General features: G+C 38.2%; 1 protein-coding gene across 1 annotated transcript; it reads right to left on the reverse strand.

Moving 5' to 3' along the window:
• Positions 1-2881: 2881 nt before the first annotated feature.
• LOC117231668 (neuroendocrine convertase 1-like) lies at positions 2882-32470 on the reverse strand. Its single transcript, XM_033490318.1, has 15 exons — positions 32328-32470; positions 32075-32240; positions 15874-15978; positions 15414-15647; positions 15061-15207; positions 14333-14399; positions 13434-13705; positions 12587-12799; positions 11815-11915; positions 10778-10843; positions 7945-8097; positions 6011-6180; positions 3490-3623; positions 3189-3320; positions 2882-3077 (listed from the first exon to the last, which is right to left on the reverse strand). The coding sequence occupies exons 1-15, from the start codon at positions 32333-32335 to the stop codon at positions 2982-2984; spliced, it is 2064 nt and encodes a 687-aa protein (XP_033346209.1). The 5' UTR covers positions 32336-32470; the 3' UTR covers positions 2882-2981.
• Positions 32471-63280: the final 30810 nt, after the last annotated feature.

Consider the following 63280-nt stretch of genomic DNA (forward strand, 5'->3'; position numbering starts at 1 on the left):
GCGCGACAGTTTTGATTTATAATTCATTCGTGTGCTCTGAATACAGAAAGCTACTTTAAAGTAGTTGTTCGCTTTTGTACCATTTCTCTGATACAACTTCCACGTTGCCACCTTCACGGCCATTTAGAAAGTATAATTATTTATACATCGATCGGGAACTCTTTCTTTGGAGTTCCGGATAAACACGATAAAAACGGATTTTCTTTCGGTGAAAGCTCCTTTTAATCGAATTTATAATTCCTGGACTAATTCCACGCTCGATGTCGTTCAGTTTTTACTAAAATCACTGCCGTACATACTTTCTACATTTTTTGATATTAATTATCGGTTTATTTGTATCGTGATTTTCATTTGCATTGTAATTTTTGTTCGTCAATTATAATATCAATATACGTACGATTAATTCGCGGTAATATCGTGTCAATCGATAAAGCAAACGGCTTTTAATAACCAGAAACACGTTTTGCATAGTGGTCAGATTAATTCGTGTTTTAATTAAATTCTCCATGAAGAACTGTATTTTCCGTTGTAGATCGATTGATTCCCGGCTTTCATCCACCGATATTGTTTTCCCCTATTACAACCGTTTCTCATTGTCTCGTCCGTCAGTGGAACGCGTATTTGCTTCATAATCAAAAATAAAACACGCAAAACTGGCTCACAATGTGTGCCTTGTCGCTGCTTGCATTATTGTTATTCCACCCATCGTTCCAGCGAAAATTAAATTTCTGAACACGAGACAAACAGCTATCCGTCTTCCTGGGTTGAAATAGAAAAGTGAATTTCACAAATATCATGCGCAACCGACACATTTTTCCTTTGATCCGGAGCGTGAGTTTTCAATCAGAAACGAAGGGATGAAACGAGCTCGTTGCTCGTTTCTTCATGCTGGCGGAAAATTACAATGACACGTGCAAATTATGCCTCGTAGCTGAAAAATGCGAAACGGACGTGTTTCCTCTAACATTTCATCTGGGTTTACTCTCAAAGGATGAAATAGCTAGCGAGCCACGCTAATAGCTTCCACCATATTCCACCACAAATGTTTTCTTGGGTATGCATTACTTCAAAATATTCCTACGATTTTACATAAGTCGCATTTTTGCATTACGATATGATTTATGACCGCGAGGAATGAACTCCTGCGAAGATTGTATTTCTGACGATTACGTGTATGTGAATGTTAAAGGGTGATGAAGTATGATTTTGGATAGAATTGTCATTCGTTTTACTCGTTAATGTTAGCCACAAGTATTAGACTACTTATTTATATTATGATAAAAATTCCATTGAAAAATAATAGAATTAAATTCTTTTCTTACGTATATACATTTTTTTCAATCACTTTTTCAACCGATTTTGATATTTGTATTGCCATGTTTTTCATTATACTTATTATTCTTTGATAATTTATACACGGAGGCATTTAATATAAATGATTGACGAGTGAGACGATTGAAAGAACTTTACGAAGATTAAAAGAAATTCTTCATCGAATTTTCTGATTGTTTTATTAAAATTCTCAGAATGAATATCGCCATCTATTTAGATCAATTGTAGAGAGTGTGCTGGTATTCATGTACGTATAAAGAATTTATGTTCCTCGTAACACGGCATTTAAGCACAGCGACACTTTCGTAGAACTATCAAAGCTCGTTTAGAGAGGAACGAATTTTAAGACATTTCATTACTCGAGAGGAGAAAGAATATCCGAACTCGGTCACGTTCTATTTAAGATGTGTTCCACGATGTCTTAAATACTTTTTCCTTACTCTTCATCCAGCTGCCATGAACCAAGTAATAATATCCTTCCAAAAAGGTGCCATTGAAGAGTTAGGAATATTTCCAAACGAGTAAATCTACGTTTGACCCTTACGTAGCCAATGAAAATGTTGTGACAAGTAAATTTCAAGCTGTAATATATTTAATTTTTTCGTCAATTTTGTCTATTATCAAAAATATTCAAAGAGTGAGAATTTGGAACATTTTGTAATATTTTCATTCCAGACAGGAAAATTGTTAGAAGGAAAAAAGAAACGTAAGAATATAAAAATATGGAAATCCTTACACAAATATAAAATACGGGAATGGAGAAACATAGAAGTGCAAAAAATAAAAGAACTTGCTAAAAGAAATATAAAAATACTGCCCACTTTTTAAATTAAACAGAAGCTTTCAGTAATTTCTTGGATTATAACCGTGAGTTATTTCAGTAAATCTTAAATGTTTGACATACTACTGAGAAATCCTGCTGGGACTTGAAGACGATGAAGGTTTTCAGGAGGATTGTGAATGTTAATTCATCGTAAAGTACAGAGTCCCCTGACGCTAAAGTCGCCTTCTAGAATTTCGCGACTGCAGGATATAGTTGGAAGTCACCACAAAGACGTTAGGTACAGTGGATGTATGGAATAAGGAAAACTGGCACACTAAAATTCTCCGTATGTCATAACAGCGAGACATTTGCACAGAAAATGGAATTTGAGTGTACTACTCGTCGACAATAAAGAGCTTTGTGCTTGCTAAAAATTAATTAAATTAAATTATTAATTAAGTTAATGCGACTTCTTCTAATCTATTTTCCTTTGAAAAGGGAAATAGTAGATCCGTTTGAGCCAAGTTGCTAGAAAATGTAGCCTCTTTTACAATTCTGTTTGTATCGTAATCATCTGTTAATTGCTTTTGTGTTATCAATTATTTTCGTTCAGTGATACGAGAGGTCGATTTTAATATAATAAAATAATATAAAGGTATGAGAATAGAGGAATAAGATAATATGAAGATAATGTAAAAATAATAGATTAAGCCAATATAAAAGATGTAGATAATATGGAAACGAAATTGAACGAATTGAGATTCGAAAGATTCTTAGTTATGTACATATATCGATTTTTATTATTTTTATTATTTTTATTCAAACGGATATTGTATTTTCGTTGGCGCACAATACAGGGCAATTTAATTCGTCGGAGAATTTATATTCACAAAAACTCCAACCATTCTTTTTCATAGATATCGTTTGTCTCTTGCATGAGTAATCCCAGCTTCTTTTTGAACGTAGATGATTGATCCTCGTTCTGTGACAAATGTACACGTAAATTTTTTATGTAAAATGTAAAAAATATTAGGCAGGAGCACACAGCACGTTTACAATTCATTGAAAGACCGATAAATTCTATAATACTTACTATGTTTTGCATTCGATTGTAGTCCTGGTTATAAATTCGTGGCCCATTTTTTCGGTATTCTGGCATTTTTCTGGTCCCATGTAAAACCAGCGTAAACGTTTCTATCGTGCCGTTATTCTCTTTTGGTCCGATCTGTTGAGATGCGAATACATATATACATATATACAGTACATATATACAGGTTCCACTCAATTGAAAATCCCATTCGTTGTTACTCAATGGGGAAGAAATTGTAACTTTGTCAGGTTAATAGGAAATGTTCTCTTTTCTCTTTTTTCTTTTTTTTTTTATGATGATTTACCTCGTCGAGAATGTCTAGAAACCAGCTGCCACGTGGGTCCTCACCCCATGACGCCACAGACATAAATTTCCACTTCTCGAAACCCGCAGTTGAATCGTCCAATTTTCTTGGCTTTAGTATCTGTACCCGTGTCCCTTGAGACCATGCGAAAAGAATTAATTTCATTAGATTGTATGACAAGTTTATTCCACTCTTGGCATTACATTTTGTGTGACATTATAGAAGCGTTACGTATATTGGTCGTAACGGACAAATTCACGATAAATAAACAACTATTATCGAAAAATATCGATTACCTAGAAGCGATGCAAATCAGTTGCGTAAATTGAAATGCAGAGAAAAATAATAATTACAAATGTTATTCTTTGTGAGCTTTTATATCATGGTATGTGCGATTATTTAACTTGTTAATCGCGGGGTATCTTTTCGAAAGTCCTTTATGGAGTACGTAGTTAAAATCAAGCGATGACGAGGATCGCACGTCGAACGCAGAGCATATGCTGCTGTTATAAATTTTCCGGAAAATGTAAAACAAAACGAGGAGGCGTTTCATCTTTATTCGATAAAAAAATTAATAATTCATCAGCACGATTCAGTTCTGCTACGGTGGAATCATTTGCTATATCTCGTTTTTACGTTATATTACCTGTGCTCATACTAGTAATGTTCTTTCCAAAACGCATAAGGTGTTAGAAACTTGATTACTTGATAAATAGAAATTTATTTTATACACAACGCACGTGTTACACTCGTATCGTAACTTGTGAAATAAACTCTTTATTCACCGTTTCGAATATACCAATTTCACTCGGTTTCTCGCGTGTTCAACTTATGTATATTTGACTTGCTAAGCGGTGCGGTTATACTACAGAAGATAAAAATTATTAATGACGAATCGATATCGAATAGCTTGATCTTATTCAACTAGTCTTCTATGATCGGCAGTTTAAATATTACATCTGGAAATAAATCAAACATTAAAGATACGAGCATGATAATAGAAACTCAGGCAGTCAGCAGCTATTTTGATTTTTTCAACAACAAATTCATAGAACATTTTATCTTATAAAGAAGTTTCACAATTTTTCAATTAGAATATATTTCGAATGATAGAGGTGCATTCCTATTCTGAATCGTTTCAACAATCTGATATAAATGTATATGTATAGATGACAAAAATTTATTTTTTATTATTTATTATTTATTTGTTATTTTATAAACATTTTATATGATATATACACAAGAAACATATAATTTTTTCTTATGAAAATTCCGGCTTTAATTATTTAGAACTGATAGAAAGAGATATCATGAAAGTGCTTGCTAAGTGCAAAAGAATAATGCATCTCTCACAATACTCGCCTGCACGTAGAACCTTTGAAAGTTCAAGGGTCGAAAAGGTTGAAAGTAGAAGATTTTTCGCTAAATTTCTCTTTAGAAAGTAAAAGGTTGTACCACGACCATAAATCTACACTCCTGACTGTTCCTCCGGTTGGAAACGGTAGTTCACGACACGAAATCGATCTCGAGATGCGACGTGTACCTCGATTGCAAGTGTGTACACTGTAAAAATCTTATTTTTCGCGAATCTTCGCGAGCATTTTTCTCTCGTCATACGCCGCAAACGCCGTAAAAGCTGTGTTACGCGGCGATAAATACGCAACAGACCGAAACAGACATTTCAATCTACATTCAAACGCATCTTTCCAGTGCATACGAGAGTTTTACGCGTCACTTCATCCTTAAAGCCTTTGAACAGAAACCTCGGGTCAGCGCGGATGCATTATTGAAAATCGTCGAGGCATTGTATCAATAAAGGGCCTTTTTATAGTTACATTATCGTGTATAAGTATTGGCACACTTCTAAATTATTGTAATTGTACGTTGTAAGTATTTGTACAGTTATCAGAGAATATTTGTATGTATTGTACCGTACTGTCCTACACGAAATATTTTGAAATTTCGTTAGCACTGTAACGAGATACGACTGTCATAATTATACTGGTAAAATTTGAAACCAATTCTTGCTTGATGGTATCAATTTCAATTAAAGTTGCGGAAGATAATACATTTACCATAGGAACATGTACATATACATTGCGCGCTGTATAAAATCAAGCAGATGAAATTAAATATTTCATCGTTAGTTAATATTCGACGAAGAGTAGGAAAATTATTGTTTATGATTAAAAAATAATATTACGATGTTATTGGAAACGAAATGTTCACTGTCTATGTTGATGCTTAAAGATTAAGCAGAGTATTTCGTTCCAGCTATGGGAACAGGGAAACGTTTGACAATGGGAAAATATTCCTCGACTATAATTTTGAAAATACTGTAACAAGAATAATATTCACAATCTATTCGAATTGTACTAGATATTCATATGCCTCTATCTCTATACATTCGAAGCGATTATTTTCTTGGATAAATTTTTTTTATCTCCTACTGTCGAGTGTTTCATAGCATATACACAAATATCAGAGACGAGTTAAGTTGACACAAATGAAAAGTGCATACCTGAGGGCGCAGTCAGATACATCTGAAGTGCACCACGAAGACTGTACTCGAGGGTGACCTCGATTTCCACGTGTTCCAAAAACGTAATCTCGTTTCCTTCCGATCGACACTCGTTCTCCGTCTCGAATCGTAACCGCCTGGTATTTCCATAAGCCAACTCCTTGTCGATTCTAAGCCAAACGGAATATTTTCTTATATGTGTGAGAGTAAATTGTGGGTTGCTTCCGGATACATCCGTGTCTTGTCAATAGAACATGTTGAAGCTTCCTGGAATATCGATTGTCAAGACCGAAGCACGTTCTATCTCGATAGTCATAAGACTTTAAACGTCATTTGATAATTACATGAGATATTAATTAAATGTACAGTTCTACATATCGCAGAACGAGAAAATTATGGAAATTCCAGTGGAACTCTTTCTGAAAGTAAATAAAGAGCAATGAATATGTCAGTCTGGATTATTAAGAGCGTTTCGAGAGTCGATTACGTTTTAAATTTCATTTGATAATTATTGTAAAAATAGAGTCAAATATGAGATAGTTAAATAATAATCGTAAATATTTGAGAATAAGAGAATTTTTTATATTGATATTCCAGCGGAATTTTGCAAAGGAAGTGCAATGGTTTGAAAACGTTAATCGCTTCGACGAGCTATCGGAATATTCTAATTTTCATTTGATAATTAAGTTACAATGTTGTTGAAACAACAGCCACAAATATTTTAGGATAAGAAAGTTGTTGACGTTGAAATTTCAGTAGAATACTTTTTTAGAAGAAATGTGACACGAAAATGTTAGATTGGAAATTTGCAAAAAATGTTGACTGCACTCTGTAGTGTGTCGGACCATGTTTAGTTGAAAGGAGGAGACGGGGCTACTTCTTATCTGAAGAAACAGTAAACTGACGGGTGAGGAATGTACGAGAAGTCCTCGAGACGTTCCACTTTTTCGACTATGCTTCCCTTACGGTGCAGCAACGAATGAGTGAAGAGCACTTTCTCGTATGTTGAATTTAACGACGTAAAAAGTCACCGGGCTTTGCTGCGCTTTTTAAAGGACCAAGGACACAACCTGAGTATCAGCTCAAGCTCTGATTCCATGGAACTGCTTGCGACGTAATTCGTGTCTCTGTTTTCTACCTGAGAGAAGTACACGTCCTGCATTCCCCGAGGAAACAAGCATCTTTTAATATTCTTCAACTGGATAAAATGATAAAAGTATAACTTCCTTTCATGAAACCGAGGACGACGAGTAACTCGTTCCTGTTCTTTGACACAACAATTTTCTTATTTATGAATCTCTCTAGAATTAATTTTAATTAGATTTAAAGTTTCGTCGGGATTAAATCGAGAACTAAATTTTTGTGTTCGTTAACTTCTAAATCTATGATTAATATATCACCGGATTAACTAACTAAAGGGCATCGATTAGTAATGGAAGAGTGATTAAATTTTCATGAATTTAGTCGAAGTCGAGATGTAATGCATGTAAAAGTTGGCGCAATAGTGGGTGGAAATACCAGGTTCGCAAGCTGGGAAGCTTGTTTTAGTATTCAAGGTTCACGATGTTCAAAACAGCGTACAGAATTACGTTTTAACCGTGGTAATCTAAATGGACCCTGTGTGCTACGTTCTACGTACGCTTGCGTAGTATTTGCATGTAGCCCGTTCAGCTACAACGGAACACGTACACATTATCGATTAACGAACACGTAGATATCTGTGTCACATTCTGTAAATTTGACTAATTTGTAACCGTAATTTTACGCAGACACATTTTAATACGAGATATGGTTTAATATATGTTTGAATTCGTGCTAATTTCCTTTCGAATATGAAGAAAATGTTGAATCGCCGAAATACTCCTATATGATAAATACAATTACTTTGTAAGCGATGAAAGTTAAGAACGAAATTTTCTCGTAATTCTACTTACGCTTTAGCGAATTCCACTTTACAGATGGTTTTGTCCGGTACAGTAGTCCAGTTGTAACTGGCCGAGACTAATGCGTGCGCGTTCATAAGTCCAAATCCGAAACGTGAGTTGAACCAAAGTCCAGCAGAGTTTCTGAACCAGCCTGGATTCTCCCTGAAAGTTGATGCAATTAATGGGTCTGCCAGCGCGAAAGAAAGAACGGCCAACGTAAAATGATACGGTTTCCGACGTAGGTTGGTGTAATCCCTTTTTACACGCGGCAAAGAACCTCCATTTTGCTAGGGAAACACTCGCCGGTAATTCTATTTCCTTTTCTTCCTTTCAAAAATCCAATATTCGTTTCTAAATTGCTTCCGGAATTTTGGTGTTTTTACATTAAAATTTTCTGAGGATTATTTTACGGACGGAAATATACTTAATTCGCAAAAGCGTTCAAGATATCCATAGTAGATTCCAAGTTCTATCCATAGTAAATCATAATATTCAGAGATAGATAAAAGTCTTAACCATGTCTATAAAAATTTGATTTTTTATAAAATGCATGCAATGATCGATAATCTATGACTTTAACAAACATCGATTTAGCCGACAAACGATTTTATTTAAGCAACATCGATACAGAATAAGGCATTGTTGGTCGCATTTCGCTGAGAGCCCGATACAATCGCGCAATCAGGTCACTGAATTCGACGTATCGCACCAGCTCTTTGAACGACGTGAATGAAGTTCTTGACATGAAATTCTCGACATGAAGAACATTCTTAATAAATCCAAACCTACGTGTATATTTTTTTGGCATCATTTTAGTCCTCTATTTATTTTTTCGTGTCAAAATAATGTGTCTATCTCGTTTATCGTTGAGCGGGATAAAATCAGAATAAAATCACAGTTATTATTATGAACTAATTTATTATATAGCTCATTATGTATAAAAAGGAAAGCTCGAATGGTGCAAGCACATCTTGACCCTGACTGTTGATCAGGTGCGCGTTACAGCACAGAAGCCGTGGCATTTGTCTTTAGTGAAGAAAGAAACGATCTCTGTTTCCTGTTCGTTTCACTGCAATTATCGTTTCTCGTTGAAACAGCACGACCTACATTTCCTCCCCGTCGCGGAACGAATAAGAATGACACAATGCTTCAATCCACCGACGGTTCGCGGTGCCCAAGGAGAAAAACGAGATCGACTTGGGCTTCATATATCGCGACAAAGTTTTTTTCATAACCTGGGAAATTCGGCGAGATATTTTCCCCGAATAATCCAACCATGATACATCCAGATAGCGACACCGCGATCTGCTTGAAATTGGATAAGCATTTCGATGGATATAAATGTAGTGCTGTTAATTAAAATGGATCACAATTATCGTTAAACGGTGTTCCGATAAAATTCGCGAACTGGAGCTAGGACTGGCGTTCTAGTGGTTTTAATTCTCTGACAGTATGGCAAACTAGCTATTTGTGAATACTGATTCAAGCTGATTTTGTAATCCAAGCTTTTATGTATCGTTACACTTGAAGTCTGCATAATAATATATCTGTTTAAAAGAGGACACTCGTGAAAAAATGGTATCATACAGATTAACTTTACACCGTATCAAAAACTGAAAGGGGAAAGCATATCAAAATAACATAAAGATAAAAATGTAAACGCGCGTCGTAAACAGCGTTTTATATGAATAATTTCAATAATATTTTCAAGCAATTATATCAAATATTTTGAAAAAAATGTTCAAGTATGTATTACATCGAAATCGTGTTTCAAAGACACAGAATAGAACATAGAATATGATAATTTCTTATTGGATGTGTTCATGTTTTTTATACCGGGTTCGAGAATTTTATGACACCATTTATGTACACTGCATGCTCGTCACTTTGATTTACGATATCCCAAAAATGATGAATTTAACATACTTCATAAGTAGAAAAAAGTATATCTTTTACAGTGATGTTTCAAATCGATAGCTTGACCATTTCGAAAATATAAAACATCAAACTTAGAATGAAAACGTAAAGGGTCATGAATGGCATGCCCAAATAACGTTGACCTACATTTTCTCCCGGAAATATGTACGACGTAAGTAGTATTAACGAAAAACCGCATTAGCGCCTGTCACTGACCAGAGCACGTGGCGCGCCAGTGGGATAGGTCATGGCGATGGTGCGAGTGAGAACTACGGGCGTGTGACAAGGACAGCGATAGCGTTGCATTAAAAATTACGTTTCTCTTCAACCGATGGTATCTCGAATACAGAAAGTGATATCGACATGAATAAGAAAAGGAATCAAAGAGAAAGGTTCCTAGTTTCTAAGAATATCGATTAGATTATTCAGATATGGGTCGTTTCTGAACAATGGAAATTTAAGGTTTTGGAAATTTTGATATGTCGGATTGGAATATAAATTCGTTCCGTTTCTATCTCTGCAAACGGAGAAGACGAGGCAAGTGAAGAGCACAGGGAAAAGTATGATAAGTACGTTTTTGTTAATTTTTTTTTTTACTTTAATGTCACTGCATGACTAAAAAGGATATATTTTGATATGAAATGGCTAAAAGTGAAAAGAACCAGATCCAGCCAGAGATACGGTCATTAAGTTAACTCGTATTTTTATATCATCACTATTTTAATGTTTCTTACTAGGTTAGTATTAATGCAAGCTACATTTTTAAATTATAAAAAGGAAATATATGTTTAGACTCAAAATCAAATAAAATCGCAATTTTGGTGATATGGAATTAACTGATTACGTATCCGATTTTAAAATTGTTTGTCTCTAAAGAATACATGTTACAAATACATGTTACAATTTAATATAATATTAAACATACCTGAGTGGATTATATTCTGACGTCCAAACGATGAGATGCTGCACGTCCCTCCAGGTTAAATCTTTGCTTCAAGGACAATACATGAATTATTCTGATGGTTGCAACTATGTTTCGAAGAAGTACTTATAGCGTGTGAATGATGGAATATTTCGTAATCTGATTCGAACAAGTTAGATAGGTCCAAGACAAGAAAATAGCCCAAAGTGTTTTTCTGAACTGCTTAAAACAACCCTTGGGAAACGTTGATGCCGGCAAGTTTCGTAGTTTCATAGACGAAACGAACACGTGGTTTGTTTGAAATTTTCTTGACGGTCGAGATAACGATAAGTTTTTAATCGAGTCCCGTATTATGTTAATTTCGCATGGATGGATTTATGCTACGAGCGTTTCCTCGTCGGAGCCACAGATTTCCGGTAACAACGTTTTCATAAATGAAAAAGAGATTAGGGGAATCTGTGGTGAATAAATATCGAATACGGAAAGGAACTTTTCTTTCCTCCTGCCTTTCGTTTTAACTTTGCTGATAGCGTATTATGTATTTCACATATATATTAATTAAATGTAGATATATAGAAGAGAGGCATAAGAAAGGAAAGGAAATTGGCAAAAGAATAAAAGAAGGAAAGGAAATAAATAAAATAGCAAAAAGAGAGGAATAAAGGAAGAAACGAGAGAAGGAAATGAAAAAATGAACGCAACGAAGGAAATATTTAGTCTGCTGATTCTAAGGTTCAAGCAGAAATGACCAATATCTGCTTGATATAAATCTGCTACACTCTACCTCTCCATGCTGTGACGGAATTTTTAGTAACGCGACCTCCTTGGTGCTAATACATGTTCTACTTCGTACAAATATTCAATTCTGCAGACCCATTTAAGGATTGTGGTCGAAGTTACTTGAATCTTAACGAGATTCAACCATAGTCGCGCTAATGCATTTAACGATTTTTCCTGCAAATGCGATGGCCCCAACCCGCCTCTAAATAGAACAGATATTTCAGTGGGTCCGAGAAAAAAGGAAACTAACGAGCTCGTACTTCACTTGTAAAGCTAAGGCCAGGATTCCTGCAGCTAATGGAGCGGACGCGGAAGTGCCAGTATGACCCGTGGTGCAGGTGTTTCTTAAGTCTGTTGTCGCCTGAAAGCATAAAAAGACAGTTCGTTAAATTATTCCATTAGCTGCAGGGAATGGCCCCAGTAGTATTTTCATTCATTCTAACATAATCCAAAATTTCAAACGATTCAATTTCGAACATTTCAAAGCCAAAAAGGACGTCTAAAATCTTTAAATTATAAAGATCTTGTTTTATCGAGTTTGTTGAGTTTATGAATGGTTAACACACAGAAACCACTCAAGACGCATCTTACGAGGTTTTCACGATCAATATTTTCCGAATTGTAGGTGCTCAAAGAAGAACGAATTCAATTTTTAGAGGTTTAGAAATTAATTAATTACCATTTTTAAAATAATTTTATTATTCATTTATCGATTTTCCTTTTCGATCCTTTCTCTGGTTCCCAAAGCGAAAATGACACTATCGTATTTATATTTATTAACACTATTATTCATCATTTGTCTACTTATAATCATATCATATTATCTTTGGAATTAACTGTATCATCTTCTTGCGATCAATGATTTTATAGAAGTAAGTCATTTCTTTCTTGAGAATTGAACGTCAATTGTGTATTTGTATAATGAAATTAAGCAGTTGATAGAAAGTGAAGTTGATCAGTTGCCTCATATAGATTTTCAAGTTATCAAGTTTCAATTGTGATAGAAAATGAGAGAGGGACAATATCGCTTACTATCATTTGATCGTGATAAGCGCCACTGCTATACGTGGTGGCCAACGTTGCGGGACAGCTTTCACCGTACCATGGAAATCTTCCAGTTTGACTAGCAGATCCCACAGCGATGGTATAAATGCTTCCTACGTATCCGTCACATCCGCAGTCGTCCGATCTCAAGCCCCCATTCCCGGAAGCCCACACGTAAATGCTACCTCTGCCGCCTCTGCCCTGAAGAATCGTGTCAAATCAATAACTTTAAGAAGCCGCGTACTACATGCGTTATTATCTTTATCCAGCTTGAAAACGATATTTTTACGCGAATCAGATAAAATGACGTTATCACGAGGAATCGTTTGATAAATATCCAGCCACGACATAAATATGCATCGAGGCCTATGCTTCTCGACCTTTCGCACGATCTATTCTACATGAATATTTAATTGTTCACTAGCACGCCGTGTATTTTCTACCTGCTTCGTGACACCCATTTATGGCGTATCTCGTATATTCTCATATAGAATTAATTAGAATTGCAGGAAACTTTTTAGTCCGGATGAAAAAGCAAGATTTTTATGATGATGAATTTTCATTGTTTCCACCAGTTTGCCAGGTGACGAAGAAAATATTCTTCCTGGTGGGCGTGTTATAATGACGACGTTAATACAACTTTCTCGTTTCAAGGTAATTAACGTTCCAAGTAATTAGAAACTCTTGATCTATGCCGAGAGTGACACAAAGCGTCTCGAGCTCTCGTTGCTGTTCGCTAACTCGACTCATCCGTCTATGATTAAACGAAAACGTTCAGTTTCAAAGAGTTAAGTTTCGATTCGCTTTATCCCTCTCCTCCTTTCCCTATACTCGCCATAGCGATACCACGTTCGAGAGCTTCGCTGGCCAGTCTGCCAGGAGCTTCTAGACTTTTCCCATCGTCGGCTGGGCCCCACGAGGCCGTGTAAATGTCCACCAGTTCCGGTTTGTATCCTAGCGCTTCTCCCTCAACGCGATCGTTTACCAAACCATCGAGCAACTTGATGCCGCCGATTGAAGCCTCGAAAGCGATGCCCACGCCGCATTTTCGATTGTTAGCTTCCATTGCTATTTCCCCTGCGCATCTCGTTCCATGACCGTTCACCCCTGAGGACGCGTTGAATAATTGTTACGCGCGAAAAAGTAATGTTCGATGGAATTACGCGCGAGAAGAAAAATTCTTATAGGAAACGTGATTTGTGCTGATTAGACGGATGTTTCTTTGAATTTCTAGTCTTTCTGTCTTCTCTAGGCCATTCTTCATTAAATCGTATTTTTTGATCGTTATAATTTTACTAAGTTTCTATGCTTTGTTTCTATGATAAACGAGATCTTAGAGTATTAAGTCGTTTTTGTTTGATAAAACGGGGGCAAGGTTAAAGTATGAAAATTGGAGGATTACTGCAGAGATATTATGTTCCTGGTAAATCTTGATAAACCTTCTTGGCGATGCAAATCTTGTGATATGACGTATAAAGTTACGGCATTCAGTCCGGTATAAACTTTGCTGATCGCGTAAATTTTACGATATGATATATAAAGTCACGTATTTAGTTTTTATAATAAATGGTTAGAAGAATGTGAGCTTAACCAAAAGCTATAATTTCGTTTCTACCTTTTGTATTTATCGTGATAGGATTGTAATACTACTTCAGGATAATCTGTATAATATATATTCACTGAAAACGTATATCGGAGTTAAGCGTATAAGCGATTTAATCTGATAATTCATACCTGATAATTCGTATCGTGGCAAAGGATCATCGTCAGCTTCGTTTACATCGTAACTAATATCAGGATCCTAGATCAGCAAATTCATAAAATTAACTAGTAAACCACTACATAATGATCTTGGTAGATGAAAGAGCAAAAATAGAAATCTTGTAACGCTGGAAGGTTATCCTGGATTAAATTTCACCTCGAGCGAAGTTCTTCTTAACATTATCGTTTTACATTAAATTTTCTATTTTTCATCTAACACTGGATGATAATAATTCAATTTCACTTTTTTATTTAATTTCATTTGTTAGACATTATTGATTTCTAAAATAAAAAAAGACTCTCTCTCTTTCTCTTTCTCCTTCTCTCTCTCTCTCTCTCTCTCTCGGATGAAATTTCAATCACGATGGAATTAACACGATTTCTTTTGACGGTAGCTTTTAAGAGTTAAAAAATTCAGGATTAAAAAAGAATTAAAAAAAAGGGTTAAAAATTTCAAATCAAAGGATGCAATTTTAAAAGTCCACTCTCGGTCGCCTATGAACTAGAAAATGTAACTAATATCAGAATTCTAGCATTAACTCAATAAATTGATTATAAGATTAATTGAAAAGCTAAAAATCGTTGATAGAAGTAGAAAAATAGAAAATATCCAAAAAATTACAGGGTGCAATTTTAAATGGTCCCTCTCGTCATCTATGAGCTAAAAAGAGTAGCTCGAAGCAAAGTTTCTCGTTACTCACGTAGTTATTTCGCAAATCGTCGTGGGTATATTCCAACCCATCGTCCAAAACTGCGATTCTCACGCCTCGACCAGTTACCCCCAGTCGATAGAGGGACAGTACGTTCAAATCCAGCTTAGGGAGAGCATTGTTCGATCTCGTGTCTTGCTGCAACAGTTGATAAGGAAGCCTTGTCTTATCGTCAGATAGCAAAGTCATCCACTAAATGTTTTACCAACAATCCCTTTTTATTGATTTCACTTATTATTGATTTCTTCCTACGTGTTTCTTCCTTTCTTTTTTTAATTATTTTTCTTACGTTTTCAACCAATTTTTACGCAATTTTTAAGGATATTTTGAATGAGTTTAATTACCAGGTACCACTCTTGATCCCAAAGTTCGTCATTGAACATCAGTCTAGAGTCTTGAGGATTTTCCTGCCAAAATTCTTGCCAATCCTTATCGTCCTCCTTGATGCTATTCAAATGATACTGATCTATCTCCAGTCTCTTCTCCCTTATCAGTGGTTTCTCCGAGTCGAAGCTAGATAATGGCACGTAACCGCGCTTGTGTCGCTCGATCGTTTTCTGCTGATCTGCCCAAATGATCTTCAAAATTGAAAAATCGTATTGGTAGAACCTAATATCGTAGTTTAAAAAGAATTTAACTCTGGAACTATCACTAGGATTAAAGCTTGTATCAAAACGATCGAAATAAAGCGTGAAAAGATATATAAATGGCTAAAAAGTATAATATAACGCAAGTAGAAAATCATGTTTTATCCATATGTCTTATTAAAAAAATCAATCAAATTCTAAAAAATCTATCCATTACCTTGCTGCTTGAATTTAGTGGTTTTGTTAACCAAACTCCACCCCTTTTCTTCTGACCACCATTGCCGTCTTTGAGCCATATGTACGTATCCTCGAAGCCCAAGACCTGAACGAAGAACCTCGTATGGAAAGATCGGAAAGATTGCAATTTCGACAGAAAAATTTAAATTAACGTGACGCCGGGCATGGTAGTGGCTTCATAAAAATTTAAATTAACGCGATGGTGACGTGCAGTGCTGCGTATTGCTTTCATCTACCAATAGTTCTTTTATTTCGATTTTTTATGTTCCCAATTCGATAATCGTGTAACACGACTCTGTACCACATTGCGGCAGCATTTTTCGAGCCAAAAATTTAATAAAATAGCTGAAACGAGATCGCGTTTAAATTTTCGAAACGACCACAAAAATGAAACTCACAAATTTTTACAAATTCACAGAAAAATAGCTGTAGTCTGAATACTCTAAATTTTTCTACGAAGATCACAGGGGGAAATATGATGAGCGTAATTTTGTAGATTTTCTGATTCTCGTGTTATTTAATCACTACAGTGCGAAAATAACATTTAGCACAAAACGGGGCCTGAAAACTGTTACAATTTCTATGTATACATATAGCTCTACACATATACGTATAAATATATGTTCAAGCATCCGAAGAATATAAGTGTGTACATATATATACCACAATCTTTTATGCCCGTGGGGAAGAGATGTCCCCATCTGCGCAGACATCCGATGTCCCTAACTGAGAGTGTGAAAAATATGTATCTGGTTTATTTATTTCAACGCTTTGTTAGAAATAAATCATATTCACAAATTTTTCCCCATTGTCTATAATAATTTTGTCAAAAATATGCACATACACAGTGTGATCTGCAGCTGTAGTAATCAGTGATATCAATTAGGGAAAAGTCGATACAGGAATCGATTCTAGAACCGTTTCGAAAGCGATATAGAATCGGAAGAGCAACGTTTACAGGACCAATATGGAAACTGAAATAGGAACCATAATCGAAATGGATAATAGTTGGAAATTTCAGTTTTTCGTGACAGTTATTAAAGATAAAAAGGTTCTTCGTAACTGTTTTAATGAGAATCTTTATATAACATTTTCTCAACTGTTTCAAGTGTCCCTTCTACTAAAAAGTTTTGTCAATACGTAATTGATTGGTAAGATATTGGATTTTAAAATTACTTGCATGTAAAAAAACTAGACACGCGACTTGTCATACTTTTCTGCGTTGTCTTCGCACGAATGACTGTACGTAAACTGGACTATCTAGAACGAGCCGCCGGTCGCTACCCTTCTGACTGAGCACGCAGGGTGCTCGAGCGGCGAGGGTGCGCCGCGACGTCGCAACGATTCAGCCCTTCGAACGATCGAATGGGACGCTTCGAATAGGATAGCATGAACAGAAGGTTGGTGTCATCTTAACTTCAACAAGAGATAGATAGACAGATAGAGTGGAACGGATGAAAGGGCTTTCAGGGAGCGTCGAACGTCTAAAATGGGATATAACGTTATTATTATCCAAGTGTTACGTGTTGGTGGTATTTTTGCATGGTATCTCTGGTATTTGATGTCGCTTCTTCCTCATATGAAAAGGGAAAGACCCGGCCAAAAACTCGATATTTCCATAACGAGCGATGTCTGTTTTTTATTTTCGATCAACCTCCTGATAGTTGGATTTTCCTACTGGCTGCTCCTGATAGTTTATCGATCCACGGGCTCCCCTGATTGATGATTGTAGTGGTAACTGCGTGTGCTGGCGCAATAGGGCGCGACGCATGGACATACGTGCACGGTGTGACGAGGAGCTGCAGGTGCAAAGTGGTTTATGACTTATGGCCGCAGAAAGAAAATGAATTGAAAAATTGACTGGAAATATTGAATGGACTTTCTTGGCTCGCAATTCCTATTTGACGCGTTAGTCGATCAATGATTCTGGCTGATCGATGAGTTCGTAAGGATTGAATATATGTTATTGTGCAGAAATATTTGTAGTCAATTTGTAGGAACGATGAACGAATTTGATTAATGTTTACGAGTTAATGATGGTTTAATGATTTATTCAAACAATATTATATTGTATTATTTGTGGTGTACACAACATACATTTACTCTTTAAACATCACCGCTTGTATTGGCATAGATAATCCTTTCATCAATTTGGAGAATCTTTCTTAATATGCCTCATAATTCAGAAATTAAAGAATCCGAAAATGAAAAATTTGTTGTGCAACGAAATAATTGTGTAAAGTTTAACATTTAAAGGTAGTGGTTGTATTGTTTCAAAAATTAATTTAATCGGGTCATGATATTATACGATAATTATGAAGAAGAAAATCATTGTGGTTTAATTTATCTAAAAAGTTGCGCAATTAAAATACATCGTGTCAAGGATAATCAACTGCCGGTATATTTCTACACGGTCACATACGTAAACCGAAGTATAAAATATAATTGAACCGAATATCGTATGTTTTTTTCATGCAAATACCAAAGTATTGGCGCATCGCCAAACAACATGTCCATATTGTGAACGTTACGAATATGTCAATTACAAATATTACAGCAGTTCATGGATTACGAACGTTGCATAAATCGAGCGTATCTGCGCAAGCAGATGTGTATCTCCTCTCTTTGCCGATGTAACGTCATATCTCGTTACATCGCGCTAGATCATTTCCATATTTGCATCGTTTCAATGGACGTCACGATTAAAAACCTCGTCCGTCACCGGCAGCAGCGAAAAAGCATAGGAAAATGAACTGTCAGTAGTCGAAATATTTCTCCGCATTATCAAATAGCTGTATATTTTCGTGGAATCAAAAATCACACGATTTGAAACGTGAAAAAAAGAAAAAGAAAAATGACACACAGCGAGTCATTGCCCTGCCATCTCATCGTACATATCATTCGTAGTTTTTCATCGGTAATGATACTCGGTTAATTAATGGTCAAAGATATTTGTTCATACTTTATAGAACGTTCACAACACTAAGCTGTGGATAACATGACCAATTTGATAATGGAAAAAAACAACGAGCGGTTCGCGATTAGTATGTTTCGCGCGATATTACCGCGGACGTCGCGTGGTTGCGCGATACCCTCAAAAGTGACCCCAATTTTCATCGAATAACGTCGACAGGGAAAACAAAGGCCGGAAAAATCCACCAAGCCTGTTATGAAACAATAATCCCGCATTTGGCTTTGCTTGGCCCATGGAGAAAATATACCTATAATCCAGTATCCATTATATTTGAAATGTATTCAGCCAGAGGGAATGAATCCGACCGGTCGTTGCCATCGAACCAAACGATAAACGGCTGAATATCCTCGACGACGAACGCGCTTGTTTTTTTGTATTTTTCTTTTTATTCGCCTCTCTCTCTCTTTCTCTCTCTTTCCCTCCCTCTTTCTCTGTGTCTGTCTCTATCTGTTTTATTTTTATTGTTTTTTTTTCGTATTTTTGGGGGGCTGGTGGAAGGAGAGAACAATTCAGTTTGGACGCGAGGATAAAAACGGTCGTACGTGCGAACGATCGCACGTGATGGCGTAAGCAGCTACCGATTTTTATACCACTGGCCCCGGTACATCGATGTTATCACGATTTCCGGCGCCAGTAGGAAGTCGAAGCGCGGCAATTTACATCCACGACACCTCCGTGTCCCGCAAATAATTTCGCCACGGCATTTCAGAAGATTTATGGAGCCGATTTTCGGTCATTCGACGTCCCCGTTCGCTTCAAGTCGCCACGTATCATGGAATTCTCGTTTCCGACTAGATGTTTTATCCCATTGGCTTTATCTTCAACCTGCTGAAGAATGGACGGTGCTTCTAATCATGACTTTTCCAGGTTAATCTCCGATTCTTTCCTCTTTGCGATGCTCTATTCAGCCTGCGTTTGGAATTAGGAATGCGAAGCTGGAGCAATTCTTCATTTTTTCTTTTTTACTGTACGAAGATTAGAAGGACTCGACAAGTTAAATTTCCTATCTTTTACAGGGAATCATTTTTAAAAGTCGGTACGTTGTCGTCGATCCCATGTTACTAAAATTCTTCTTTTCTTTTCTAATTGATTTTAGAGTCAAACATATGCCTCTTCATGTGTACACAATTTTGTCTATTTTTGAAAGACTTATGTTAGACTCGCGACTCTGTTATATTAAAGTCTTTCTGCTTAGATATAGATTTATTAAAATCCCGCTGTTTAATCGTAAAGCAACATTAAAATAAGAAAATCGACAGAAACATACGTATTGTATGTTCCACCGTGTCTCATACGATATGAATTAAACCCCGAAGAATCTTTCCCCTAATTCCTCCAATTCCAAAGTCTGGATGTCCATCAAGGTCAGCTCTTGAGCAAGAGAGTAACCTTAAAATGGGGCACGTACAACACGGCTCGCTTTAAATTCCACGTGGGAACGCTTCAAACTCGAATCTGTCTGTTACGTGATAATGGTTCGATTCCCTTCGTCCCGGTGGCAATCGACGCTTGGTGCTGCCCAAAACTACCCCCGAGACGAGCTCTTCTATTCCCCTTGTGTTTGTTAGCCTGCCAGATGAAAACCAGCCACCGATTCTATCGTCCGTCTACGTGAAACGAACGAGACCTGAGAGATAGAGGACAAGAAATCAGAGTCGCTCATTACTCGGCGATCAGCGATTCCTCGTATCGATCGGTCAAATTACGCCCGGCTGTCTCCTCTCTGTGGGAAAATCCACGAGCTCCAGGCTATCCAGGTCGGTTTGTAACAGTCTTCCCGCGCAAACGACTGATACTATATGCGCCAGGAGTGAAGGTACGAGAAGAGAGGGAGACGAGGTAATAACAGGAGGAAGGGAGAGTATTTTCGCAGTCCATTTGTTTTGATCGGATTTCCAACTGTCTCTGGTAATCCCGCGGCAGTAAGCTCCCGCAGGCATCGCCACGTTTCAATGAAAACCCTAACGTTTCTGTTCTACCGTGGAACAGAAACACCTTTCGTGTAACATCCACGGGGGACGTGTAGCTCGCGCATCCCTTCGCTTGTACGGTCGTTGTTTGCGAACTGGTTTTGTTGTTACTCTTCGTTTCGAGTTGTGTTACCTTGTTCTTTCGACTAGGAGAAATTTTAGTGCGTTTAAACGGTGATAGTGATTTTTTCATGATTTGAGAACAGAATTCTTTTGAGCGTAAATTAAATAATTGACTCTTTAATTACTGTTTGTTCAGCATCTTACGTAATAGCATCACGTAATAATATGTAACATGGTAAACGTTCTTTTCGTTTGCCTCTTAATTTTCATACTACAAAGTAAAATATTCAACAGTCGTGACGAAGTCGAGGAAGTTCCTGTTAGACGGGGATTAAAACGTAATCTGGATGAATTCAAAGAGGAAATACCGTGGAAGAAAAAGTTATTTTAAATCTTATCGCGTGTGGAATATTAACTGACACAGTTCGCTTGCAATTAAAAATGTTAAAGAATGAAATACTCAGAAAGTAAATGAATTTACGTACAAATTAGTAACTGGTAAAAGAGATACGAGGTAACAACGGATTTCTGTAATATACGTAATATCCAGTACATACGACTGTCTAAACGATTCCACAGTTGAACGCGAAGTTTCTTATACCCACGAGTTGCGGAAATGCTACAAATTTCACAGATATTGCGCTCGTACCGCGCCATTTACTATCCCGGTATAATAATCGCTTGTATATCGTTCAACGTCGTAGGTGGCTCGAGCTTATAACGTTCTACCCGGTGCGTGTTTCTCGAGATTACGCTCTCTCCCTGCCACTTAAGCACGCTAAATTCAATTATATACATTGAATTCCACGATGGAAATGGTAATTTCGTGGCACGAAAGTTTGCAGATCCTCGAATGGAAACGGATGCTCACAGTGTTTACCTATCAATATGTAACTTCGTGAACATCGACCGTGATAATGACAATGCTTATGCGAGAAAACAATCTTCAAGATTGGTGTCTGCGAGCAAGCAACGCGGATGTGTATCGCGTAGATTCGTGTGTGAGCCTCGTAAAAATTCGAATCGAGGGTACGAGCATCTCGAGAATGAAGAAAGAAATAGTGGAAACTCGTTGGACTTGTGGGAACGCTGCAGACGATTTTATCTGCCTGGTTAGCTATACCGATGGCTACTGTGCGAACAGTTGCGAAAATGAATTTTTGTACGTATAGCATAGAAATTGTTAAACATAACATTTATTAAAATCGATCCGATTGTTGGAAGAAACATTTCTTAATACGATTAAAAATGAGGAAGACAATTCGGTTCCAACTGAAACGCTATGTAATATGAATTCTTCTATCCTGGAATATAACCGGATTTAAAGGCAAAGTATATTTCGTTCGATCCTTGTTTTTCGTTCTTCGTAATTGTTGAAACGAAAGAAAAGTTTGCCGGTGTACTTTCTGGATTGAAAAAGTTTATTCTCTGATGAAACTAGGTTAAAATTAGAATTGAAAAAGTTGTCGATTTAGGTGAGATCATGGTGTCTCACCATGGATCGTCCATTTGTACCAGGGAGCGCGTCCAGGGGCCCATATAATGCGTGGGAAATTGAATTAGCAAAGGCAATCTTCGAAACTACGCTACGTCAAACCCGGCTACGTCAAAATCAAAGTTTTAATTGAAATCAACGCCGTAACCAGCGTCACGTGAATTTGGTCAAAGAGGGTCCGGACTAGTTTCATATACTCGATCTCACTTAACTCTTGAACCTATTAGTGCCGTATCGATTATGTTATGTATCGGAATTATGTGGCTGACACGCTGTGCTACCCATAAGTGTGCACGTAAACTAATACGTAATTTCGCAGCAATATAGGCGTGGGAAATACCTGTCTGCCACACGAGTCGATCATAACGTTGTCACGCATCGATCTTTTCCAAAGCTTTCGGTTCCCCAGACATGCTGACAATTACACGTGAAAAGTTAGAACATCAATTTCCTGCAGAGCACTGTAAACGTAAAATTAATTAAACTGTGTAGTTGTACAAAAATCGTGAGCACGTCTTTTTATGCGAACAAAACGCATTTATTAACAACGTAATATTATTTTCCTTTTTGGACAACGTTGATGGTGTCCAAGTGAAAATTTTGAAAATCCTGAAAAGTGAAATTAGCTTGTGCATTTAAAAAGAACTCCAAATATTTAAGATGATAAAATCAAACGTGTTATATATCAATGAAATAAATATCGTAAACTGGCCTAAAAAATGCTTGCCCGTGTTGCAAATACGTAAAAATATACCGTAGAACGGCGCCCTTCTTGCTACATATTCCTTAATGTATATTTGCAAACTGAACTTTTGCGTACATTACGATTTTGTATGGCTTCTGCTGTTTATTATTTACTACTTTTACTATTTGTATTGCTCCGTTATGGTAATTTACTACAACATGGCAAACAGTGCTTGAGAAATGAATAAATACCAATGCCATATAATATTTGTCATCGAATCCATTGAACGGTGCACGATCGAGTCGATGATAAGAAATATCGAGAGCGAAGTTTCCCGGAAATCAGAGATCAAATATCAGAATCTACTTGAACCGAGATTAAACCTTTTCGAAGGTAGGAAGCTAACGAAGGCGAGCACCGAGCGGCAGGTCGCTATGACATCTGTCAACCCCCGTAACGTGGAAGTTCATTATGGCGTTCAGCAGAGGATGCCATATCATTTATTTCAATTACTGCCAAAAGCTGAAGCTGAATCGGCAAAACCTCCGCATGCGCTTCGATCATTTATGAACGTACCGTCATTAATGCCTCTACCACGAGAAGAGGTCGTTAAAACTGTCATAGTCACGCTACTCGTCCTTGAAACATTTTTGTTTCGGCCCTAGAACACTCGTGTTACGTCTCATCGTAGTTGATCGTTTTCGTATTTTAATCAAAGACTAATTCGTTCCTTTGTAACTCTCTTTGTCAAGAACGAGTTTACACCGTATCATTGGTGTTCAAAATTGAATGTCGCAGCAATAAAGAGGCATTTGCAATATTCGAATTGTATTTATTGGAAGAGAAAGAGAGGCACGATAAGACGCTTTGAATTTGTAGGAAAAACGTGATTTGATTTCGATTGATTTTGATAGTTTACGTAAATTACTGGAAAGTGACGCTATCTCTTTATTGTAACAGTTTATTGTAACAGAGCTTACGGTACACATATCGCGCTTCATAGCAGTTTGTCTCTTATTTTAACCAATGATTAATTCGTTTCTTTGTAATTCTAGTTTCTGTCAGGAACAAGTTTACATTGCCCCATTGGTGAATAAACATGAGAATTCTTAGCAGCTTATGAGTATGAATATGCTGAAATTTGATGAACGTTTCATTTTACAAACATTCGGTTTTACAAAGACTAATTGTCATTTCACAGGGTGGTTAATTACTTTCCAAAATTTCCACATTTAACGATACACGTGTTAACGATATGGAGTAATTACGCGTATTATATGTTCCATGAAGTTATTGTCGTTGATAATTCCGAAACTGTGACGTTCAACGTATTCTATTAAAATTCGAACGTTTAATAAATTTTGTCGACGATTTAGTTCCATTCAACGGTATTCTCCATTTATTGTAGTGCGATTCCTACTGTCGCTCGATTATACAGGAAATAAAGAAAACACTGTTCCATCGGCCTGTTCCGGAAATTAATGTTAGGAAATTCATTCCAACAGTTTCATAACAGCTTCTCGATAACTGGATTTCAATTTGCCCGGAGGCCAGGCTTGATTGAGCAATCTCGTGCCTTTATAATATAGGGTGTCCGCGTAAGATATATGATAAACCTGAGTAACTTAGACGTACACAAGTTTCACTGCGAGTAATTAACTGGCTTATCGGATTTTCTGCTTCCTGTGCATAGGTAGGCGACAGATTATAACGAAAATGCGGGTCACACGTTAAAAATGTCGTTTGCGTTTCTTCGTTAAAGCAAATTGTTATCTCAATCGTTCTTAATGCAACTATAAAACTAGTGGCGTATTGTGCGCCATGCGATGTCTATCAAACGAGTCATTCAGAATAAAAATAGACCGGGTCACGTTTCTTCTAAATATGAATTTATACATGAACTCGGTATACTACTCGTCATTCGATACAATTCGTGTAAGAACAGTGTCAAGATAAATAATTTCATTTCTATCGTGACCGTTATAATATATGATTTTGTCGTAGCATTAATTTATTTCAGTAAGCTGGATTAGTCGTAGAAAAGTGGAAGAATTCGTCTTTCCTGAATCAAAGACAAATAGTATTTGTGTTTACGCGTGCCATCAACAAGAAATTACTATTACTCATTGTCAGAATATCGGGGGCAGTGCACACACAATGGTACAAATTTAAGAGACTACGTAGCTTCTGCGAGCAATGATGAAATCAATTTTATTTTTATCAAACAAGTAGTATTAGAAAAGCAGTTGCAGAAGTAAGATTGGGTAGAAGGAATATCGCAGAATGTTGGGTAGAATCCAAAAGTGTTGGTTTCGAAGTAAGAGAAGAGTAAAATAAGTATCCCAGAAATGGGACCATCGAAAATCTTCGAAATATGAATTTCCGAAGATTGTCTTTTAATTAAAAACGGTACCGTATGTGTAAAGGCAATTGAATTACAATTCTTGGAAAATTGTCCAAACTTGACTTGTTTATGGACGTGTTGCGCACGAAGATGGTACGTTGTATTTCGAAGAGAAAAATCGACGAAATTTCATACGTCGTCGCGTCGCCAAGATCTTGGATAGGCAACGTTATATCAAATGGTCGAAAGCTTTCGAGGCTACGACGGCAGTTCGTTTTCGAGCCCGATGAATAATTACTTTTTCCCTATTCCACGTCTGTCAGTCACTCAGTTCCAGGCATGTAGCTGTTACCTGAACGGACGTAAACGCGAGAAAATTCTAGAAAATTTAGGCGACTCTGCTCAATTCTCTATCAGACTATCGAATAAAGCACTATGATAATCGATAAATATAGAATCATTGGCAATAATGAAGTATAGAATGTCTTGTTTAAATATGTATTGCTGGAAAAAATATCGAGAATTTAAGCTTTAGCAACGCCATAAGAATATAATTCTTACAATATGAACGTAATTGTGACACGAAATTTGGCAACCCAATTAAGAAGTTATTCAGAGGAGAATTCCAGATCAGTTGTCTCTACGATATGTTCTCTTTCAATTCGTATGATCTATTAGCTATAATGTACGACAGTGGGAGAAAAATAGCAGTTGCTGGATGTTACGTTTCGCTGCCAAATCGATGGCACCTAAGTGTCCTCTTATAATCGTTTAGCAATAGAACGTCACGGCTGGAGCGATTTACGGAAGATTGATCGTCAACCCAGTGCCGTGTAACTATCAGCCTTCTCATTCGAAATTATTCGAATCATAGAATCAATACGCTACGAATAAAGAATAACAGATTTGTATTAAACTATCTAGAAAACAGAAGCATCGAAATCATTGAATTTGTGTATTAAACATCAATAGATGACCAGCAATATATTTATTCCAATTTTACTTGGCACAAATTGCACACTTCTTTCGTTACTAGCTTTCTGCTATTAATTTACTTCCAATCGAAAATTACGAAAGCCACTTGCTCAAACCTTATCTCGACCAAAAGACCGAATAACCCAATTCCAAGATTACCACCGTCGACGCCGACGTTCGTGTTAGGTCAGTAGTAAAAAAAAGCTCGATTCGAACGGCTTTTCGCTACGCCGTCCTACCCTTTTTCTCCCTTTGAGACCGAGAGACCACGTGAGCTTAATTATACGAAATAATTACACGACGTGACTGGAAAATAAACGAGCGAGCGAGGGCATGTGAATCGTGCTCGCCATGGATTGCGGTCGGCCGCGAGGCTGCTTGTGCAGCTGCAACTGCGCCAGTCGGCTTTCGTGGCTGCAGCTGCAGGGAAATGCTGTTTCGCGGGCGCAGAAATACAGAGTGCTCGACTGGTTGACGGCACCAGGGGCCAGGAATCGTGGTAAAGCGGTTGAAAAAGGAGAGTCACTCTGTTAGCGTAATTATGCCGCATGCTGCCCACTTGTATTATGCTGGTTGATGTTCAGAAAAAACACACGTCACTTTTCGTAGGCACGAAAAATGATTATGGTAATTGCGACGATCACGGCGAGGTAGTACCCTCCTCAACTCGTCTGGGACGTCTTGCTGGAAAAGTGGATCAAACTTTTGATGCGTGTGCCGAGCGTAGGGAAATTCTGTGGAGCATGGATGCTCAAGAGTTTGTGCACACGCGCGTTTCTTTCACGAGGGTAAACGCTCGTTCGGCGACGGGGTTGCTGCAATTTCATGCGGGTCCATGTAGGTCACCTTCCTTATTGGTAAAGAAGAGAGTTAAAAAGTATGGCTGAAGAAGAACGCATTTAAGAACGTTGTACGTACTTACACTGTCAAGTAGAAGTAGATGGTTGTTTGTTTTTGATGGAATGTAATTTACTTAGAAAATTATCGGTAAGAAAATCTAGAAGACAAGTGAAACCGTTGGGTTAGTTTCCGAGATCATTTTCGTTGGAGAACACGTTGTAATCTGTTCATACTTCCTTCTTGGGTCTGAAATCTCTTTTCTTTTCTTCCCCTGTCCCGTTCTTTTTTAGAGTAGCTTTTTAGAATACACGATTATAACTACGAATATAATATTTGACTGTGACGTATGTATCTCAAAATTTAACTCTGTTCAATACACTTTAAAAACAGGGACGTATAATTCAACACAATGGACGTATCATTTCTATAGCTTCCATCAATTCCTTTTTTCCTTTTTAATAATTCTCGGGAAAAATCCGTTCTCCGTGAAACGACACAGCGCACAAAAAACTTTATCTTATCTTATTACATTGATACTCGCGCAACAAATTCTCGTCCATCGACGCTTTTAGACAAAGCATACACCCTTATCGTGCTACTCGATTTAAGAGTTATCGAAGGCATTCACGGCACGACGCTCGTAAAAAGCTAGATGAAATTCGATTCGCCCTTCTCTCTTACACTTGCATACGCGTGTAGTTACTTTCGCAATACACGCTGCGATACATCGAGTCTACCTTCGGATGAACGTGCAAAGAGAGACAGCACGAGCGAAAAGTCACCGTTATTCGAAGATCACGGGCGCGTCTCAATTTCCTCGAAAGAAGTTTTCGCTTTGTGGCCCCAGTCAAATACGCGTGGAAAGAGAGGGTTGCCGTTCACTCTAGAAATTTTCCCAGCTTCCCGAGCCTTTGAACGTGGATCCCGTACATTTTACCAAGCAAGTTCTCCCCCTCCCTCCTCCTGCCCACCGTGTTCCCGTTGGCCTGGTAAATCTGCGCGAAAGCGTAAACGTATTTCAGGCCTTCGAGATCCAGCGAGACGTGAATGTAACGGGGAAGCGTCGAAAAAGTGCGGCCAAATCGTTTCCCCACGGCACACGGATCGCTGCAAAGAGATTATCTCGGTAAGCAAGCCTCACGAACCATTTGATCGCTCGTTCCAGCCATTCTCTCCCTCCGTTTCCGCGTCGAGATTCACCGAGACATCGGCCAGATCTCGTTCCCCGGTTTCTTCTTCCCGTTCCACCTTCCTTCTCCTTCTATCTTTCTATATTTCTTCTCGTCTCGTCTCTTCCCCTCGCTCGTGCACTTTGCAAAACGAGTTCTGCCTTGAGATCAAGTCGCGCGAGAGAAAACGTCCCACCGACCAAGAAGATATCCCCGGACGTATTTTCTCCCTTTTGCCTCTGGACCAACCGATGTTTAGCCGATCGTCTCGTTTCCTCGTCCCTTATGTACCTAAGCTAACCCCATTCTTCTCGCGATGCATTGTGATTGCATCGGCCAGAGAAACGTTTCGGAAACGATTTTTAGGGTCGACGTTTAGAGTGTGAAGTTCAATAAAAAAAGTGATAACAATATTGCCTTTTCACTGTGTTCTCTTTTCCTTTTTTAGCTTGGGGAGTTATATGTCAAGGGATTATAGATAGATAGTTTTAAGCCAGATTTACGACATGGGCGTGATATCATTGCTATTCTTGCGTTCTAGATTTCTTAATTACGCGGTTTAGTCACTTTTCGGAACTTGATCTATTTGACTCCCTCTTTTTTAAAAAGCTTTGTTTTTATATTAAAAATACAATATTTCTTCAGTTCAATTTACTTGCTCTTTACATTTATGACAAGACAATTCTTGTCAATTTTCAGATCTTTATGTCAATTGGTGACTAAAAATAAGTATTCTAATATGAAATAATCGAATGATGCCTAAATACATTCCAAGATACGTAGATAGTTTCCACGTAGGATTGGTCAATGACATACTACATTAAGAAATTGTTCTGTGAGAAACGAGAAACTTATGACTCTCTTCGCCTGTGGTTTTCATTACTAACATGATAATTACTGCATTTAATGTGTCGTGTATTTCGTCGCCACTCAATTATATTCATTTCCGATAAGAAAACGGAGGTCCGAAAAAATGTTCGCCGTTCCGGCGAAATTACATCGCGCCAACTGAACTGGAATTATATGTAAATATTATTTGTCGATAAAAGGTTGGAGGCTGCATCAGCAGAAATATCGCGTCCGCCCGCGGATTGACGGAATCCCGGTGAACGATCGACGGGAAAATATTCCCGCGAAACGTTTGCTCAAGGTATTTGAATTACTACTGCAATTTTGCAGTAGCAATTAGGTTTTGAAAATTCCAGGCAAAGAAATATCCTCTATAAACTACTAATGAAATAGAATAATTTCATCTACATTTCAATGAATCTGTACAAATATTCTCAAGCCGGTTCCTCAAGAGACGACCACTATCACCCCCTCTCCTCATCACCCATTTTTTCTTTTGTCGCTGACCAGTAACTCTTGCAACCCTTGTCTTGTTATCTGACTGCAAATTCTTAGAAGTACGGTGCGTAGTTTTCAACTAATAATATAATATATGAAAATAAGGAAACATAAATATTTCCCTCGACTGAAGACTATTATCATCCCTTTCACGCCACCTCGGTCGTTGGCTACTAAGATTTATCTCGCTAGCTGGCCGCGAATTCTCAGAAATGCGACGCGTAGCGTTCAACTTATAATATAATATACGAAAATAAGGAAACATGAATGTTTCAGTATTTTAGAAGAGCAGTACTATCTTGTTTATGTTATGAGCGGATCTTGGACGCATGTTTGCAAAATCCTAATGAATTCGCTTGAAGAATTCGTGGCATTTTTTTGGGATGGATATTATTCTGGCATCATCGTAGGAATCGTCACCCACGATTCACGGCTTTAACAACGTTTCAAAGTGAATCCGCGACTCTCTTGAAACATCGGGTTTGCGTCACGCGTGAAATGGAGCGGACGCGTTTTGCGCCGCTGTTTAACGAACACTTGAGATTAGAGTGACTCGTTGCGGATTATCGGAACGTGTAAAACATCTGTTTGTACACCGCACATGTTACCGTTCATCCGTTTCTCGTCCTATTAATTAGTTTCGTTTGACGTTCGGTACTTGAGCCTTTCTCCGATGGCGCTTGTATATTTCATATTGTACGTTTAATTACTTGTAACTCGATATCCATGGAACGTTATAATTCGTTTGATAATGAAATTATCGATCTGTGTTATGCGTTTCTAAATATACTATATATATAGAATGATCGTAACTAATTCGCTAACCGAGTCGTTTATTAAAAGGAAACTTCTGAAATCGTTGAGTCAAGGATTAGTAAAAATCAATGCTGGTTAAGTAAATCTTACTTCTCGCTAAATCGAAAACAATGGATGAAAATAAAAAAGATATAATAGAAATTAATTATATTATTGTAAGCATAAGGCAGTCTTGAACCAGCCATACAAGTGACTAGTATTGACATTATATCGGAATTAATTACTTAAACATTAGTTAAACTTAATTTGTTAGAAGTAATAAGATAATTGAGAGAAGATTCAGCACTGATACAATTCCAAATTTTTGGCCAACGAAAGTCGGCATTAATTTTGCTAAAGACACTTAGATTTTATTAGTTTTTATTTATTATGTAGATTTATTAGATTCTATTAATTGCAAAGAGAAGATACCTACAACTGACCATTTTAATATGTTCGGTAGTTTCAGCGTTAAACATCGAATCATCACGAGCTTTTCAATATTTGGGAAACAATTTCTCGAAATCTCTGTTGAAACAACAGAGATTTCAAAGGTTTAATCTGATGCTTTTGCCAGTGTACATTTTACGATGATTGAATTCAGAAGACATTCAGCGGGCTCACAAATCCGCCGGTTTTGTTTTCGTCGATTTGCCGACGAATAATTTCGGTTTCGCGGCAATAAATTCGCTGCCAGTCCTTTCTCCCTACCGTTCAACGAGAAGGAAGTTCGTTCGCGACTACTTCTGTCTGAGATAAACACGAAAGTTAAGTTACAATGGCGGGATACTCTGGTCGAAGTTAAACTGGAATTGGGCGTTGCACAAGTGGCTAACAATAAGTTATTAAGCAGTTGTTCAAGTTTTAATTGCATCTCGCAATGCCCTGTGTTCAGAGGGATAGAAAGCTGTTCTACGTAACGTTGACGAACTTATTTCCGGAATTACCGGTGAATATTCTATGCAACAGCGACTCCCACGCTTTTTTCTCTATTCTGTTTCACACCCATTCTATCTTCAAATATTAACTCACTCGACCACGCGTCCCCTGCAAAATTAAACCGCTGCCTACACGAAAAAGTGAATATCTCGTGTAGTTTTCACCGACTATCTTTCCGATTTTCCATTCGTTGGAATAATTCAAATACTTAATTCGACGAAAAGTGATAACTCGATGTGAAATCGTTACTTATCTGAAGCTTTATAAGTGTAAAAGGTAGATACGTAATATATAAAAATATAGTGAATATTTAAAGTAACGCAGTTGCTACGACATTGGAATCTCTCAGAAGCCAAACTGAACAATTCCATTACAGAATTCTAAGGTAAAATGAAGCAGTATTTGCAATATCATCCTTTTTCTCTGCTTTGTAATTTATGTTGATAATCGATCAATACGGTTTCGAAACAGCCCATTTAATAAGTGAAACGTATCATTATTTAGCTTACACTTATTTAATTGTATTTGTAATATAATTACAAGGATGGAATATCGTTTATTTAAAAATTTGATCGATTGACATACCGGTCCGAGATGCCTGTATCCACTCTGCAACGCCAAAAGAGATGCAACTTGTGGCCCACCTTGAATTCTGACCACCCATTCCTCTCGATGATTATCACCATCAACCACTATACTCGTTGCAAGCTTATTCAGGATGATTGAAAAGATAACGAGCCAAAAGTTTACACTGTGGACATGAATTCACTCGTCACTAACACTTATCTGTAATATTATGAGAGACATTATGTGTTACGATTTAAAATTGATGAGATACCTAGTCATATCGGTAGTTGAATTCGCGTAATTAATACTCTCGATGCAATTAGAGGATTTTTATTTTAAATTTTCTTTCACTTAATTTCTCTGGAAGCACAATCGCTGTAACGAAGTTCCCTCGGTGACTATTGGATCTCGAATGACAAGTGATCGGACAGTGTGTGTGACAATTAGTTCCGATCCTCCTTTTTGCTTGTAGGCGAGCTTACATTCCCCACCAGGCCTGGCAGGTAATCGGGGAAGGGTCACGCACGTGATAACGCAAACAAGGTACGATTAGGGACGAAGAGTGATTGCCTGTCTGTTTTAAAAAGACACCATTTATCCCGTTTCTGTCCTTTTTCCACCCTCTTATTTAACAGAACTTCGAATCCGATAAATGGTTCTATTGTAATCTTGCGTACAATGAAACATTTTCTGAACTATCTGTTTTTTTATGACTCATCATAAAACACATTGTTGTTATAATTCGTGGAATATATTTCTCTGTGCACAAATATCGTGATATCTCTATGGTTCATATAAAGATGTCATAAGTGATTTCATTTATTGAGGAAATGATTAAACAATGATGATTTTGCACTGATAAAAGATAACGACACAAAAGAAAATTATTTGCAATAGTTACAAGAGGAACATAATGAATTAATCATCTTATCAAAAAAAGCTTCGTAATTAAGAGAGAAGTTTACGCGAGATCCGAGTCAAAATTTGGAATTATATTAAGAACAAATAGGATAAAGAAATTGATTATCAAGGGACACACATTATATACATGAAATTTTTATTATAACATTAAATACATGCATTCCCCATATCTGAATTTATCTCGTCGTCTGAAAGTGTTTCGCATTTACCACCTGTCATTGCATATTTTTGCGAATGTCTGTTCTCAGCTGAGGGTGCAGCTCCTGCACCGATCCTTGAGACAGGTTGCGATTAATTTCGACTATGTTTGCTCTGGAAAGCGTTTCGATTACGCCGAGGAATTTCCAGAGAATATAACACAAAGCATCCAGCGGTCGGTATAATTTTACATCTCAATTACAATCAGTAGTGAGTCAATTTTGCGAGAAATGACTCGAAATAATTCGTCTATTTTACGAAATGTCACGAGTGCGACGATCAATCGAAGGATATCAACAAACATTCCAAAAAACCTTCGCAGTGATTTTTTTTCACGAAATATTATGTAAATAATAAATTTTGTTTGTTCGTTTTCTTCACTGCCTAATTTACTTAAAAATCACATGTGGTTTTCTGTATGCGTGATTTTCATACGAAGTTTTATTCAAACCCCTCGTACGACTAAAATTTTCCGTGTGAGCATTTCCAGTTTATTTATTTACCTCCACGGTTTGTTTATTTACATATCCGACGTGTCTATTTGTAATTCTGACTTATGCATTGTAAACTTCGGTACATATAGCGCGAAACATGTTAATATTCACGTTCCCGTAGGACAACAGTTACCAAAGGCGATTTGCACCTACTATATTTAAAGTTCGTATGAAATTTCGCTTCTGTTACACTTTGCAGATATAGTCTCTCTGTGATACGTAGAAATCCGGTCGAATCCTTCGGGATAATTGGTTCAATGGCGCGTACGTAGAACTTGTCGGTTTGTATTGATCAAATACGCGTACAACGAGGTTTGCAATTTTTTTATTTCTCTCCCTTTTCACCCTTTTTTTGTCAAAGCACGTTGTAGAATTAAATATTTGTTCTGTCCGGTTACATTGTATCTTTCTGTACCTGTATCGTACAAACAGAGTAATTCTTGTCTAATCCTTGTGCGTTAGCTCAGTTGTTGCTGTCGATCTAATATATTTCACGACGTTAATATCTTTAAATTGAACCATTAATATCTTGTTCGTTATTACCTCCGATTTCATCTATATGCTGTAATCTTGTGAAGTTTTATGACGAGTTTATGAAGAAACTGCGGTACTTGCTGTATCTCCATGATGAACCATGTTTCTCAAGTTATGGGAACTTTATTCGTGTCTTTGAATCATGTAGCGGTCGTCTATGCAGTATTTATTATTTTTAAATATTATCCGCATTTTAAGAAAGTAATATATCAGGCCCCTTACAGGTTAAAGCAGTATCACAAATTTGAATGGAATATCAAATGATTATTATTGGTAGCCATAATTTCTCGGTTCGGTTCTATTCAATTCTCTTAAATACTTTAATTAGAAAATTACATTTTATCGCCCAAACCAAAAGCAAGATTGAAATAGAAAAATTCGAAGATCATAATAGGTTATGGGTTATAAGTCATCGCAGAAAGACATTGGATATTATCGAGAATTATAAGAAATCGTTCATTGAATAAACTTGAAGGGAAATATGTCATAGGAATCTGGATATAATTGATGGACGAGAAGTGCGGACAGATAGAGAAAAATTTCACACTTTTCAACCCAGAACGACTTCACTTTGTCGGCCTCTGGAGGGTAGTACTTATAAATAAATTCAAGCTCCCTTACTGGCTACCTTTGGATAAATATACACGCGAAGACACACTGAAGGGTGGCTGATAAAAGCAGAAACAGAGAGCAGCAGGCATCGTAAAGTTCGTAGGGAAAGGAGAACGGGATATCTGTCGATAAAGGGAACTCGTTTTGCTTCTGCTCACGTCGAATTCGGAATAAATCCTTGGTTCTTCTATTTGCAGGGATTTTCCACTTTGGCTGAAACATTGTCACGGTGTAAGTCGAGCTTTTTATTGCCAAATTTTTCCTGGATGGGTGAGCACTAAACACGCGTGTAACATTTTACATTTTTTTTTTCTTAGAATTTTTTATGCCGAAGATAGATAAAAACAGCAAAGATAATGATTTAAAAGAGTAGCACACGAAAGTATTCGAAGATTTATAGACGCTTTTTATGAATATATTATGCTACATGAAACATTTTGAAATTTAATTGGCATCGTAACGAGGCGAAATTAATTTGAAACTCTATAACAGAAACCAAATGATATCTAGTGCAAGTATATGTTGCACAGATATAAACAGTGAATTATCAATTTTAGTAATGAACCTCGATATTTCTTGGACTTGCCTTTAATACTTATATAATAACACTAAATACTAATTTTGTAAGAAATATATTTACAATAAATGACTTCTAACTTGTACATAAATTTCTAGATCAGTTTCAGAATTTATCAATATGAATCATAACAGTCGTATCTCATTACACTGCTGACGAAATTTCAAAATGTTTTATGTAACATATAGGTAGGGTACATAGATAAAACTTTTCTATGATGAATGCTCAAATACTTTTGCGAGCAACTATAAATTTTCTCCACAGTGTACACATTAATTTGTCCAATATTTCGATCGAGAAAACGACCAAATAATAACGATGCAAATTAATGGGAAACGTCGAGAAATTCGTTTGCTAAAAATGTACGACCATTTCCACGGATGGAATTCGATTTCCCGTGAACGTGTAGGACCTTCGACGATCGCGTCCATTTTCCACCGAGACTTTCCTATTCTGGCCCACCGACCAACCAGTTCCCACTATTTCGAGGCAATCGTTTATGGCTTCGAAACATGCATTACTTTCCTGTTAACGGTCCGTTGTCACCCGTTGACAGTTTTCAGATAATTCCGTTACAATAGTTAACGGAAGTTTGTATTCCATTAAGGCAGCATGTATTTTGTGTATTTCCATTTCATCGTCTGCATATATCACGTTTGCGTTATTATCATTGAAAATTGTATTTATTTGTTGTCTCGACGTTGATCAAAGATTCGATGCGCTAGATTATTCAAATTGTCGTAAATAATGATACAACGTCACAGACAATTTTCCATTTACACTTTTATATTCATACAATACATCTTTCTGGCGCAAGAATTCAAAAATCAGAGAGATTCACTGAAGAAGAAAAAAGAGAACGATTTTGTTACTTGTTTCGATAATAATCATCGATTTGATGTTGTTAGATTATTGAAATTATCATTGTACATATTCCATTTTTTATTTTCACTTTTGTACATACACGACATTTATGCACCGTAAAGAATAAAAAATAAAACAAGGGTAGATTCTCTAGAGGAACAAAGCGGAATAAGAAAAACCAACGCAATTTCAAGTTAGCTTCTCTCCTTTAGGAAAGAAAGCTCTCTCGTGCAACTCGCGTATTTTGTAACGTTAGTTAGGAAGTTGGTTTGATCAGCTTCGTCTCGTTCGCGAGCATAATCAGGCTGTGACGTTTATTAAGCTTCCTCGCAGTCTGCCCCGTCGCAAATTCTTCGCCAGTCGGTCGAAATAGAACGCGAAAGTAACCGTAGAAAATTGGAAAGTTTCCGCGCGATAAAATCGGACTTAATTTTCAATAAATTCGGCCCCCGGTTGCCTCGAGGAGGTGGCTGGTTGTTCTCGTACGTGGCGGGCGGCGGCCAGCCGAAAGGGGTTGGAAACACTGGAAGGAGGAAGAAGGGTCGGAAGGTGCGGAGGAAAGGTAATTTACTTGGTAATTATAAAGTTACCAGCTCCGGCGACGCGCATAGTTGTGAATATTCAAATGCGATTACATCTATGATCGCATAAATTATACGTCACACCCCCGTTGCTTCTTACCCCACCCACTTCCCGCGCGAATTTCGTGTTCCTTCCCCCTCTTCGTTTCTGCTTTAATGCAACTTGCGAAACTTTGACTCTGTACACGAGGCCTGGGGCGGTCTACCGACGTTTTTCACGATCGACCTTGCGAGTTACCGTATTTTTCTCAGCGTGATACCGATCTGTCTTGCATGGAGGAAACTTCCGACCAAACTGCTAGCCGTTACTTTTTCGATGGATCGGTCGCGGTTTCCGTACCCCTTTCTTTCTCTATGATTGTGGCATCTATAAATTGAAATTGATTTTCGCTAGTTCTTGGTAGTTTTTGGTAACATTGGATATTTCCCTATATATATTTCCCTGTGAACAGCGGCAAAGATTATTCTTTCTTGCTCTGAAGAATGGAGAGGGATTTAAGTAGCTTTGTAAACTTTTATAATCGTGGCATTTTTCAATTCAGATTTTGCAAGTTTGGTCAACAGTTTTTGGGAGCTTCGAAAATTTCTCTGCCTTTATTTTCTTCTAGAAAATTTTTTAGATTTCAAACTTTCACGACGGTAAAATGTCATGATATTGGTTTTTCGGCTGTAATCGTGTAGCTGTTGCACTTGTACTTTGCATTTTGCACTTTGCACTTGCATTTTGCATGGAACGGGTTTCGGGTCTAGCTTAAAGAGATAGACTACAACGACTACGAAACGTTAACGTGAAGTGCAAGTCCAACAACTACACGATTGATGCCGAAAGATTAATATCATGAGACACAAATAGCTGTACTCTTGTTTACTGTAAAATAATACCAATTGTAATAAGAATTCGAATATTTTCACAATGTTCAACGATTCTGGTAACTATAAATTGAGATTGATTCTCGGAGGCCCGGTTGGTAGTTTTTGGAACGTTCTCTATCTATATTTCCTTCTTCAAATCATTTCCCTAGAAAACCAGTTACTTACATTGTTGCTCTAGGACGACAACACTATGTAAGAAGAATTGGAACATTTCGGTAATAGATTTTAACCTGTCTCGCCTTCTGCGATATTAATTCATCGTAGAAACTGCGATTACATCGCGAGAGAAGATCAAATAGTATTACCTAATCCCGATCTAATCCAATCTTAGAGCTTGCTCGACTTAACTCGGACCTAACACAGTCAGCTCGAGCTCCATTTTCTGCTTCTGTAGTTTGTTGTTTCAACGAGGCATTTATAGGAATTAATTAATTCGTTTTCATAACAAAGCTATTGTTCCACCCTTCCTCGAAGAAATCCATTCTCTCTTCCGTTCCGCGTTTATTTTGCATTATCCAAACGTTCAGCTCGTTTCACTCGAACGAGCGGAGAAATTTACAACGGGTAAGAGCTCTCCACGGGAAGAAGATTCTTTAAACATCGCGAATACCCGGCATTACAACTGAGAGCCGTATCGAGTCAGATAAGAGAGTTCCCTCGCCTTATCGTCGCTTTTTACAGTCTTTCTCGCGAGACAACAGCGAACTTATCCACGAAACAATATTTTTCACCCTTCTTTTCCACTTTTTCCACTCTCTTCTCTTTTTTTCTTGTCTTCCGGCCCTCGTTTCCCTTTTTATTCTGTAGAACGCGAAGACCTCGTTAGCCGTTAAGAACGAGTCTTGTGCATCATGCAGACCTTGTAGATAACAGCGGAGAACAACAAGCTATAACCGTGCTATCTTCATCGAATAATTAAGAATTGTTTAATTGTCCGTGGAATTGCTTATCGCGCGTTGAAAAAGGAAATTCGCCCCTTAAATCTTCCAAGTGCGTGGAAATTTGCACCGTTTCTATCTCGCGGCGAGGATCTTTTCGACATTTATCCTGCGACCTTTTTATTCCTTCTGAAACTATTATGGGCATTAGAAGAAGAGTCGAAAGAAGCTTTCTTAGAAAAACAGAACCGCGAGACACAAATTGAGTAGACATAAATTACGTTGAAAGACGTTCTGATGCCGGCTTTCTAATATTAACTAGTTTCTCTTGATTATCATAATGGTTCTTGAAAAACATCTGTACTTTTTATATTTGATTAGAAAATATACTTAGCATTTGCATATTTACCGCACGCTTATAGGTACCCTTATTCTGAAAGCGTTGCAATTACGACAATTAGACTGCGGATTTTTATGCGTTAATGGGCAGCTTAAAAGCACGAAAATGCATAGGATGTACATAATGTACAAAAATATATAAAATATTCAAAGCGAAGAATTTATTACGATATTTAATACGAGAAACTTCTATTATATTCGTAAAAATATGTATATGCATAAATATCATCAATATGCAGTTTAACTATAATATTACAAAAATACTGTATTAAAGCTCACAGGTCGAATACTTTCGAAACGAAGTGTCCATTCTAGTTGCCAGTAGATCAACGACCATAAACCACACGCGGTCGATGCGATCACACGTGTCAAGGAGTTGCTTATACTGCACGTGTGTACAGCTTACTCTAGTTGATATAGTTGTGACAGGCATATAAATTCGTATCGATACCAATTTCCATCATTCTTCATCGTGAATCATTAGAAAGAGCATCAAACTTGAAATTTTCGCGATATAATTCTGCAGACGTTTAAGACCGTTTAATCCTACGTTTAATACCGAAAACTTCACACACTTTACCGATACGAAGATCGGTGACATAATAATAGACTCGGTAATTTGATGAAAATATGATACAAAGTAGTTTCTAATTCTAATTTTATAATATGGCGAAACTCGCTGGCAGATGGTCTAGAGGATTTTTAGGTGAGAATTTTAAATGGCCTTCTGTGAGCAGCTATGAATTTAGCTTTCCTCTTAGTCTAAAGAGACCGCGGCTTCGGTTAGTTTTAAAGGAGCCTGTTTACTTTCAAAGTAACACAATTGCGCGCGTGCCGGTGAAAACCGAGTACCGGCGTACACTGAAGCGGAATCTCATTTGAAAACTAACTTGAAGTCTGGAAAAGCAACCGAGAACGGGTTGAGATCATGTACGATTAAAAACAATAAACCTTTATCTTCTTTGGCGAAAATGCAATAAAAAGGTAGTGACGAACCGCAGCAAGGTGGAAAAGGGGAGGTTAGAAACGCAACAGGAATTTACTAGCCTCGTAAAGAACTCTGTAAATAATTAAATTCTCACTGAAAACACTGGAATAAAAGACTGAAAGGCTGTCTGTGAGGTTCGTAGATCGTCCGTCGAGCGATTTAAACCGCGATCTCCGGCTCGTAAACGGAAGAAGGATGATTGATCTCGCAACGCGGAGAGCAGCTTCCAGGTCAACTTCTGGAGAAAGGTCGGCTGGAAGCTCTGAACGTTGCTCCATAAAATGCACCCTCGAGCTACATTCATGGCGACGAGAGCGGGCGTTTTGGTTTCCCTGCGGGCTATTTAGCGCATCTGCCTCCACCTTGGCGAACAGCGATGGAAAGGGCTGGTTCGTAGGGGGACGCTAGTGGTGGCCTGGATCGCGGAGGAAGTCGGTTGATGGAAAGCAGAGACGGAAAAGGTGGATGCGAGGCGGCTACGTGACCGAAAAGCTTGGCTCCTATCGCAGGATTGTTTGGATTTTCTCCCCGGCCAAGTGCTTTTAATTAATTTGCTAATTCTCTTTGAGCCGCCACGTCCGACGAATCGTAACCGGCAATTTACTCTCTTCCTCTCTTTCTCTTCCTCTTTCTCTTTCTCTTACTTGCACGGACACACGTTGTTTTGCGCGCGTTGCGAATTTTCGGCATCGACCGCCGCGGACCGAATTTCATTAATTCGTCCGCCACCCAGTTCGTCGACCAGGAAGCGGAAAAACAGCCTCCTCTACTCGAGGACCAAAGTAAACTGCGATGCTCGCTCGCGATGTGATTTCGATCTTGAACGGTGCTGTTGGTTGTTCCTCTAATGGATACCTAGCCTCGTTTGTTTTCCCAACGAGGTCTGTTTCGACGGATGGCTTGTTAATTGCCGGAGACAGTGCTCCGTGCTTTAGAAAGCAGCTCGATTAAGGACGAGTGTAACAGCGTGATGTTGAGCTTCGAGAAATTGAAAATTCTGCGAGAGTGTCGCAGATTGTCGCAGTATTATAAGATTGATCGAAAACTTCGTAGCGAAATTTAATAAAGGAGCGCTCGTACAAACTTTTTATAAATGTATTATGCATACAATTTGAAAATGTAATTGCATATAATTAAAAAATACAAAATCATTTTGCTTGAGTAATATGCAGATTGACTAACAGAGATGTTAGGAATATTTCTGGGAACCTGCTACGAAATTTATTACAGCATTTACGTATTAATTAATTAGATCGAAGGATGTTAAATTTCGTATTACTTCGTAGTACCCTCGTTAGAATTCGATCACATGATACTATGAAAATAAAATGTGAAAGCTGATAAAAATTCGTTTCATCGGAAAGTAAGGGTATGTGCAAATATCTTTTGTAGCCACTGTATATAAGTCTCGCGAGAAGGCGAGATCGATCGGTAATTTATCTAAAGTACAAATCTTTTCCTGTATTTTCATTTGTTTTTGTATCGTGCCCTCGATTCACTCGAAGATAATTGATAAAAGAAGCAACAAGGCTCGGCTATGGCCGGCTGCAGTGTACGTGACCAACGGATGCGTCCGAAACCGCAATTGTTCAGTTTCTATCCCGACGCTTTTAATTCATTTGTTAATTTATCGCGCGTACCATTGTCCCACGGGGCCGTAACACTAATACCATTCCTCGTAGTTTCGTGTATGTGTGTTCCCATATACAGAGAGAGAATCGCAGTATCGGTTTATCTCACGGCAGATTACGGTCAGTGCATGATAAGAGAAGACCAGGGTTCGTGTACCTCATCTTGTTCCTTACTTTGTCCCTGATAGCATTTCCTACAATATTTACCCGGTATTAATAGTTTCGTGGCAGGAAAATAACGATAGGAATAGCTCTGTGATGTTTCAAAGTGATCTGTATCTTCAAAGAATGTAATCATAGTCCGAAGACTTTACATTCGTGAGCCGATGAAGTATAAATTAAAATCGCAGTACCATGAAATACAAGAAGTCCGAGATTGGAGACAAGGCACTTGCAACTTTGCAAATGACGAAACAACCTACGCCGTTTCTCGATTTTCGTTTCCAAGCAACTTTCTGCTACTTACAATATTTTTTGTCCAATCTTCTCGTTCTCTACTGTATTCTTGAATTTTCTCTTGCATTCTTTCCTCGAAGCTTCCTGTCTGTACATCTCTCATAAGTGATTACTTGCCAACGATTCTTTGTTGCATAAAATAATAAAATTTTTCTCTAACATGTCTGCCGGAATTTTTTCCATTCGTGTTTTTCTCCAGTCCTTTTACTTTCTATATACCTTTCAGAAACTAATCAATTCTTTGTTGCTCAAAATATTTTTTCCTCCACTTATCCTTCGTTTTCTCTATTATCCTGAAGATATTTTTTTTGCATATTCTCGACTTTTTACCTTCTGTGTACAGCCTTGTCCATTCCTGTCGACGTAGCTCTCACGGGAATCAAAGTGCAATTCTCCTTGCCAATTCCACGTGACTCGGCACTCATCCTATCGGCTGTATCTCCGAGTTTTGCAATGAATTTCGAGCGGTCCTTTGTAAACGGGAGGCATACGGTATTAGCGGTACGCCGATTTCCTACGTATTACATTTCAAAATCCCTGGGCATTAGTGCTGTGGTTGGACAAGGGGCTATTTGCGAGAGTCCGACTGCTTGAAGCGGCCGGAAAGGGTTGGCAGGCTTTCGGGGATAGAACAACGGAATCGTGAGCACCCTTCGTAGTTCCAGCTAGACTCTCCAGCTAACTAAGCGGCGAGAGAACGCCAAAGAGGGCATTTACTTTCGAACACGAATCTCTAGGGTGTCGGAGATGTCCAAAGAGGAAATGAAAGCAGATTGCTCGTCTACAGGTCTGTTCATGAATGTACCACTATGGGAAGCTAGATTATCGGATCAGTCATTATGCGAAGTTTTCCATTGCTCGTCAAAATTGTCATTTCTAGCCTGGACAGAAAATTTACTCGTATCATCGATTCGTACCAGTTTCTTCTTTCACCTATTTCTTCTTCATCGTTACGTTAGTTTGCAACGTAATTCGTTAAGTTTTATAATAATTTTCATTATAATTATCATGAGCAGTGTCTGATTGGTAAATTGATATAATAGATAAGAGTATTTTTTTTTGCTCCTCGATTCTAAAAGAAAAATTTTTTATTTTCCAAGATTAAGGTAAAGTCAGTTTGATCTTACGTGTCCTCTGGTGGTAAACCTTCGAGCCCCACAAAGATGATAAGGCGCGTTCGATAGCTAACGTAGGTTCCTGCCTGATCACGAGGCAATAAAAATTATAGTCTCGCGAGGGATGCAAAGGAACACCCTCATCGAGTTCTTCGATTTGTAAATTATGTTCCTGGTTCCTATTTGATATCACATCCTTTCTCATCTAACCTATCATCCCTGTTTGATCTTGATACAAAATTTCGTTCATAGAAATTTCTAATGCAATTTTAATTAGGAATATCTTATTACGTTCAAACGTTCGTATCTTTTTCTTGAGATTGTAATTGCAATGGATGCGTGTGATTTATTTGACGAATAAGTTAGAACAATAAAATATATACGTGCATTCTGATGAGTATATGCACTTCGTTTGTCAGATGATTCATTCGTGGTTACGTTAGACTACGACTACATGCATTTTCTGATGAACTATAGTTCTGACGAGTATGTTAAGGCAATCAAATATGTAGATTGTTATAAGGACAGCTATATCATTTGCAGACAACTAATTTATCAGAACGGCGACACTAAGAAAGGGCTAATTCATGGACTCATTTATCATCCCTTCAATTTTTTCGTTTTTCCCTCTTGGAGCCTATGATAATAGAAATCAAACGTTCGAAGCTTCATGTTGTTTTTTTTATATCACTGTTTTACGTTCATTTCACTGTCATATACATTTCTTGTTGTATTATTTTACGTTTAATGCGTAAAACATGTCAGAAATCCAATGTGCTCATAATAGAAGAAACCGAGAAGAAACACACCTCAAACGAACGATACAACGAGGAAGAAAGTGTTTAAACGTACATCGAAAGAGGAAAGAAAAATCAACGTCGAGTGGCATTAATTCAATTTCAGAATTCAATTAAGTGGTTTTCCTGTCGCATCGTGCCTGGCCATTATATTTCTTTTCCGACACGTTCCTGGCAGCTGGCGGAACGCGAGCTCGGCCCGATAAAACGCAAATGGTCTAGTCGGCCAGAACGACAGACCGCCGGGCCATTCCGCCTCTGTGAACCTACGACGACGTTCAGAAATAGATTTAAAAAATAATACTAGGAAAACGCTTGGACCATGGAGCGGATATATCGTTTGTTTTCCCAAGTGGAGTATCCAGGGTCGCTGCAGCCGACGCTTGAAGGAGATATAAAGATCCCAGGCAGCATAGAATTCGCGATTTCCTTCCGCGCAGATGGTACGAAATGATCCTTTTCACTCCGCATTATATACTGCAGCCACTTCATGCATTCCACCCTCCTGCCCCCTTGAGAAACGTGGACAGCGCATATTTCGTTGTCGAACTACGAACCACATAGATTTTCTCCACGTGCAATTTCCTAGCGCCGGTTCTTCACGTTTTTCAAGTTATCGAGAGGAATCAGGCTACTGTCATAATGCATGCGTCCTTTTGACAAACTGTCCGATACAGGAGACTTTCGTTTTTTTTTTTTTTTGCAAATCGTCGAAACAAAGACATACGAACATATATCTGTATAGATTAACAGTGTTAGATGTCAAACAAATTTTTATCGATTTTATCTTATACTTACAAATAATTCTAATTCTAAACTGACTTTGATTCGACATAATTTGCTTCTTTAAACTCTTAGCTCTTAATTCTTCAACAATTTATTCGAAAATCTCTTACTTCTTCGTTACTGCACGTTTAAACACGTCATATATGTATGATACATATTCTTAACATGTGCGACCTTTTTACGTGGTCTCATGCATACTGATCATCACGCACGTTCTAGCTACTCGATACTTCAACGTTACCATTCCATTTTCTATATCGTCGACCGAACCAATTCTCACTCCTACGATGTTTGTTGATATTCCTTCAAACTCCAGTCCGTTGAAACAATTTTTCAGCCCGCTGAAACCTCTAGGACACAATGTTATCTTATCATTAATTCCAACTAGCTCACCGCAACATAGAACGAAAGATTAGGTTCATGATCTTATACTGTATCCTAGTCGGATCTCAATTAGAATATACGTCGATAATCTGTATCTCCTAACCAACTTAAATATAAACAGCTCATTGAAAGAATACAGTATAACTTTCTGAGATTTGTCGTATACAAGTCAGGCCATAGCATATCCAGAGCGGACCACGACTACGGTTCTATTATGTCCTTGTTGAATCTACGATCACTTGAATCAAGGAGGATCAAGACTGGATTGCTTTCCCTTTACAAGCTTATCAATAGCGTTGTTCTCTGCTTTCGACTCCTTGAACTTATAAATTTTTATGCCCCGACCAGATCGTTCAGATTCACAAGGTACTTTCTCCTATATCGCTATGGATCCGTACTTGCGAATTCAGACCCAGTTAATCGCATATGGAATACAGCAAACTCTTACTGCACCTGTTTTGATTCCTTCGGCGTTGGCATCGATAGCTTTAGAAATTCGCTACGTAGAATCTTGTAAGGGCTGTTACATGCCAGTTGTAACAGTATATTCTCTACGAGCTCTATACAGCCTTTCTAAAGCTAGCATTGTACATTAATAGAGATTCACACCGTTTATTCCCACATAAACAAATAAATAAGTGACCTGAATCTTGTTCATGATTATGTTTATTATTATAAATGTTTCTTGTTTATTATTATAAATGATTAAGAGGTACATATCAGAAGATAAGTGTATCGACGAAGGATTTTGATCCAGCGTTTCAAAGTATGGAATCCATACATATTCTCAGAACACGGGTTTGCACTTTCGCTGAATTTACATTAACCTGGCTCTCATTAGAACGCTGCCTTATTTACGTGAATATTCATCAATCCGGTTGAAACATATTCCCCGGGATTGGCGCGTGTGTACTGCACGTGCACCGTATATCCGGTCGCAGTTACGTTGCTCGTTTCACGCACTAACGTCTCACAGGCAGTTCGTATGCGTACGTACAGTTGGATGTTTTCTACTTATGTCTCTCTTTGTCTACTTTTCGTTTGGCGGACGTAGAAACGCGAGCGGCCGCGTAAATAAGGACACACGAATGGCTGCGAACTCAAAAATGGAACAACAGCCGCATCCGCCGGCTATTATTCGTCGCGGAGGTGAGTCCTGCGGGTTCTCTGCGCACCGTTGTAGAACCAGAACCGCCGACTCCTCTCTCTCTGTTTTATACCGCTTTCCATTTTCCATTCTACAACCCTCATTTCCATTTTGTTGCTGGCACAATTTAAATCTCCGCCGGCCCGATGACACTCGGGAAACGTACGTCCACTACTGTCACTATTCTTCCACTCTTCACCCTCTTCGCGCTTCCTTTCTTCTTGTTTCCTTCGCTTTTCTACCTTCAACCTCTGTTCCTCCAGTCTCGAGTTTCTTCTCTGTTCTCCTTCAAGACGTTCTACTTGTCTTTTCCCGCTTCCATTCTGTTTTTCTTCCGGGTTTTAGTTTCATGTTTCTTGCGTGTTTTTTTTTTGTTTTTCCTCTTTCTCTTTTCTTTTCTTTTTTATTTACCAATCTCGCCTTATTCCACTTGCCTCGTCCATACTATTTTTCAAACTATATTCTTTGCGAACGCGGCGAGCCACGTTCTCAAAGCGGCAGTCGACGAACGTTAATGCCCGCGCCGAGGACAGAGACGTTGTAATTTAATCAAGCTGCAGTTGGCTTAATGAGAAAATGAAACACCGGTAATGGGATCGGGATTAAAATGGCCCGGATAAACCGTATCAAATCCCACGGTGTTCAGCTATCGTTCGACTAATCGTGCGTGGCTGTTAATCGAATATCATATTCCATTTTCCATTTGAGATTCAATCGGACCGATGACCCCTTCGAAACATTTGTTTCCTTCGCGACTTTTCTTACATATATTTTCTCCCTAAAATTCGTCCAAGACAAATAACGTTTTATATTTTCGTGAAATTTTTGAAATTAGCGAAACGATGATCGAATCTACGTACCTTTGGTACCCTACATACCTTTGGGTACAGGCACGGGTTAATGAGATTTATTGGTAGAGCTTAGGCAAGACGCAAGAGAGAAAGGACAGTCCTTATCGCCCGGTCGTGGGTGAAATACTTATTCGATGGAAGTATCTTATCCCGAAGGTTATCGTGGGCGACCCTGTGGGACTTAAACAAAGTTGCTCTGGTTGAGGAGTCCCCAGCAGGACTGAGGGGAAGGTCGACAGAGTACTCCTTATTGAATCATGGATCTAACGACGAGACCAGACACTAGATCCCAGAACGGATATCGGGTTACTCGTTAGTCGAGCAGCGTTCCGCCAAGATTTATACGATTAGACGGATTTCCGTAATGTAATTCAACGACGTTTTCATCTTCCAATTCGACGTATTTAAACGAACCGAGGAAGAAAAGGGAAACAAATTGATGGATAAATATTTATTAACGAAACCCTCGATTGAATCGATTGTCTTGTATTTGATGAGAATTAGGATAGCTAATACCTGATCGTACCATTTTCGATCTTCAGAAAATAACGATAGGATACTTCATGATCGATTCCAGGAGTCTACATTTCGTTCAAACAGATAACTACAGAGAACTGCTTGTACGTAGTTATTTAAATATGGTATTACGTGAAATTTTCATTGGGACTTGGTGAAATCTGCAATGTACCGGCCCCAAGAATATGTAAAATTTTTTAATCGAGTCCTGTTAATCCTTTATATAGTATTTAATATCATTATTCTCTTTGTGCTATCTCATCTATCGTCTCTTTCCGATGTAATCTTTTAAAATTAAACGAAATTAATTAATATCTTTTATTCTCTATAGGCGGTACTAAAAACCGTGTCCATAAGCTGCGTGATATTTCTCTTTGGCTGACCAGATACGGCCTTATTTCATTTAGACGATTTAGATCTACTTGTAACTCTTTACTAGTAGCGAACAGTTCGGCTGTTCAGCCGCAGCTGTTCCGTTGTGCGCAATTTTCTTTGAAAACTCGCGAAATTTACAGCGTACCAAGTCGCAAGAATGAAATTTTCCACGCGGTTCCAACTTTGAGTCCAACCCTTTGTATGGCGTTGACATTTTGCTCAGCATGCTATGCTGGCACGTCTGCCGTCTCTTTGCGATCGGATAACGTGGCGGACGCTTCGAAACGAGGACAATAAAGTCATTCTCATTTACCTCGAGTCCCAGCAACCATTTGTTCGCGCGCCACCTTCTCGCCCTCCCTATGCTGTCGAGAATACTATCGTGGAGAAACGATACAGGGGTGGAACAGCATCACAACCATTCGAATGGATGTCAGGGAGTACAACGAAGTAGGAAATAACAGAAGAGTACGAAATATAATTCTGTCTTGTAGCCTAGAACGTGAAATAAGAATATGTTAATCTCAATAGTTAGTCGAACATTGCGAACGTTTGGGGTTTGTTGAATTTTGAAGGTAGTGTGCCGACTAAGTAAAATCTAGCTGTCTAGCTCGAAGAACCACCCACAGCTGGGAAATAATTAGTGGAACGATTGTTAAAGGCAAAAGATAACAAGTAAACCAACAAAGACGAGATCAAACTAGAGACAACAAGCAACTATTATTAGCTAGGACAAGCGACGACTACGAGTGTCGACTCTGTGATGAGTGACAACTAAGAGAGACAACTGGCAATTACGGATGGCGATTAACAACTAACTCGACTTATTTCTAAGCGGCAACCAATTTGTCAGTACCGGTATCGAGCATCTGGCACCATGGAAGATCCTCTGGGACATGACTTTATGATATTTTTTTTAGCAATCAAATGAACAATGACCGACCTCTAACAAAATGAATTTTTACTAAGTGCCGCATGTTAGCTGCAGACTGGCTAAGAAAATTTGTCGAATAGAGAACTAAGAAAATAAAAAAACGAGGTCATCGAAGTTTAGTAATGTGAACGGAGAAAGAAGCGAGGAGAAAAAGCGGTAGGCGTAGAAAGAACTCGGTTATTGGTTTTGCGAAGGGAAACGCGAAGTCTGCTACGAAGGGAAATCGTTGGAAAAGAAAGATGGAGCTTAATAAAAATGTAATTAACTTCATATAAGATGAAAGGTAAGGATGAAGTTGGCCAGTTGGACGAAGGGGCTTGGACTTTACCGGTACGGTACTGAACGCGCCGAGCAGGACGAAGATGGTGGAAGAAATTAAGACAGTCTCCAGCCGACGTTACTTACTGGCCTCACAGTTTCTACGGATTTCCTCTTCATTTCGTTGGGAATTATTATGTCCGTTGCACTCGCGTGATGAGCCAACTTTTTACCACGACGACATTCAGTAGGACGGTAATCAAACTTCCGTTAATGAGGAAAGTAGAATATTTAATTAATATATTTAAAATTTCTTATGCAACGAGTCTCTGCGAAGAGTTTGATGACGACCAGCCACGTCTTTGACTCTCGTTCTTATCAAAACTGCAGTATCTGTATCTAACTGTAGAAAATATTGCGCCGCGAATCCTCCAACGAGTAGCTTGATACTTTAAAATATCTTTCCTTGAAAATTGTCGAAAAGAATTACAACTAATCCCTATTGCTAGTACTAACTGCATGCAAGATTCGAGACTTGACGAGATTATGATGGAAACTCCGGATTTTCCGTTAATTCTTATTTCCTTTCCGTTCATTTCGTTTATTTTCTGTTAATTCCGAGGATTAGGAGTTCTCCTGGCTATAAACGAAGCTAAAACGAAATACGCTACAGACGCATCTAAATAAAATATAAAGCTCGAAGGTGTCAGGAAAATCACGTCTACGTCATAAATCCGGCTTACAACTACTACTACGGTTGCTCACGATCGAAAAGACGAATCTAGTTATTTTCTTTAAGTATTATAAGTGTACGTAGAAACGTTTAAGTATAGACATATTCTGCTTGAGTCGTACGCCGATCAGATAATTACATCGAACAAGTGACGATACAATCACAGAGTAAGGCAACATTTAGCCAGGTTCCAGGCGTGTGCCCACCAATCAGCATACTCCATTAAGGTCGATCGAATATCGATTGGTAAACCTGGCTGAGCTGAACACGTGAATCTCAAGGAAGCCCGGAACCTATGCTAACTTCGACACGGTTTAGGTTAGGTCAAGTGTTGACCGGCCCGGTTGTCCTTGAGGCCCTTGCACCCGAAGGTTTGTTCGTCACGATGCTATCTGCGCCGTCTGCTACGTGACGAAGATCGAATCTCTTCAAGCTGGTAGGGAATCCAGTCGGCCAATGGTCGACGTTTGATCGACTTGTTACATCCCAAAGGGTCGAGAATCAAAGGGTCCGTTTTAGTCGTTGACATCTCTATGGTGCGGGCGTGTAGAAATTATCGACAGCCGCGTTTTCACTGTCTGTTACCTGTAATCGATAAAATCAGAACTAAGGGATGTTTGTTTTATTTAACCATTGTTCGATAGTGGAAATTAAACGAGCATTTCAGAAGTCAAAATGGATAATGATACTTTTCCCAAGCTTTATAATTTCATCACTCGAGTACACGAGTAATGCTCAATTCTCAAAAATCGAATTACGTACTTTCTTCTGTCGCGAATAAAATAATATCGATAGTGGTTGGAGAGGTTGAAAACGAGTCTTTAAAGAACTAGCTACGAGAAGTAGTAGTCAGCTGAGATACACGTGTCTGGATAGTAACGGTATTAGTCTACTTTTTGTATTGGACTTTGCTATTTGACTCGTCTGATCGGGATAGACCCTATTCTACTTGCCCGAGAGTTTGGTCTTATTCGACTAGCGGAAAGAGTTCTACTTCGTTTGTTTGACCAAGAACAATCCTATTCTACTTAGTTGATCCCACGGAGTTGATTGTATAGAACAGAATCCATCGATATCAAAGCTACCGTAGTGCAACGCTTCTAAATGCAGTCAGGTATAGTTGATAATTTCCGAGAAATATCGATTATTCTTACCGCGATCGATTGTCAGTGTTGACTCGGAACAAAGCAACGAATTGGTGATCCACGTTTGCGAAGTTGTACCAATGTCGAAGGGAAGATTTATCTTCTGTTGTTTTCCTTTGGCAAGAGTTAATGGATCCGTCGTATTGTTTATTATAAGCCAATACAGTAACAAAATGTTGGAAATTGAAAGAACTATCGTTCTCTCGGAAGATATTTGCTCGTGCGAACTATTCTACGTTAACGCAACAATTAATTTCAATTTGGTGACTTCACTGACAGTACAACGGAGGAATTCGGTTTCATCGTTGACTTATACGAAGTACGATTTCTGCTAACTGCAGTTGACAGATACGATGACAGAGATCGCCGCGAATGAACCTAATTTTCGCAGAGCCAACTTTTGCGGTCTGCTCGAATACGTTTCGCGTGCAATTTAAACTCAGGCGAGGTTGAAGTGTCGCGGATTAATCGAGATTTCGATGGTCCAAGTTTTCGAGAGGTGTGACGAGAAGAGAGAAATGGAAATGGCGCGGGAGAGAAAACTCATGACGACTCGCGCGGCACGCGCTCGGTCGTTCATTTTCACGTTGTTGTTAGTGAAGTTGCCGCGTGATTTGTTCAGCCGTCATTAATTCGACAGAGCAGTGAAGTGGCGCTTATAAGTCTCTTGCTAAAGTTGATTACTTCTGCCACAGGTCGTTGTTGTTCTCTCAATGGATTTTCAACGATCGCCATTACAATGGCCTATAATCTGCTCTTGACAGCTATTGTACCGAGAGAAGGAGGGGGAGGGAAGAGAGAGAGAGAGAGAGATAGTGAGCCCATAGAATAAAAGAATCCATGATAACGATCCGCAAGGTATTGATAAACCGTATTGATGCACATCGAGTTCATGTGATTTAGATCCGTGCTTTAAACACGAATGCACCGCAACATTCGTGTTATCCTTATCAGGATAATTTAGCAAATATTCAAGCATGTTTGAATTACCAACCCGTTACCTCGATTCTATACATCAACGTCATTATTACATCACGCGCAGCGTATATCGATGTTAGTTTTATCTTTCGATACGACTAATGGGCACATGCCCATATATATACATATACTGTATACATATACAGTAGAGGATGACGGAAATTTCAAAGGGAAATTAAAGGACGAAATTATAGTTGACAGAAACAGCGTCAGAAAAAATGTCTACTTCAGAAATGGCTAATATTCACATACACAAGTGTGAATTTCAAACTTTTGTTCGCCACTTGTCCCAATTTTTTAAGATCCTTCATCCTTCGGATCTAATTAATCACATAATTATCATGCCCCTAAATATCACTACCATTATTATATCACACGCAGTGGTATACCGGAATGGTAACTTTTACGTTTCCATATGAGCATAGAATCTTCTTGAAAATCCGATTTTCATTTAGGTACTAATTGTAGAGTCTCCAGTCTAATCGATGACACAAGCGCATGCAAACAGGTATTCTACAAGTGGACAAACCGTCGAAACATTCATTTAACACGGTAGACTCGAATCGATATCAGGAATCTATTTACATCCCCCCAGGGACCATTACTCGTAATACTTACGTCCTCTCGAAATTGCAGACCGTTTCGAGAGCGGGCCGTATGCACACCCCCGAAAGCGGCGTGATTTCGAGTACGCGGCAACGAGCGTAACGACAATATTTTGGTACGATCCAATCTTCCGTAGTGTAGTGTTGCGATCAGGTGGATGGAAAATATCCCGTTTCTACTGAGCCAGGTGCTCTAGTTCCACTCTATATAACGTTCACATGTGCACGCGAATTTCGCCTGTCACACTTCTGCAAGTCTCTACCAGAGAAGCACTAGTGCATCTCAATCCATTGGCCTTGGAAAACCCTGATTGGAGTGCTTCGAAGTTTCCTTTCGATTCAGAATCACTTCATCGCTTAGGTTTCGTCATTCACAGCCAGAGTGGATTAACTTCTGTTTCTATTGTATATCTTTTAGTGCGTTAAATTTTTCAGTATCGATAATAATATTAATGTGCGATACAGATACACAGTGTTCGCAAACACGCTTACGTACCAATTAATTAAATCTAGCTATATTAATACATTGTTAACGTTATCCCGTGAAATCAATTTTATCTCGGTCTCTGCATATTTTTGAAAAATCAGCATTTATGAAATGAAAAACGTTAATTCTCCTCTTCCATCAGCGATGTATTAAATTCTGCATCATATTTGTAATGTAGTACTTTCATATGCTTCTCAGTATTTGACACTTTGAAAATTAAATGTATAGGACCCGGTTAAGAGAACGCTTTATGAAAACACGTGTCAATATTTTTTCTAGCCATTGTACACGTATAGAACAGAATTCGCGCAGTAATCTATTATTATACGTTCAGTCGGCTGATTTTTCGATGTGGCTATTTTAATTTAGCTGAGCAAATATCAGTCGCTGGTGCAATCGTATATCGATGCTAACCGGAGTGTCTTCGGCGTCAGAAAGTTTGAGAAACGCTGATCTGGAAAGCTAGGCTGGCTACTAACATCTGGCGCATCGGTGGTTTCCCGTTTCGCCGTGATTCCATACACTTCTTCTGTTCGAAAGTCCAGCCCCGAGTCGGCATTTGTCCGGTAAATTCCCTCAAAAAAGTTTGTCGAAGAAATATGATTCGGTTCACGTTCCACCCTTCTACCGTAGGTGGACACCACCCCTTTCTCCTGTTATTTCGTTCTTCTCTTTCTCGCAAAAATTCTTCCAGCGTCGTACGTTTCGTCGATACTTCATTACGGCCGTACCTCGGACATAATATCCGAAACGTGTTCCATCGGGAACGAAAGATGTTTCTTTTACGAACTTTCTCGTAGAAGCCGCTCCTAAGAGGTTTGCGACCCTTCGAACGCACGTGAGAAACAGAGTGTAATGCTCGATACGTAGACTTGCCCGCCGGTCAAATAAAAATATCGCGTCGACAATTTCATCGCAGATCATCGCGCGTTAAAAGTTCGTTCGAAGGATCGTTCAGTAGGTTGTAAAAGCTCAACGTTAAAAAATACCTGTCGAACTGACTAATTGCTGGGTTTTTATACGAGCTTTATTGTAGAGTATGGGATTGATAAGGGATTTGATATGATATGATTTATTTGGGATTTCAGGTTGAAATTCTTTTTTCTAAAATATATATATGGGTGAAATTTTATTTTGTTTATTTTTCTATGCCTTTAATTTTGAGTTCTTTGGTCAAAGTTTTATGGTTACAACAATTGCTACTTTCACTGCTACAATTTTGGCATCTGTAATTTATACAATGCTGATTGCCACGATTAGATGATACAAATCTATTTTGTCGAAGTTACAATTCAAATATTTTTCTCCTTTTTCGACAGAAGAATATTCCGATATCTTTCTTATGCCGCCTATTTTAACACTTTGTTTGGCGTTGGAAATTTCCTCATTTACATTCTGGCTTTGTTTATTCATATTTTTAATCTGGTCCTTTGTACGATACGAAATGTTTCAGCACACCTTGCCTTTTCCAAAGTGTCCCAAGCTTACCATGCAATTGTGGCCATTAAAGCGTAACCTCATTCATATGCAAGGGCAGTGGCTACGAAAAGGTGCGAACTTTTCACCTTCTTATCAAACCTTTGCTCGCGTATAACGAATGTACACCATCCATGCCGTGTTATGGGCTTTGGGTATACACACCTAGCTGACCGTATTACGTCTCTCGAGTATGATAACGACGCCGTATTAACTGAATTAGCAGCGATATAAAGCCCACTTGCGGTTTAATCCCAACCACTTCACGGCCTGCCTAGAATATGGGGTCTGATGGTTGCACACTTAACATGGCCGGCGTACCGGCTAATTTTTCATCCGTCTACAGTGTACACCCTCGACTGACGCATCGACTGAGTTCAATATCCCATTGGATATTAAAGAATAATATACGAAGCCGTCGATTATTGGCATCCCTATCAGTTCCTGCGATGCGACGTCAATTTGCGTCGGTGACGCAAATATTAAAAAAAAATATTGTTTTTCTTCATAGATGAACAGTTTTCTCATTCTCTCTTTCTTTTCTAGTCAAATTTTGGTCAGTAAAATTTTACAGTATATTCTTCGTTACCTAGACACTGCTTGAAAATATTATAAGCATAATGTTAATTATACATGTGAATGCAGTTTGATGTAGGAACAAAGTGGCAATTTAGTAGATTGTAAGATAATAATTGAGGGAAATCTTTAAGATGATAACATTTGCTCTTGCTTGTCTTATTAGAGGAACGTGAAAGAGTTTCTGTTAAATATATATGAATTTTTTTTTAACGAAACATTCATCATATTATAGAATTACCGTGGATATATCAATAATAATGTCGCGCGGTAAGTATCTAATTAAATTATAAAGAAGTTGTGCAATCATGACAAGATTTATGTATCTAGAATGATAATTTCCGTTGTGCAATAATTCAGGGTATAGATCATTTTTCATAATACCGATTCCATTATGAATTTCGATTTCGACTAGTAAAATGTATTACTACGTAATAAGTGGAATATTTTAACAGGAATCGTGCTCGCTGCGAGAATTTTTTTTTTGCCAATTCACATTACTGAATTCTATTGTTTAACTTCATCATGGTTAGAAAAAGGAATTTCAATAATTTAACGCATCCTTTATATTCTGCGAAAAATATTTAAATTACTTTGTATTACATTTTTACCTTTTACGCAGCGAGTATTATTTCACCATGTTTGGACTTTAATGGTTTAAAACAGACTATTCTATACGCATTAACATTCTCCACCGTCGTCGACAAATATCACGGGTATCTACGTCGAAAGATTCACAAAATCACTAGCGATTCCTAAATGAGGGGTGAACGAACCCCGTTGTTTCAACCGTGACAGCCACGCGTTAACGACACAATGGAATACTCGGAGGCAGCCGAGTCGAATTTCCAACGGCGTCGATGAATCGAGATGCTGCGTTCGAAAAGTAATTACTCGCGATCGTTCCTCTCCTTCCTCCTCTTTCACCCCTTCCTCCCTGTATCTCATATTGTGCGGCGGGTATTGTGTATCGCACGACCTCGATCGCGTTTCCATGAACGCGTGAGTGGTACATAACGCGTCCCATGTCGCGCTGATAAATCGGTGAAAACGATTTGATTAACTTCATGGCCATACGTCACGGCTGTCGATCGATAGGCCGCTTGGTTACGCGGTTCACACGTGTCCTTACCTGCCTTAACACGTGTGTGTACCAGCCTGAATATCATCGAAAGATTTACTGGCGGTGTGCACGCATGCATAATCGAACTTTCATGGAAACCGATCCCCGTGTCCGATATGCACGTTTCAGCTTTTACGACGTTTTCCGCCGATCACTGCTCGCCAGTTTAAAGGAAATCGCGTTTTAGCATCTTCCGGATATTCAACCTGAAATTATGGCAGCGTTTCATGCTGGTAAAAAGTCTCCAACGCGACCTTTAAGAAGAAAGAAGCTAGGGTAGATGGTTGATCGAAAGCGTTTAATGAAAGGGCGCAAACTTCTCGAAAGGAAACTTAAGTCGTTGGACCGATGATTAAAGTGGACCACGTGTTAAGCGTTTGTTAAGTGCTTGAGAGTGGTCGCGTTAATTGGCTGAATGGCACGAACAAGGGTTAGTTGGTGATTTAACTTCTGCAAATGAGATTTTATACTGGGCAACGTGTAAATGGGTGGTGGGTGAGGATTTTAGGTGGAAGTAGGTAAAGTACTTTCTACGTACGGTTCCACAACTTGCGGATCTACTAGACTATACGTAGCGTAGAGGTGGCAATAATTAGATGACATTCGTTAGCGATGTTAATATAGGAATCATGAATACAAACGTTCTACTAATGAAGGAGTATCTCTAATGACGAATTGAAATAAGACTTGGTCTCTGTTGCACAATAATGTAATAATTGATAATATTAGTCGACTGATAAGTAACAAATTTGTAGGCTGTCACTGTAGATTATCAAACTTGCAACAATCATGTAGGAAAATAACGAAGAAGACTTTTTTATTTGATTGAACGACAAGATTTAGACACATAAGATGGCAAGTAACGAAGTTAATGCGAACGTGATTAAACGAAAAATGTTTCTGATAAAAAACGCTATTTAGTTTCTAAAAAGTAATAATCATAATTTAGCAACTGTTTCATAGCTATTCACTTCCTAATGCTACATATTATGTGTTAATTCGAATAATCAAAGCTCCATCGTATTTACACTAATATAATCCTCAAAATTGACTCGTTTATCATCCCTATTTAACTAAATACCCCTAAAATTCAATCTCCACCGCAGCATAATCCGTCGAGCCACGCATCTCTCGCTCTGGGATCAGATCAATCCCATCGCTGCCCTAAACCAGCATCATCAACGTCCTCCTTTCGGCCGAGGTTACGTTGGATAAGGGATGTGAGCACGTAAACGCGACAAAATCGCGTGCATACCGGATGTTCGACGAAGAGGGTTTAGGAGGGTCTTGTGTGTGTGAAAGGAGACGACGAAAGGGTCGTGGCAGATAGCGAGGCACAGGGTCTGCAAGCATCGACATTACGAATTCCGCGTGTTCTGCCCGTCGCCTATATTCCGGGTGCGTTCCATTTATGAATACATAACGAACTCCTGAGGAAAACTGAGTTGGACGTGGCGCGTTTCTCTGTAGCCGAGTTACACTAGCTAAGGGGACGATGGCTGGATCGTAAATAAAGGTGTTAGTAGCTGGCTGTCAACGACTTCTTCCTTCCATTTCTCTCTCTCTCTCTCTGTCGTCCTCGTATTCTCTATTGAAGAGAACTATAGCTTTTCTCTTTTGTAGAAACACCGGAGCGTTGTCATTAGCGCAATTGCGAGGAAACATTTTGGTGGAAACGTTCCGTGAGGTCGAAAACGCTACTGCGCTTTTTTTTGCGACTAGCTAGTTTATCTTGAGCCATTCTGCGAGGGAAAAGAAACCTTGACGAGTATTTGTAAACGTGAAGGCGCACAGTTGTCGGAGAGGGAACAATTTCCGAGTGCGTTGCGAATTGTGCGGTAGGGCGAAGATGGAAAGTAAAAAGGGCGAGGTCAGCCTGTTGTGCGCGAATCGGTGTCACAGAGAAGGAGAATGGAGAGAAATTAAGGGGGAAGTGGTCGAAGCTAATTGGAATTCCGGGACAAAATTCTTGAATGTTATGGCCGCGTGATGGGTGTGCCTGATTGTATCTTGTCTCCGTTCAAAAGCTCCATCGAATTCCAATATTGCGTTATATATAATATGTCATATAAAATATTGTTGGAAAGAGATGACGGTTTAGGATAATTTTTGGAAGATATAGAATGGAATAATAAATATTTATTATTGATTAATAATCAATAATAAAAGTAAAAAATGATTTATGAAATAAATATTTTTTAAATAACCAACTGATGGGATCATAGTCACATTGGTCAACTCTGTAAATTGAAACGTAGAAAGAAGTGACGATGCTACGGACACCATATTTGAAATTTATTTTAGAATTTCTCTTGCTACTTGTGTCATGTTATTACATTAAATCTATGGAAGTAAGTCGTTTGTTCCTTGAGAATTGAACGTTAATGAAATACTTGCGTAATGGAATTGAAAAATCTATTAAAAGAGAAGTTGATCGTTTTAGTTCTGAAGATTCGACCGAGATGATGAATTCACAAGTGGTCGATAAATATCAATATTTTACAAACGTTTCTGTAACAAAAAGTCTTTATTTGTCTTTCAAAAGAGCATTAAAAGCAGAGAACAGCCGTTGGTTCAAATCATCACTGGAAGGCTATATGTTTGAATAAGCAAAGAAAATATTTTTTCGAATAGCCAGTGGATAGGATCATAATCGACACGATGAATTCGTGCGAGAACAACGGATATCGATTTTCCACGAATACTTTGGATAATACGCTTTTCGCGATGAAAAGTCTTTATTGGCCGTTTCGCGCCTTTAAAAATAACGTCATTCGTCAATTGCGACGTTCGCTTTTTCGCCATGTAAATCGCTTTAACTATTTATCCTGCGCTTTCTGGTTATCCTCCTTCATCCACGAACAGCGACTACGTGGTACTTTTCACCGAAATGAAACATTTCACTCCGTGTAAACGTCCTCATAATCCTTTTCCACTATTTTCTCCAAATTCGTTTTGCCCACGAATCTTCTCTCGATCTCCATATTTATTCTCCTAATGCTTTAAAACATCGCAACACGTTTCATTCCATTAATACACGTTGCGTTAACGCAACATTCCATTTTGAATTATTTTTTCCTTTTTTTAATTAATTTACATTATCAAATTGCGTTCTTTGAACGGGGAAAAGAAAGCCAAGGACTTGCTTCATATTTTTTCTATCACTGTTTGTGTTTCACGTAAACATTTTACGCTTACAATTTCATGAATATTGTTGGAGTAGACATAGAGTCGATGTAATCGCGACACCTGTTGTCATAAGCAAAACATTGTTATGTATGGTACCATAACCGCCGCTCTGAATGTTCGTCGTTACAACTCTCTTATTCCTTATTGTTATCTCGACCACCGAGTGATTCAAACGTACATTGTAAAGTTTATGAAATATGCATAAACGTATAACGATTAGAAACCATGCGAAGTGCTTGCTGCCAATTTGCAAAAGGCCTCGTAAGAATTATGTTACACATAATACTATGGTAAAATTTTTCTTTAAATCGTACAAGTACCTTTTGCCTTGATGATTTGTCAATATTTTCAATATTTTATTTGTAGCGTACCTTTATGAAGCATTTATTCCAACACAAGTAGAACTCTATTTATATAAGCACTATTCGTTTGAACGAAAATTTAATGAATACCCCATTCAATGAACACTCGTCGATTAAATCCACTTATACGAACGTGAACTGCTATATGAACAAGAAATTTTCGTATAGTAAATATAGTAGCAGGTGGAATTAGTAGGAATCTCCTATTATATGAACTATTTATCTGTAAACATGCTCGTATAAAATTTCTGTTACGAATAGAGTTCTATCGTACATTGATCATATCTTGATAAAACAATATGTAATTTTATATTTTATATATGTAATTTTATGTTTTCCAATAATTCCGCAGTGTTTCCGTATTTTGGACCTTGACAGATTAATTGTACACAGTTTCACGAATTTCATTTTTCTCTTAAAACTCTTTTCGTTAAAGTTGTAAGAAGGACAAATAAAACGGACAAAAGGGAGCTAGTAAAAATAAAAAACAGGCGCAGAGCGAAAAAAAAGGAAAGTATAAAGGGAAAGAGAGGTCGAATGGCAGAGCGGAAAGTGATATAAAATATATCCGTATTTTTTCAAGGGATTCGCGGGTTCTACGGTCGGTCCAAATCCTGGATTTGGCTCTGATGAGTTTTCCCATTCCGGCTGCTTCTCCATTTTAGCTCACCCGAAAACCTACAGTTCAATCGCGACCATTGAATACCAATGTAAACGTTCCCATGGATTTTTTACTTCTTGCGTTCCGCTTCTCTGTTCGTCCTGTGTGGAAAAATTTTTACGATTCTCCGCAGCTCCTTAGCTCACGACTTCGTCGTATACCCTTTCGACCAGCTAGAAAAATTGAGATATTTGTTTCATGCATTTTCTGAGCCATAGCACGCTACGATACGCCGTAAAGGAATATCAAACGATCTCGTGTGTTAAGGAACTCGACGAATCCGTGAATCGTTGGCTTAGGGTGCCCCAATTTCAAGAAATACGGTTTGATCCATTTCACGTGTGGAATCGTGATATACAATTCGTCCTTTTGTAGATTTTTCTCTGAAACGAGGTACGTGATAGAAATGAAAAGAATTGAAAGCGAAAGTGTGAAATTCAGCTTGATCTTTTATCAAGTTGAAATGAAATTTTTGTCAAGAAGCACGAATTTTATTATAGAGTGTATTTAATAAAAGCGTGTTTAATTTTATGTTTTCTAGCTGTGTCACTCTTCTATCAAACGATATGTTCACTTCAGTAAAGTTCATTTTAGCTTATTTTACTTTATAAATAACGGCATTGAATGACATTGGTTCCTGCTATTAACATTGAACATGTTTTATTAAATTTACATTTAATAAAATTGAATTTTTTGTTTCTTTTTTTTTTTGTTCTCCCTCTTTACTCGTGACACCACGTTTCAAAAATATAACTATTCTCACATTATCCATAGACAGAAATACGTGGCCTCAACTGATGGGAAATTTAAATCTCTCCTAAAAGAAACCTCTGGATTATCTAGAATCATCCAACGATCCAGCCTATTTAAAACATTTACATAGTTATTAATTGTTAGCGAAGATCGGTTCAGTTCCCACTACATCCAGACAGAAAACAAGCATCGGCACACGCTAAGGCTCGTTCACGAATACGTAACGAGCTCGAGATTTGGCAGGTGCCCCTATATTTGATTTGAAATCACTTTGCGCTCCTCCGACCAACATAATCCCGGCTATGTGGATCGTCGTTGCTCTATAATTCCGCTATTTCCACGGACGTTGCATCAACATACATGTATGTACATGGTCCAACCGATGGGGAACGGAGAATCGTTCTGACACACGTCGATCCTATCGATCGTAGATCACCGGCCAGTGACGTTCGTCCATATCAAGGGATTGCCAAGCGTCCATTTGCCTCCACGTTCCACGTGTTTCAGCTTTTTCTCTCGATGCGCAACGTCTCCCGATTTTCGGTCCCATCCGATGGAACGCGCGATTCCGTCATCGATCCGGTTGCTTATGCTCGCTTTACCGTGGAAATCACGTGTTCTTTGCGTGTCAAGGGATCGTGTGTAGTCTACCCGACGGAAACGTCGAACGAGTTATGTAAAATCTTGGGTATACAAAGTTCAGCAGTTACCAACGATTGACATTTATTTTTCTCGTTCTTCTGCTTTTTTCTTTTTTTTTTTTTTTGCTTCCGCTTTGATTTTGTAAAATTAGTGGAATTATTCGTAAGATAAGGTTATCTTTTGGGCTAACTGAAATTCGATCTTAAACTTCGCATAGAGTAACGAGTCTTGTTGTACGGCGAGCTGAATACCATAATGGTATACGTCAGGGTTTGGAGAATTTGAATCTTATCACGCGTTTCGGCTTCTAAAAACATTATCCTACCAAGTATCGGGAAAGTTTCGTAATTAATGAAGTTCTGAGTTTATTTTCTATCGCGATACGATTTAATGACACGTAAAATATAATAAAGTTTTTATAGTAACAAATATAAAACAGGAAATTCTATGAAAAATGGAAGGAGACTAACTTGTACCACTACGATTTTCAGCATAGCGACTTCCAAAAAAATTTCTACGGTAATCAGTCAATGAAATCATATTCGATTCACGCGGAAACCAAACTCATCAACTTTAGTACAATTAATTAATCGTTTGACTTTTTAAACATTTAACATTTCTCATATATGGATACATTTTATTTCAGTCAGCAGGATTACTTATCGTTGCTCAAGCTTACAGGGAACTTCTTGAATATCTGAATTTGTTTAATTGTTATTCGCGAATCTAATTAAAACAGACTCAGTCACCAAGTAACATTTAACTTGTCCCTCGTAATCTATCGCTCTTATTTCGCGCGGTTTACCTCACGGAGAGCTCTCCGGGCAATTAGTACGAGTACAATGATTGCAATAAATATTCAACCGTATTTTCTCCGCATTAACTCTGAAAAATAGAAGAAAAAGAGTGTATACACTTTGAGACGTATTTGAGGCTGCATTATCGCTATTCGTGGCGATTCGTTGACGATAGATCGACTTTTCCTTGGTCTCTTACAATTTTATACGAAAATCTGTTACAAATTCGAGGATTGGCGTGTCGATGAAATGTTAATAAGGCTTCCTGTGATATTTTCATAAAAACGATCCTTCGTGGCAACGCGTCACAGTTGCGCAGCGAGACGCGCGCTTTTTGTAGTTTTGCGTTCCGTTCGCCGGCGATCGGTCATTTGTTTCGAATTGCAGAGATTTCTATTTACAGTGGCGTGATTGACTGCTGTCACCGATTGATCCACAGGAACAGGTTTCTTCTATTTTTTTCGCTCGTGTGGCGAGTTGTTTGAAAGCGAAATATTTTCAATCTACGAGGCAAAAGTCTGGCCACTT

The sequence above is a fragment of the Bombus vosnesenskii genome, unplaced genomic scaffold, assembly GCF_011952255.1.
Source record: "Bombus vosnesenskii isolate JDL3184/JDL3185 unplaced genomic scaffold, Bvos_JDL3184-5_v1.1 scf7180000013273, whole genome shotgun sequence".
In the NCBI taxonomy this organism is placed as follows: Eukaryota; Metazoa; Arthropoda; class Insecta; order Hymenoptera; family Apidae; genus Bombus; species Bombus vosnesenskii.

Excerpts from the sequence above, each read along its gene's own strand:
- LOC117231668 (XM_033490318.1), bottom strand. Across the intron at positions 15,979-32,074 it reads GATACAGGCATCTCGGACCG|GTCTTGGGCTTCGAGGATAC; the intron begins GTATGTCAATCG and ends TTCTTCGTTCAG. Across the intron at positions 8,098-10,777 it reads TCAGAATATAATCCACTCAG|GGAGAATCCAGGCTGGTTCA; the intron begins GTATGTTTAATA and ends ATCAACTTTCAG.